The sequence below is a fragment of the Physcomitrium patens genome, chromosome 4 (genome assembly GCF_059467195.1).
Source record: "Physcomitrium patens ecotype Gransden chromosome 4, ASM5946719v1, whole genome shotgun sequence".
Classification (NCBI taxonomy): domain Eukaryota; kingdom Viridiplantae; phylum Streptophyta; class Bryopsida; order Funariales; family Funariaceae; genus Physcomitrium; species Physcomitrium patens.
In genome coordinates, this window is record NC_143413.1 from 15,149,476 (window position 1) to 15,221,564 (window position 72,089).

The window sequence follows — 72,089 nt, forward strand, 5'->3', positions numbered from 1 at the left end:
CTAGTTGTACTAGAGATGTGCTTATTGACACAATGTCAAACATACACACTGCAGAAGTTGGGTTTTGGATTTGAAACATCATGAATTATGCGTGAGGTTGCTGCCTTGTGAGCCCTTGATGTTAATGTCGTAGTCATCCTCCAAGACCTTGTTAAAATTTCATACGGCCAGAATATACCATCCATTATGAATTGCTTTTAATTAGAGTGTCTTGGATTCCTTTAGATGAATGCCTCGGATTAGTAAAATTAGATGGTACCCTTAAGCAAGTGCCCTATGATGGTTGCTCTTGACAAGCTTAGATCCGACAATCAAATCGAAGTCAGAATGAATTTTTAAAAACTGACTCATGCAACGAGTGACCCACGGCCTGGCCATTAGAGTCACGTAACTTTAGAAGGGAAGTCCTCAAAGCTAAACTAGGGAATTTTTGTGAAGTTTTTATTTTGTTGGAAAGACAGTGCAACCTTCAATTTCAACAAGTCAAGCGTACTCGCCTTCTACGTTGATCCATTGTAGTCGAGATTGTGAACAAAGGAAAACCTGTGATTCCTCTTGACAATGGAATCAAGCAGCTTTGCGGATTAAGAGCTGGTGCACATGGCTGCCGACAACAACCCCTCCAGGTTAGTGAGGTTCTCAGTCGGATAATTCATTCTAGGTGATTTAGGTTAGACTCAAATAAAGTTAGGTTAGGTTTAGGTCAAATCACTTGGATGAAAATTTGAACCTTGGATGAAGTATTTAAATGAATTTCTATACTTGAAATGAAAAAATTATACTTTGATGAATAATTATTTGATGATAAAATTTTATCAATGGATGAATATTAATTAAATAGAATTTATATATATATATATATATATATATATATAAGAAATTTTATTACATGGAGTTGTCAAGTGACTTATTAATTGTAAAGGTGAGTTGGCAATAGAGTTTGACTTCATTTCTTAAATTATTTAAAAGTAATAAAGAATGATTTGATTAAGATTTAATTAATAGTAATAACTATTAAAATTTATAAAGTTAATTCACTTATTGTGAACTACAATAAACTTCTAACTAGTTCACATTTTGGTGTATTTGCCAAGAGGAAGAACTTATAAGTCTTAAAATTATTTGGAAGGCAATTATTTATTTTTTGTATGCTTCTAAATTGTTTTATCTTATGCCAATATAGTCTTTTGGTATTGTTGTGGATAGTTGTTGTGTAGGAATTCAAATTGGAGAGGGAGCTTGAAGAATTTTAGAGTGAAGTAGAAAAAAGTCTAGTTAAGTATTAGAATTAGATTAGAATTAGACAAGGATCTTCATCAAAGGTAGAGCTTGTCTTCAAAGTTGGTCATTATTTTCCTTCATTAAATCCTTGTTGAAGATGCATTTCTAGTGCTTGAAGGGATATAATTACTCTCTCTACCTCTCTTATCCTTTCTTTTTATTTAACTATAAATTCCTTCTTAGTAACAATTTTATAACAATAGAAGGATTTATTCACCTTCTCCTCCTACTATACTCTTCATATTCAAGAGTATAGTATAGAAAGATTTCTTCAACAACATTTCAAAAAACAATTCATCAACAATTCAAGAAAATAATATTTAAAAGTAGAAAGTAAGACAAAGAAGAAATAGAGATGAAAGAAAGAAAAAAAAAAAAAAAAAAAAAAAAAAAAATCAAGTTCAAAGGCTACTTTCTAAGATAAGTTCTCTTGTAACAATCAATTGAGTTTTTAAATTCTTATTAAACTAATATAGGTTGAGGGTTGAAAAATAAGGAGCTACTAGAAGATACTTGGCACTTGAAGAGCATAAAATCAAGTGAGTCTCTAATTTTTGAATTATTTAAATTATTTAAAATTTTAGTATATATAGAAGAACTAAGGAGCAAAAAGTTGAAGGGTAGAACCTAAGAGGAAGAATCAAAAGAGATACTTATCTATTCTCTCTTTTAGAACTTGAAAGTTTTGAAGTAGATTAAAATCTATACTTATGAACTTATCTTTTAAATTTAGTCTATAATCAATTAGAAGAATCGATTAGAATTTTTCTATATGATTTATTAAGAAGTGACATGGTAGCTAGCAATGTAGCTAAGTGAATTCTCCTTCAAATCGGATTGATGCATGCAAAGAATCTTTTTTTATCTAATATTTTTTTATTAACCAAATAATAAATAATTTTCTAACTGCATTGGTATAAAGGATAAATGAAAAAAGAGAATTTGGGCTCCTTGCCAACAATGAAATGCCTTTGCATTGAATATTGCATAAAATCATCCAAAAAAAGATCATTCCATATAATAATCTAAAAAAAGAAAAACCTTATTTGGAGTGATACTCAGATAAATATTCCTCTTTTAGGTCATTTATGTTGTATTGTCTTTTTTTATTGGAAGGGTTGTTTAAGTGACATGCAAGTTGATGAATACAAGATGATAAAAATTTAAATTTCACAACTTACTTATTTAGCTTGTTTAATTATTTTAGCTTTTATTTTTGAAAGATGACATCATGATTGTTGTAATTTAATGCACCGCTCCACTAGGTCCTATAAGCCCATATTAGTACAACCTTTAAAAAATCTAGAGTACTTAAAAACTATCAAATCTCCTTTGTCAAATATTAGGACTTTGACTCTTGGACTTGATTAGATATGCCTAAAAAACTCTTTGAAGAGTTTAAAGAAATTTCTTTAGAAGACCTTAAACAAAATTCACAAAACTTAGTTTCAAAACCTTTAATAGATAATATAAGTAATTTGAATCAAAACAATGCTCATTCTCTTCAACCACTAGAGGCAATAGATATGAATATAACAGAATTAAAAGAACCACTATTCATACCAATAAATTCCTTGGTTCAACCAAAGGGTTTACCTATTTAAGTTTCAAAGGAACTTAATATTGTACCTATGTCCCTTGACCTTCTTATTTTAAAGGTATAAGGGATGAAAATCCTTTGGCCTATATAGAGCATTTTATAGAGATACTCATTGCATATTTGATAACAAATAGCCATAATTATTTAGTATGGTTTTCAACCATATTAAAAGAAAGAGCATACAAGTGATATTGCAACTACTTTCCTAACGTCTTCTTAAGTTGGGATATGATCCAACTTTCCTTTCTAAAATAATTCTATCTTGAAGTATCACAAAGCATAGTCCTAACTACTTTATCTTCCGTTAAATAAGAAAAGAATGAAGACATTATGTTATACATTCAATGTTTTGAATTAGTAGTGATAAGGTTTGTAGGAACCTTGTTCACTAATAATACCTTGAAGCATTTCTTCATTAAAGGATTTGCTAAAGAAGAAATCATTAAAGAAATCTTTCATGCACACCCTTTCAACTTTATAACAACCAAACATGTAGCAAAAAGAGTATAACAAGTAAACAAGGAGTATGAAAGGCTATGGTGTAAAAAAGACCATAATATCCATAACTTAATATCCATATATGCTAAAAATCCGTATGCATTAAGCTTTCAAATGCATGAACAATTGCCATTAATTCGTATAATCCTAGGAACTTGTCTAATATCTTTAAATATTAGATCTCCACTTCTTTCATTGGCTTTGACTTATCCTATTGAAGATAATAGATAAAAAAAAAGATATATGAAAAGAGATGAGGGCATCTCAACTAAAATTCTAAATCCAAATCTTTCATCAAATGAAATTAATGACAAAATAATTAATTGAATTGGCTAGAAATTCCAACCTCAATTCTCTTTCGACTCCCATTGAGTCAAGAAGACATACAATAAGATTATGGTATACTCAATATAGACAATCAGGGTATTTTGCTCAATTTTTTAATTTCACTCTTCTATAAAACCATCATTTTCAACATATGCCTTTCAATATAAAAATCAGATTTTTTAAGGGTATAATTTAGAGCAACAAGGGATTAATACTAGGAACCAAGATCCTATAAATCACAGAAGATATTAGGTAGAATTTTACATATTTTATAGAAAAAGACACCTATCTGATTAATGCTAGATTGAAAACCAAGTGGAGTGCAAAAATTGTGATAGTAACCGTTCTACGGAATTTTGTAGAAAACTAAATAGAATGGTTTTCTTACAACCACTACTTAGTAATTATCCTCAATAGTCATTTGACAATCATAAGAAAGTAAGACAGCCTCTATTACATAACAACTTCAGGCCCTTAAACTTATATTATAACTATGAAAAAAATAGACAAAATTAGAATGCACCTAATGGACTTTAAATCAATTTTTGATATATTCTACTAAATCCTACTCAAGGTAAAAATCCTTCTAACCAACCAAAATATGGTCAAGGATCTTAGGATGAAAGATTTATATGTCACTCTATAGAGAAGTTGGAATCTATTCAAAATTCTATCCAATCTAATGTCAATCAATCATTTTTTTCTTAAATTAAATTTAATAACCTTTAAAAAAAATTAATCAAAGAAAAAGAATTTATTTAAGGTACCAACCTTAGTAGTAATGACTAGATCTAAAGCTACATCTTTACTTGTCCATGAAAAAGAGGAGAATAGAGTCTCATAGAATCTACCTTGCTTCTTGGATTTGGAACAAGTCACAAAGGACACAATTAAGGCAACTCAAAACAACATGGCTAAATTTGTGAGATTTCATCTTTTAGTAGAAGAATTATGTTTTTAAAATCTTAGGATTAAAGACAAGTTAAATGTTAATTTCAAAAATTATAGTTGAGATGGTTCCAAAATTCCAATGTTTGAAGTTCTTTAACAATATAAGAATGTGAAAGAATCCAATACATAAGAATATAATTTATGAAATGATCTTAGCAAGTTGAATACTAATATCACCTTTGCTCAACTATTGGAAATTTCTCCAACAGTTAGGAAGATATTAAAAAACTGTCTTTCTACAAGAAATCAAAGAAGGCCTAAGATTAGAATAGTAAAAAAAATAGATACTTATACTAAATAAAATAAAGTGAATGCAATAAAATTTGAGTTTTTTATTTTGGATAAAATAATATCCTATATTATTGTAGATGGTGGTAATGGTTTGAAAATCATGCCCTTTCAAACTATAGAGAAATTAAAATTGAACATCACTAGTCCATTTCTCTTTGTTATTAAGATGACAAATCAAAGTCCATCTATTCTAATAGGCCAAATTAAAAATTATAAAACTTAAATTGGGAAAAAAATATACTTTAACATATCATATCATTTGGATGCATACGTTAAAGGATTCCTTTTATCTATTTCTTGGTCGGCCATAGTTGAGGGATTCAAAAGCTGTAGTCAATTTGGAAAGAGATAAGTCTCATATTATCTTTGATCCATAGAAAAATAGAACCAAAATATCCATACGACCTATCTTTGATCATGAAAAAATTAATTCATTGATTTATTAGAAGATAACTAACAATATAAAATACAAGTCTAATTAATAAAGGTAGTTAATTCAATTGAATAGGATTTAAAGAAAAACAAATGTGTAGGTTCCAACTTATATCATTAAAAGAATGATAGAGAATTTAAACAATGGCTAATCAATCATCCAAATTCCAATTTAGATTTTTATGAATTAATTAATTTTTAAGAAAGTATATTAGAAATTACAAAATTCAAGGAAATCCATGCACTTAGTATTAATGTAGATAGAACATTAGAAGAAGAAATTGAGGTTGTTAAAAGAGATGACAATTTTTTTCCATCTCTTAGATTTCAAAACACTTCATTGAAAATTTTGATTAATAATGGAGTTATCAATTACCTCCTTATACCTAGTAATTGGTATAAAAATTCTTCAAAATAATCCCAAGTGCCAAAATCTAAATAGAAACTCATAGATGTTTGTCATGAAGAAGAAGAGCCCAAAAATATTAAAATTAGAGCTCATTTAAATCAAGAGGAGACATTCAGATATTGTGATTTGATCATGAAATACTGAGTTTTTTTAGCATAATCCTACAAGGATTTGAAGGATATACCACCTGGAGTAGCTCAACTCCATATTCTCCTTATTCCTTATACCAAGGTAATTAGAAAATATATATATATATATATATATATATGAACCTTCAATTCCAATTGATTTTAAGGGAGAGTTGGAAAAATTGTTACAAGCTGATTTTATCAAATCAATGGAAATAACACATTAGATCTTTCTTATGGTTCTTGTAAAGAAGTATAATGGTAAATTTATAGTGTGTATAAATTATAGAAAACTCAAGCACACCTAGAAAAACCATTTCTACCTTCTTTTCATTAATAGTATTTTAGATGAAGTGGTAGGTTACAAAACCTATATATTTGTATATGGATATTTGGATTATGATTAAATTACCATAGCCCTAGAAGATTGCCATAAAATGGCTTTTATTACTCCATGGAGTACATTCATTTTTTTAGTCATGCCTTTTGGACTTTGTAATGCTCCTTCTATCTTTCAACAAGCAATGACCTTTGTTTTTTTGGATTTGCTACACAAATCTATGACAATATTTAAAGCTGATTTTAGCACTCAATCCAATGTCAAGAACCATCTAGAACATGTAGAAGAAATCTTAGAAAGGTATAGAAAAAATAAAAATTACTTTAAATCTCGACAAAATATACTTGGTAGTAAAAAGAAGAGTCTTGTTAAGTTATGTGGCTTCTCAAGAGAGAAGAAAATCCAATCTAGAAAAAATACAGGTCATAATTAAAATTCAATCTCTTAAAAATATTTAAAAAATAGAAAGAATTTTAAGACATTTTGGATGGTATCTAGAATTAATTCCTGATTATGCGACAAAAACTTCACCCATTACCAAACTTAAAAGGAAGTTGGTTAAGTTTGAGTAGATAAAAGAATGTCAATAAGCCTTTGATTGGATAAATGCAATATTAAGCTTCTATCCCATTTTAAAATTACCTAATTGTGATCTATCCTTCTATATCTATTATAATGCTTCATCTATAGTAGTAGGTAGTATACTATGTCAATCAACAAAAGATAGATATAAAAATTATCCTATTGTATTTACTAGAAAATAATTAAATATAGTAGAATAAAATTACAGTACCATAGAAAGAGAATGCTTAGCCATAGTCTTATCTATGAAGAAATTTCGATTCTAATTTTTATTAAATTTGGTGGTACTTTTTGTTAATCATATGGACATCAAATACCTAAACAACAAGATAGATTTGAATGGTCATGTAGCGAGATGGGTAGTATTACTTGAATAATTTGACTATAAGATGGAATATAAATCTTAGAAATTACATAATCAAGCCGATTATATTATAAGTTTAAAAGAAAAATTAAGTCCTATTCTTATTGATGACATCTTAATAGATGAATTTTTTTTATCATTTCCATCTATCCTACTCGATACAACATATGAATCATCAAATTGACTCATTAGTTGTTTTGGCATAAAAAAATGAATTTAAAATGCTTAAAACCACAATATATAGTGAATAGTATAGAAATCTTTAGACAAATAAAAAAATTAGAATGTTAGTTATTGAAATGGAGTCTTAATAAGTCTTAGAGGCAATTATCTGAGTTGGTTTAGTATTTTTTATTTATTATTGAATATTAAGGATTATTTATTAAGGGTTATATTTATATTTTCCTTCTATCTATATGTATTATTTATAAAAAAAAACTATAAATATTAGTTAGTAGCTAAAAGAAGCATGAAAAAGAACCTCTTATCATTTTAGTTATTTATATAGAAATTAGGATTTATAGTAGATTTAAATTAATTTTATTACTATAAAAAAACTATTAATGGATAAAAAACTACTACTTAAATTAAACTACATATATCCGATAAGATTTGGCATCCAATGTTATATCACATGACAACTATTGTGTAAACAAAGATCATTACATACAACACATCAAGTGCCACTAACTAATCATGAAGTATATAATTTGAAATAAAATAAAAATGCACATCCAATATACTTTCAAGTGCATCTCCTAGTTGATTAGGAACTCCTCCATTCAACTAGGACTACTAACATATATCATTGAAGATGAATGCTACAATGATATGAATGTCGAACTATATGCTTTCAAATTCAATATTGTAACAAATAGATCACCAAAGTGTGTGACACATACAATATAAGAAATCTTCAATTTTTATCAAGAGATGAGGCATGGCTAAAAAACTTCTTACAATAAGAATAAATCTAATCTTTTGATGAAAGAGTCAAAAGAAGTAGTATCAAACATGCCATTTGCTACCTATATTAGCATTGATCACATAAAACTATAGTAGCAACCCATTTCTTTTCACCACATATAAAATAAAAAAGACTAATTGACACAACTATTAATTTAAGATATATAGAGTTATTAATAGAAAAATAACAAGAAAAATAATTCTTTGAATGCTCTTGATACTCTTATCCATCTCTGTCTTTTAAAAATAAAATACTACTAGGCAATACATTCTTTACTTGTAGAATTGTATACCATATCTTAATATTAAATATTGTTGGCACCTCACATTGTAAATATATATAATCTCCTTTACAGAATCTTTGCAATTGAGGTCAATAAGTTCTACTATGAATGTGAACATATTGCAAAATGCTACGATGTTGAGCAATAGATAAGTTTTCCATAGCAATAGGCATGGCCTATTTAAAGAACTTTATCTATTTATGTAGACATTGAGCCCAAATATCTTGATTATTTAGGTCTATAATTAGAATTAGCTTCTCAGGTACTGAGCTAAGTAGAATTGGCTCTTGTCTTTACAAAAATTGATAAAGACTATAAGATGGCAAAGATGCTTATTTAGTGAATCAATAATCCATTTTAATCGATGGTAATATCAAGTCTCAATCACAATAGTTGCTATGAAATAATCCATATTTTTTATATCCATGTTAAATAGTTTTAACAATCTATTCAGTTGAGCCATCTACATTAAGATGATTTCTAGACATAGTATGATGATCTATCAAAGCTTTAGTACATAAAGCTTCAAAATTTTCAAGAAACTTTCTTCTTTGATTTATTAAGACTTTAGCATGTGTTCCAAAAGATACCAATATTCTATCAAAAAAAAAGTCATAATTACAAATTTTGAAGAATTTTGTGATAAAGCCACAAATTCAATCAACTTACTAAAATGCTCTACCATCACCAATATATATTAAATTCTACATGAAGTAACAACAAATAGTCCAACAAAGTCCAAAGACCAACAATAATCCAAGTCATTAATAAGTAATAGCTTCAATGGAGGTGATAAAGTGTTAAAGCTTGATCTAACTTGATCACATACTTCACAATAAAAAAACATATGTAGCCACTTGTTGATAAATATTATTCTATTAATATTAATTATGTAAAATAGAATGAGTTATATGTACTCTGAAATGTCAAAGTTATTTATGTATTTGGCATATTAAAGAAGCTTTTTGATCTCACCTTGGAACTATGCACCTAGTTCCATCAAGCCACATACAAAATAACAAATTGTTCTCTTAAGAAAATCTTATTATTCTGTAGCTAATCCTATCTCTTTCCACATTAGAAATAACTGAAGGAAATGTTCTCTGTTGAAGCTTGTGCAAGTCTACTAAATCTTCTCATACATTGTTAATTACTTGATTCTTGTCTAATTTTCCATCTGAATTGAAATCAAGAACCATGGTTGTAGAACTTGACATTAAAATCAACTATGTAGCTATATGCCATCTAAGAATTGCTTTTCAATCACAATTTCTAAACCATTGAGCTCCGATTAAGTCTTTTTTTGAAGGAAATTGATTATAAGATAGTCCATCAGCATCCAAATTTGTAATACATGCCTAATGCACAACCTCAAAGTCGTATTCTTAAAGCAACAAAGTCCAACTTGAAAGCTTGCTAGTAAGCTTGTTTGATTCCATAAGCCACCTCAAAGGTTAACGGTTAGTTTCCAATATGAAACATTGACCATACAAATAAGGTTGAAGTGAGTAATGGCCCAAACTACTACCAAAGATTTTCCTTTATAAGATGAGTAATTTGACTCTGCATTGCTATCACTTTTAGAAGAAAATGCAATAACATATTTTCATCCTATATCATCTTTTTATATCAAGACTGCTTCTAATTCTACTGTACTTTAATATATATATATATATATATATATATATAGAAAGGTCTATTGGCATCCAGATATTGAAGCATTGGAGTTGAATCCAACTTTTATTTCAATATATTGAATGCATGTTGTTGCTCATGATTTCAAGTCCATGGTTGATTTATACCCATAAAAATAATTAAAAGCTTGGCAATAATACTAAAAAATTTAACAAATCTTTGGTAGTAGTTTGTCAATCCTAAGAAAGTCCAAAGTTGTGAAACATTACTTGGTGTCGGGATTTTTTGCAAAGCATCTATCTTTGCTTGTTGTATATCAAGATCTCCTAAGATAATTATGTGTCTCAAGTATGGTAATTATTTATAGAAGAATTTATACTTTGCATGATGCAAGCATAATTTTCATTGCCATAATTGCTCAAACATTGCTTATAAATGCCTCGCATGATCTTGTGGAGTGCTACTAAAAATGATAACATTATCAATGTAGCATCTAATAAATGACAAGCCAGATAAAACTTGGTCCATCACATGTTGAAACTCAACCAATGCATTCTTAAGACCAAATGGAAAGAACTTTTGGTAATAGAGTTGATCTTTGTCATCTTCATTAATTTTTTAAAATACTATCTTCATCCAATTATAGATATTAATAGTAATTGGTGATAAACAGATCTTAAATCCAAAGTGATGAATACTCAAAAGAATCCTACTACATCAAATAATTCTTCTAGCATTGGTATTAGATATTGATTAGACTTAGTCTTATAATTAATTAGATAATAGTCTCTACATATTTTTTTCTCTATTTAATTATTAAAAATATCTTTTTTAAAGGCATGGCTATAGCACAAGCATACTCATCATTAGAAACCTCAATCAAGCGTGCAACCAATAACTTTTGGTAATATATTTGGATACCAATTTTCTCTAAGGCACTAAGCATATAAGATCATAGGAAGATTGGATAATCATCTTCTAATTGAATGTGAATAGGTTTGCCTTTATAGCCTTTAAGATCTTTAAAACTAAAGGCAAAATAATTGTGATACAAACCAATAAAAGCTTCTATGCTACATGCTTTAGCATCAGTAAGATGTGGCTTTAACTTCAATAGCCAATCATCAAATTTTGTAATCTTTTTTTTTTACCAATGGATCCCTACCACATATAGGCTTAGCCTTTAATTACTAAGTTGTTGAAGAAACAACTCTTATGCTTCCAACATCTTTATTTCTAACTAATTGAAGGACTTCATCACTACAATATTTGTATGAAAAAGAAATATTGGTAGAACATGGAGTATCTTCCAAAAACAAATCCTTTAATAGAGTCTCTTAAATATTTGCTTTCACCAAGTCTTTAGCTAAAATTATAAAGACATCTTTAGCTTGTAGCTCATCTATTGCATGCATCTATAAGCAAAGAAATAACTTGGATTTATCAACCTTAGTAAGTTGAAGATCCATTGCTCCTTCACAATGGTTCTTTGACCTCAAAGTATTAATATGATCATAAAAATGCTTTTGAACAGTAAGGCATATGCCAAAAATCCATATCAAAGCATTGAAGTTTATAGCCTTGCCTAGGAAAAAATGACATTGTCCTTCAATAAGGTCATAAGCAATTGTGGTGCCAATTAAAAAACCTATGGCACAATGCAAGAGTACAAGTGTGAAAATAAGAGAAACCCTAAAGCTTTACTAAATGGCTAAAACACCATAGCCAAGCAAATCCTTACAACAAGTTCTTTTACTCTCAAAATTACTCACAAGACTTGATTTTACAAGAAAGTCAAGTCAAGCATTTTTCTCCACTAATTGACATGAATAAGTCAACTAATGGAAAAACTACCAATGGATGAAAAACCACTAACTAAACTAAACTACATACATCCAATAGGATTTGGCACCGGATGCCATATCACGTGACAGCACACAGGATCTCTCACATTTAAAAGAGTAAGCCGACTATGGTTGCTACTTTGTAGAGTGGTCACAAGGACCTTATGGATAGAGAGAAATGACACCATGTTCAAAGGCATTCACTGGGCAGAAAAAAAAGTTATATCAAATGATTTGGTTACATCTTGTCAACAATGGTAGAAACGCCAGGTTTAAAGCACAGAAACAAATGCAAAAAATACCTTTCCAAGCTGGAGCGTGGGCACAAAAATTCCGCCAACTGTGGTATGAAAACAATATCATGGCCTCATGGCAGCAAAGCAAGCCCGAGTGGCAGCGAATAGGTCTCTACAGTGATAATAATAAATTACTGTAGAGACTTACTCGCCTGGCTGGACCTGGATGGGGCAGTGTGACTTATTACAATAAAGAAAATCTTTCTTCGCGTCAAAAAATAATAATCATCATCATCAGCTGGTTACCTTTTCCTTATTTTGGAAACAATTTATTTGAGTTTGAAAAATGACCACAATCATGATGTTAGTTCAACTTCTTTGTAATTTTTAAAGAGAAAGTAAAGTAGTCAACATGCAATTGTCCAATAAAAGACGTTTTGAATTTTAGAGCTATTTTAATTTAATGCACCATTAAACTCCCTCCATATTTAGCCTGTGCAGTAATCAGGACACTTCCCTGCAAGAGTTTCGAACTTTCTGGAAACCCCTGAAACCCTAACTTGTACTCTCACATTGTACCTTGACCTAGTACTTTCAATCTTCACAAGGAACTCCGTTTCATGTTTTTAATGTAGAATCCCAATATCATTACTGGTGGATCAGAATCTTTGGTCATTTAAACCTGATTTTGTCAATTGCTCATTTCGAATATTCTGGGACCCACAATTGGGCGTGAATATCAAGGTGCAAAACAAATCATAGTATCAAACATGATGAAAAAGCTTCCTATTATTGTTGTGAGTTGAGCGCTTTGTTCGTCAGATAAAAAGTTGCAAGTGGGAAGAAATTGGCAGCTGTACGTTTCTTCAAACTGGTACACAACAATAAAAAACATGTGTTGGTTGTATTGTATGGGACATTAATTTTTGGACATAATTTTATTTGTAAAATATATTTACAATGTGTGTTAAAAATAAGTTTGTGACTTTAAAAGAATGATGTCATTGTAATTATAGAAGAATGATTTATAGTTATCTAATCTTTCATACCAGAGTTTTTATATTTTGTACACATGCAAGTGAAATATCTTTCCTTTAATAAAATAACCATCTATAACTGCTATGCAATAAAAATGATAATAAAAATAATATTTTAATTTTATATTAGTTTAAAAAACCAATTATACTCAAAACGAATTTTTTAATAAGTATATATGAATTTCTATAATAAAATTAACTATGTATATTTAACACATTCATATTCTCCACAAAATGGCATGACATCTGAACTAAAAAATACAATATTTGTCACAAATATACAACATGATAAAAGTAGTCACAAATAATTTAATTCATTTTAAAATAGAAAAATTTCAAAATAGCTATAAAAGAATATATATATATATATAATGCCACACTTAAAATAAGATTTATCTTTGTTAATTTATAGTTTTTCAATCTTTATAAAAATAAAATATGTTTACACCAATTCAAAGTGAATGATATCAACGAAGAAAATTCCAAATTCATCGTCCAATTGATGTTTCATCCAAAATTCAAATGCCGTCGTCAGGAGGCACGAGAATAGGCGACGACGATGGGAGAATGGCCCACTTGAACCCCTCACCGCGGCATCTAATGGAATCCGACTCGGATAAGTGATCCCCCCTCCCTCCCGCGATTCACCCCCCCTCGAGAATCTCGCCTCCTTTCATGGATCCTTTCGCTCGGAGCGCCACTGCCAAAACCGCTTTCTTGCCCTCCGGTAATGCAGTTGCATGCCAGACTTCACCGTTACAAATATAGAGGCTGCAGACGAAGAAAGTCGTGACCTCGCTCTGAGAGACCCTACGATCTAGACTTAGAGTAACCATCAGATGGAACGCCGGAGCTCACGATTATAGTTCTCCGCATTCAGACAGTGGATTGCGATCTGATATATGGTAAGATTTGTAACAGGAATTGGATTTTTGAACTGGGGACGGTAATTGACTTTTTATCATTGCGGCGGGAATCCTCCGTTGGTGTAACAAAAGAAACGAGAGTCGCAGTGATTATCCAAACTAGGCATCAACGGCGTGACTGAGCAGAGCTGGAAACCCTTCGATGGCGATCGCGCGGCCCCACATCCCGATTGATGATCCACGCTCAGTCACGTCAACTCGGGCATGTGTAGGAACAATGGTCCCCTGCTGCAGCGCAAGTGGCGGCCCATCGTTACCGTGCTAGGGTCCAGGATGTCCTAGTGGCGCATGCCAGACTGGGTGGAAAATCAGAAAACGGAACAAAGTCAAGGCAAAGGTGGACAGGGAAACGTGTGATGATGCCGAGCTCCTTCTGCCGACGCGAGAACCGTAATGCCTCCCGTGGTGTATTTTTCTCAGGGACAGTTTCTGCCCACACTCAGGCCCATATTCCAAACTCAGGCCCACTTGCGTGGTATTCGCCTTTTGACAGGATATGACTGGGTCGTATGTAGGTGAGCTTTCAGTGGTGGCTCAGCCTTGTCTCTATCGACGCTCTGGGTTCAGAAGTTCTTATTTGCTCTTTTTCTTACAGATTACAACTTCGGTGGCCTGCAGATTCGTAGTGTGCTTATCGTAAGCATCAGTCATTTCTACGTCGCTTATAGTCCTGCACTTGTCATCTCCGTTGTTGACCAGGGTTTTGGGCTTTCTATCTCTCGTGTGTTGCTGTCTGCCCTCTCGTGTCAGAGCTTCTTCCAGACGGATTTTTAGAATTTCGGTTTGTTCCGAGTTTCAGTTGCTTTTGTGCTCACTGAGTTGACAGGGTTTTGTGGTGTGCTATCGTCGACGTTACAGGGTCAAACTACGCTGTGGGAGGTGGTTTGAGAGGGAGATCGTGTTGTATCAGGAGGGTAGCATCTTAGCTGGTTGAAGAGGTTGGGGGGTCTTGATTGGGTAGATAGGAGCAGGACGATTCGTCGACCATGACGACCAAATTTATGAGCAACATGTCGAGGACATTCTCGAACAGTGGGTTCTCTAGGACTTACTCCAGTGCACCGAAGCCGTTCCACTTCACGAAGCTTCATCAGGCCAACATGAGCCCCTTGCCCCCGCCGGCAACTCAAAAACCTAAAAAGGATAATAGCACCTGCTGGGCTATCTTTTGTTGTTGCTTCACTGGATGTATCTCGATGCTTATCACGGCCGCGATCGTCTTGGGAATTACGGCACTGATTATCTGGCTAGTGCTGCGGCCCGTCCACATGCCGCGGTACAATATTCAGGACGTTAACGTCGTCAGATTCGCTTACAATTCTGTTCCGCGCACCCTTGATTCCGAAGTCAGGTACGTAGTTAATGCCAACAACCCGAATGGCAAGATCGGTATCAGATATGAGACTATTACCATCGATACCGTTTATATGACCCAGAATTTGAATCAGCATTCCATTCCCGGGTTCTACCATGGTCACCGTAACGTCACGTTGAAGCCGGCTAGTTTCTCCACAACTGGATTGCCCTTGGATCCTGGAACAGGTGCCATCCTTGAAGGGCATATTGCTACAGGGGACGTTCCATTGGTCATGCGCGTCCGTGTTAAATTCAACCTCAAGATAGGTGCGATCACGACTCCAACCTTTACCGTGAAGGTCAACTGCAATGTGCACATCAAGCCGCCAATCGGAACTACTCCCGCTTCGGTGCTTGGTTCCCCGACCTGCAAGAGGGTTTGAACAAGATGTTGGCTTTAACTGATCTCCATAGATTGCCTTTTTCTCTAGCTGCTTACTTCTCGAGCCCTAACTTCACATCTCAGCAAGCTCCTGTTGTAGCACAAATGGACCTTTCTGTGAATCGCAACCATCAGGATATTCAGCAGTACCTACCAGAGCAGCAAGTTGTTTTAGAACCAAGGGAGGGGGTGGGAGATTTACAGAGCTTGTCCCTCATTCTCTCACGGTGGGCTTTAAGGTTAGGCACTTTGAAGAGTCTAGAATGTGGCCACTCTTTGTATACTAGTATGATGTACATTCCGCATCTTCGCTCATGCAGAGGCAACAGCTGCACGAGTTATTGGATTCTACTTTGGTACTAGGTTCTGAAAGGCAATTGTTTTAGTGTTGGAAGCCATGACATCGTGTGTATGAGTGCTTCAGTTTTTCATGATCTTGTCATTGTGGAACGGTGGCTAAACCAAGCAATTGTGAATACCTTGCACTCCAGGCCCCTTTAGATGACTTCACACAAGAGTTGCATTAGGTATTCTTTTTCAGCAAAATCTTATCTTTTCATTCTACCGTAATATTTGTGCCAATTTGGTGACAGTTCATGTGAGACAATTAGTGTTTAATGCTGCGGTCTACATCTGGTATCGTATGAGAATCCCTCTTGTTGTGGGTACTTATCGTCCGCCTGCGGAGTGTAACGCAACATGCGTCCTGGACACATTGTTAGCATGAGAGGGGTTGGTAGCGTGCTCGTCACTCGTGCTATTAGATTTAGCAGTGAGAATTCTGAGAAAACTACGAAATGGTAGGGTTGTGTGCTCTTCTCTGAATTATTCAATTTGACGTCGTAGATTATTACTCATGATAATGAAAAAGTAGTGAGATTTTCTATTAATGCCACGCGTTTTCAGTCCCGAGGGTGGAAGTTGAACAGAATGAAGTGATCTGCCGGTCCTGACGATAGCCACATTTGTTAAGACTATTCTGGCAGGTCGCCAAAATCATGCCACACTTGAGAGGATAAGCGACTGAAAAGAAGTTTGTCAGTGGGCTACAAGATTTCTGCATTGTTTTTATGTGTAAATATTAATTATCCTTTGTTGTTAAGAGAGCAAACTGATGGTCGATCTGGATTTGAAGGAAGTGCCGATACTTGGGAGTTGGATTAATGTATCATAACATGTTATCAGTGTCTGTAGGAAAGCATTATTACATACCAGTGCTGACAAAGAAGGTGAAACTGTGTACCTAAGATATTGGAGATGATATGGCTGTAATATAGAAGAGGGAACAGTTACCACACCAATTCACCCAACTTGGCTGATTTTAGAATGGGAAGCGAATTGCCTGCGTGTCCAGGTAGAATCAGGGTGGAGGTGCGTCTTGCCCCAGCGATTCACGAAGAATAATTATTTTCTAAAGGACCGAGGCTGACGACCACTAAACGTTGTCGCTGCAACTAGCCAATTGTAGACTGCAGTTGTCCAGTCGGTAACGGAATGGATCCTTGACTTCGACGACCATAGCAACCCTGTCACGACTACAATGTAGCTGATTCTGTCTGAATCTCCCCCAATTCCCTGAACGAGGCACCAAGCAACGGCACACCTTGAATCCCAAGAAAGATAAAAAGTTGTGAGAACTGTGAGCTTCCAGTCACCTTCTACGGTTGGTTGTCATGGTCTTTCGCACTGATTCTCTTGCCCGCTCGGCGGTGCTCCCCATGTCTGATTCATGTGGGCTCCGCTTTCACATGTCGCTCATCCTTGCTCCTGCAGCAGAGCTTCCTTTGAGCTTGACAAGCACTTGCTGCACCATGATCCTTCTTCATTAGCTCTGTGACTCTCTGTACACTCTAAACTAATGTAGAGATTTGTAGGGACCATTCACAAATTAAAGTTCTTATCAGACAAAGCACTGAATGATGAACATGGCCACCAAAACCATTTTAGAAAATGCTGCGGTTAGTAGGAGATGTGTGTGTGAATTTTTACTTAGTGTAACATTTAATTGTTAAATAGGGTTAGAAATGTCATAATATGAGTGTTTTTTTTTTTAGTAAATAATTTCATTGTTTGATGTCAAGGATATTTGTTATCTTATTATTACAACCACTAGTTGCAATAATGGAGAGTGTTGACAGGATAGGAATAATCTACCTTTGTGTTAGGTACCCTAAATTTTCAAAAACAATTCCTAATACGATTGTTTGGTGCCTTCGGTATATTCACATTCATTGTTAATTATGGATGGAACGAAAATGCTTACATCTAGTTTAATAAAATTCTTAAGTGTTACTTATCATTGAATTTTATATTGTTGAATGTTAACTTTGAAAAACATAGTAATCTTCCTTTTGCAATTATGTGTATATGTATCGAAATACAAGGTGATTAAGTAGTTAAAACTGAATGAATTCGAAACTACATGTCAAATGTATAAAATGTAATCCAATCCATCTTATTGATTATAGTTGTATGCATCTAATTATTGTTATGTTTTGATAGAGTGCATATGGTTGATAACGTGTAAAAATTGCAACATAAGTTCTTTCACTAAATCTGTCCAGGATACAGCACGTAACAGTTAGCCAAATTCAAAGGCACAAATAGGATGAAACATGAGCCAGTAGAATATTCGTTCAGAAAATACTTTGAATGGAAAAGATTTGCATCTTGATGCAGCAGTACGACATATAGTTGAGGTAATTCCAAAGGATGTGAAACGTATGATAATATAAGAGTTACTATGTTTAACCGGATGAACAGTTACCAGTAATGGCTTTGTTCTTATCACTATCTAGTATCATCAGTGCATGCGGCATACATCCGGAGGTTTGCCTGCAAGGTTTCAGTAGCACTAACAGAGTGCTACACGCGTAGTGCTCCAAGTGGGAGCGCCAGACACCGTTATAGCAATTTCGGGAAAGCCTGGGACCACGAGGAAGTGGCAACCATCGGAAACCTGGTAGGATCGAGCTGGATATAAACCATTCCTCCATCATGCTCGTTCCAAACCGATTTGAGTGTTCTCATAAGGACTCCCTCGCAGCAAAAGATCTCAATACCAGACAAGCCAAGAGTCTGGAACCGCTTCAACTGAAAAGTGTAGACTCAAGGATTACACGGTTAGCTCTACGGGAAACAGTGCAACACTAACAAGGTTGAGCAGACAATCGACGGAGTTCGACAAAAAGTTCCGCACGGGAGGTGGTGTTCAGTAACACCATAAACATTGACCAAGACACGTCGCAGCATTCATCTCAGCCTCCAAAACCGTAAAGAGTACGGCCCTGGCGCTTCAGAGCGTACACTACATCCATGGCCGTAACGGTCTTCCGCCTGGCGTGCTCGGTGTAAGTAACAGCGTCCCTAATGACATTCTCCAGAAAGATCTTAAGCACACCGCGAGTTTCTTCATATATGAGCCCACTGATGCGCTTCACGCCACCTCTCCTCGCCAATCGCCTGATGGCAGGCTTGGTGATGCCCTGGATGTTGTCGCGCAACACCTTTCTATGGCGCTTGGCGCCACCCTTACCAAGCCCCTTGCCTCCCTTACCTCGTCCAGACATGGCTACTAAATGCAAGAGCAAAATAGCGGCAGCAACAAATTCACGCGGAACAAACAACAAGAGGAACAGAATCTGAACGTGAAGACTTGATCTGTATCAGCTTGAAATATAGTCTTTGAAATGGAGGGGGATTTCAAAATGCGAGGGAGACAGGGCGCTGGCGGGAAATCCGAAATTTGAAATTCCCGCCAAACACCTCACAGTGTCCACCCGTCGTGCCCCACTGAATGGACGCGCTACAACGGCACAACAGCACAAGACTGAGACGCCCACAACGGCACCCAATTTAATCCCCACCAGTTCACACGGTACAAGGGTCCAGACGTTTGGATGCCGGCCATTTGCGGGGTTCAGTCCACCAGCCCATCTTCACAACGTTTAGTAACAATGAGACAGGGGGAGGCTGAAATTTGGCGTGGCTCTCTCCCACCATGTCGTGCCCGGTGTGCCCCGCCCTGCATCTGGCGAGCCCTGTGCTCATTATTATCGAGTGAGCGGGCAGAATTCTCTTACAAAATTGTTGTTCTCATGATTTATTATTTATAATTTTTATTCATTGTTTTCTTGTTTTTTTAAGTCTTTTATTAGTAATGCAATGTGATTTGTTGCACCGCATGTATAATGTCGTGATTGTAATGAATTGTGTTCTTTAAAGAAGGTGCAATGTTTTCTTGGGTGTTAAGATATTTAAGGAATTCAGTCCCATTGAAACATATAGATGAATTAATTAATAATGAATTTGGTTAGTAACTCGTTCATGATCACATTTTCTAACGTCGTGTTCATGATCACTTAAAATTATAAATAATATTATTAAATTTGTCCATATTAAGATCTTATGTATAATTAAATAAAATAAAGTCTCTTGAATGCCACACACATATGATATATATATATATATATATATATACACATGTTTAAATTTTGGAAAGATGATAATTACTTGGTAATTATTCTGTATATCAAGTATAATTTGCTAGAATCATTAACGTTGAAAAGTTTTTGAATGGAAAAAAATAGAAGCCTACAGCATGTTCATAAAAAGAAGAAAAGAGAAAGAGAGCAAAAAACAAGTATTGAATAACTGAACAAAACAAAACAAAGAAGAAAAATTATGTGTGTATGTTGAATTGCAATACCTAAATTGAATTCACCAAACGTTTAATTATTTTTGTTACTCTGCTACATGTTTACTGAGATTATTATGGTTTCTATTAATATTGAAAACACTGAATAGTATAATTTAGCATTCTCTTGTGCTTATAAAGTAATTGCAAAAATCAAAAAGGTAAATGAACAAAGGTTCCAAGTATCCAACTGTGGTTCAAACTAAGATATCAGCAATTATTAATTGATCTTTGCAGATTTAAAAAAAATATAGAAAAATTTATCACATCAACATTGAAAAAGTCTTACAATAACAATGAAAAAGTCTTACAATAAAATTTTAACTTTTTCTCATTAACTTTTATATCTTTGAAAAAATAAACATGATACATAGATTAAAGGTTTTTCATATTAAAATTATATAGTAAAATTATTACAAATCACAAGGAAAGCTTCATTGTACCTGTTGTCTATCTATCTATCTATATATATATATATATATATGTATCTTTGTGATTTGTTTTTGTAGATATAAGAAGGTTAAATTGATAAACAGATTGTAAATTTTATGCATATGCATAAATAAATATGTATACCAACAATAGTACATATACAATATCCAAATAACTTAAGTGTGTAAAGAAAGCACACAACTAAAAAATCCTAACATTATGTCATTTTGTATATTCATATTATCTTACTCATAGAATAAATGATTATTTTTGAAATAGTTTTTAAAAAAGTATACTAGTTTGATTTGATAATAGTTGAATGTAATTTTATTCTCACTTATCACTTTAATAAATTTGTATTGGAAACAACCAGACTTTCTTAAAATTTTGGAGAAGGTAATAACAAAGCAAAGATTTTAGAATTTGTTTTATGTAGACAATAGAACTAACCACACTTCTTCCAAGCTAATCTTGCACAAGTAGTTGAATCAAATTATAATCAATATATCAGGAATAGAACCAAAACCCAAATTAGTTGACAACAAGTACAATTGAGTGAAGAATATACAATGATTAAGATTAGTTGCAATAACCCATGAATAAAATTATTGAATATTTTTTTATGAAATTCATCAAAGATCAATACGGTGAAGTAAATCAATTAGAGACAAAAAAATAAATCTTATGTATTTTAATAATTATTATTTTTATTTATATTTGATTAGATAAGATGTTTTTTAACTGAATTTATTCAAATTTCACTATCCCATGCATATTTAAGTGCTTCTTGCTAGTACTTTGTAATAATTTGTATATATATATTCGAGATTTTTTGTATATTATAAAGTAATATTGTTGGTTGTTAAATTATTTTTCCATTAATGATATATATACAAAACGGGCATAATCTTTGGAATTTGATAACTTTGAAATAAGGAATAGTTATAAATTTTTATGTTAATTAGAAAGGCATGTGGTTTAAATCAAGAGGATAAATAGAAATACTGCTTATATATGTGACATTGTAGAGTTGATGATAAAGTATAGAAGCCACATGCAAACAATAAAACATAAACATCATGAAAATTTGGTATACCAAATAAACTTTAATAGTGTACAAATTATGAAATAATTTTAAATATACAAAATTTGGAATTGGACCATTTTAATCATATGTAGATTGAAAAACTTATTTGAAAAGAGAGACTATAAGTAACATTATCTTTAAAACAAATGAGATTTGCAAATCTTTCAAACTAACTTTTAAACATTGGATAAATAGACAGAATATTATGCCTCAAAAAGCCCTATCAAAGCCTACTTCGTTGAGGGGTGCTAGGATTGTAATAAAATTCGTTCCCAATACATCCCATTTATGTCCAAAAAAAATAAAAATAAAAATAAAAATAACGAAAAACGAAAAAGAACACAACTTCAGTACATTGAATTGCAGAGACCCGGAAAAGGTCCACAACGACATTAGTATTCGCGACGAAGAAGAAATTTGCGGAAGTGCAAATTTGCTCGACGCCGACACTCGGGGGCTCGCTCGCTGGCTCGCTGGACGACGCTGCGCCATGAATTGCAGCGCAAATCTCGTATCTTGCGTTTAAGGCCAACTGTGTGGTGGCAGTCCCATCCCCGCTACCGACCACATCTCCTTTGCCTCGATCCCCTGGACTTGATTGAAGCCTCATACATGCGCTTTACAATACCAGCTCCACGATTGCGAAAACCTCGCTCCTTCGTTGAAGTGGGGGAGGGTTGTTGTTGTTAGTTGATGTTGTTGTTGTTGAGTAGCTTGCTGGTAGGGTTGAGCTGAATGCAAGTTCTTCGTCGTACCTGGGATTGAAGTTGGGGTTGTGAGGTGACAGTGTTGGCTGACAGGTGGGTTTCCATGTCGTTGCCTTGTGTTCGTTTAGCTTTGTAGCTGGAGAGTCTGGAGGTGTCACATGTGTTGAGAGTTGCACACATGGGTGATCGTGTAGTTGAGTGTCCATCGAGGAACGTGCCGAGCGCATCGCTTCTTTATGTTTGGTTGCGTTGTACAAGAATATAGCGTCATACCAAGACATTCATTTACGTGAAGGTTTTCAATCTGGTGGCAACACTATTGACCAACCAATGCTATTTGCACCTGTCTTTCATGCATCCCAAAGTAGTGACGAGTCGTAGCTACAATGTTTAAAGCACCCACAGTAGCCTCGGTCCCGGAGCCTGCTGTCTTAATTCCCCTGACGAAAAATGCTCACCCAGCTGAGCAATTTCGGAGTTTGAATTGTGTCGGAACGCGAAGAGGAGGAGCTAGATTCGGAATTGGAATAGGCACCAGGAGGTGGACAAGATTGGTGGTTCCGCGAGCTTCCTCAATGGCAGCAATTGCACCATCACCCAAGACCACGGAGGATTGCACGTAAGCATGCTTATGCTCTCTCAGTAATTTGGAAATGTCTCCACGACGCATGTCAACGACTATCAAGCGATTGCAGATTTTGCTCATGGGTTCTTATCTTAGTAATGGATTTTTTCTTTCACACTTATTTATATCTGTCTCCTTCAAGGAATTGGATCGTTCTGCTTCGTGATGTCCAGATGTGGATTGTCCAGAGAATGTGCTGTGGTATTACGAACAACGAAAGGATGCGGACTGGGTATATCCGTGTATCCAGATTTTGTGTACAATGCTGAGGGAGGTGGTGGAAGTGGAAAGGCTGTGAAATTGTCGGATGGTTGCTGGCGTGTGCAGTTCGATGCAACGGAAATCAATATTCCAGACGTTAGCTTCCGCACAACGAAACTATTGAGCGTTCCGATTCCTCCACCCATTAGGATCAAAATCGTTCCAGATACTTTAGAAGGCACCGTGGATCTTGAAACTGGCAAGGTGAGCTTCTGCCCGCGTCGAGGTCTCTTTATTGAAATTCTTCTTTGACCTCAATGAGAAGGATCGCCATTTTTGCATAACAAGGGAGGGGTCAGTCAAGTCTTCAAATTGTGGCAGTTGGAGGAACTGTTTTCCTGCTCTGTTATTCTTGCTCGGCTTTATGGTTTAGTTGGAAGCTCAAGGTACAAATGAAACCGGTCGAATTAGCACGCTCAATAAGTTTCTGACCTCACACAAAAAACATGAATGTTGTCCTCCATGTCTCTCGATTTGATAAACATGAATGTGATAAGATTTACATGACTACCCCTAAAAGCACATTTATCCTTGGCATCCTAGTCTCCTGCGCTACAAAAGTTTGAACTAGAAACCAACAATGAGTATATGTATGAGCAGATAGTTTTAAGATTCCAATCAAAGTTCTACTTCTCAGCTACGGACCTCTATCGGCCGCCACCATTAGTTGTGGACACAGTTTTAACAACAGAGGACACACACGGTGAACAAAGAGGAGGGACTGGAAGCCGGCTGGATGCTCACGGCAACTGTCGCCTAGTTGGGGTTGCTCGTCTGGTACCCATAGGCGACCTCTTCATGGACAAGTTCCTGATGCTGCCAGCAGATTGCTATGCCAGCATGAACGCCAACTTCACCTTCAACATCGCCTCATAGCACGGTACATCCTGACGTGAGCTGTTGAATTCAACCGCGCTGGCCTGACCCAACTGCTTAAGTTAAGCGATATCCAGGTCCAACTGACGTTACAATTTTGTCCATCAATACATGTGAGTGAACAAGTGCACGATGGACTCTCTCAAGCCTTGGCAAAAAGGTGTTAGAGCCAGCCTGATATGTCTGTGTATATTGCTTTTCCACATGTGAAGGCTTTTTCCAGTCGAAGTTACGAACAGAATTGATATAAGAAGCCCACCTTGCTTGTGCAAGCTGCTTATTTTATTTTTTACTTTTTATTTTTGTTTCAAATTTAATTTACTTACATGCTCCAACAAATTCTAATAATGTCTTTTTACTATTTCTTTAGTTACAAAGCTAAACGAACACAATGCAACGACATGGAAACCCACCTGTCAAATTCAAATTTAATTTAATTGAATTTACATACATTCTTCAATAAAGTCTAATAATTTACATGCATTTTCCAATAAAGTCTAATAATGTATTTTTACTATTGCCAAGTAATAAAGCTCTAGACTTCAATTCAATTTTCATTTCCACTTTTATACTCATGATAATATTGGCCATTTAAGAATCATCCATCTCTAAATAAACAATGCTTTTATCATTAAGCTTTTTCCATTTTATCACAAATATACTTCTATAGGAAATTTTATATTCTCTTGTGTCATATGTCAATCTAGTTTACAAGTGTTTGAATCTTTTTCATAATCACTTTTTAAAATAAAAAACCATTAATTAATTTCAAGTCATTTCTAGATAGATTCTTCCAAGAAGTGATAAAATTAGCTTGAAGAAATAAAATCTCAACAGAAATTTGCAAGCAAAAATTCTTCATTTCTATGAAAAAGTTCTTAAAGGTCTATGCTATTAAAGATGTGAGTTGATGAAGATATATATATATATATATATATATCTATTAAGTAAATAGCCATTTCTAATGGTCCTATGCTTAGAAATACTTCCAAAATCTCTAAACATATTTTTTAATAATCTCGTTTTTCAAATTGAATGATAAATAAAAATTAGGATTGATTTAGTCTTCTATGGAATAGTTACAACATGAACCACATTAATATTGCTTATTTTTATATTCTAGGTTTAATTCATATGCACCTTGGATTAAAAAAAAAAAAAAAAAAAACCAAAACCAAAAAAACCAAAAAAAATGTACACTTAAATGTTAGTATTTGCTACAATTCCAAGCCTTATATATGAAGCTTATAATTTTTTATACTCATTTACTTGCAAATATTATCAAATCTAATCCTAAGTTCTAATAATATATTAGAATAAATTAATAAATTTTCTAATATTCCATAAATTGACTTTATTACTTCTTTTGTATTGTACAATCTTATCATTAAATATGAATCTATCTATCTTTACAAATCCTTTTACTATATTATAACTTTTTATGTTATTCTTAATTGAGCTAGTTTTTAAGACCTAACATCAAGTTGCAATAGAGAATCTATTATATACCAATTCTATATATCTTAATTTTGGTAGGTTCAAGCGAGGAAAACCATTGTTTTTTTCTTAAAGTCCTATTTGTTGATTATCCACTTGAAAAAAAACCAATGAACATAATGTCTTTAACTAATTTGTAGAGTCCTATATAATATTTAGCCTTAAATAAACAAAAAAACATTCTTTTAACTTAATTTTCTGATTTTCCACATATAAAGACAAAATATATTTACAGAAATTTATCTTTAGATGTAGACTTGGATCCTTTAATTATTACATTTCCCAAATTAAATCAATTTTCAAATCTCTCAAAAATATTATTGGTTTGGTGTAGTCCATTTCTATGCAGTTTTGCAGTTTTGCAGTTTTGCTTTTGCTTTTGCTTTTGCTTTTTTTGCTTTTTTTGCTTTTTTTTTTTTTTTTTTTTTTAAATTAATGTGTATGTTGATAAATAAGATATTATGATTCTACCTCAAGAATAAATTTAATTTAATAAAAAATTGAAGTGCAGAAAATCTACCATCTTAGCCAAAGATATAGTACAAATTTTAATTTTTCTTTAGAAAATTAAGTTGAAGAAAAATATGGAACAAAAATTGCAACAAGGTGACAGTGTAGTTGGTTTGGGATTATATTTCTCTGTAAGAAGAAAAGTATAATTTTTTAAAATGCATAAATATTTTTTTATGGTAATATTATAAAATATCATTCATTATATTTTTATATTTAATTTTTTAATTTTATATAATTGCTAATATACTAATTTTTTACGATTATAAGTATCAATAGAAAACCTGCTGCTTAATCATATTTATGTAAAAATAATACTATGCTAAAGAAAAAAAAAATCAATTTATTAAAATAAATTTATATTATCCTTCTTGTATTTATTTATTTATTTTTATTTTGTTTTTTTAACAAAGAAGATGCACTATTACTATTCTACCAGTAGACTTGTTGATAATTTTAATTCTAGTATACGCTTTGTAATACATATGAAAAAGTAAAGAAAACAGAAGTCTTTAAATCATTTTTTTGATATGTAAATTAAATTAAAAATTTAATTGATCCTATTTGTAATTATTATTTTTTTATTTCTTTTAGCAATAAAGTTATATTTCTTATATATTTGATTATTTATTTATAACTTTCATGTAAACAGAAGTCATAATATGTTTATTAATCTATTATTAGAATAAATAATATTTACATATTTACATATTAAGTGAATGTGAAAATATATAAATATAAATATAAATATATAATACATTGATATTATCTAAAAAATAGTGTTTTTAGTTACAAAATCTTATAATAATTGTAATGTTGTAATAGAAAAACAATAAAGGTTCTTACATTTGGTAAACCAAAAACAAAAGAGAGAATATTCTATTTTTTTATTAATCATATCTTTTTATATGCACAATATATAAAAATATACCTCAAACAAAAACTATAAAATCCATGTAGGTACATTTTATGTTTATCTTTTGTGCTATTTTTTAAAATTATACTTATTACCATTACCTTTAAAAAATAAAGATAAGAAATAAAATTTATCGTCTATACATGGTTCTTATTTCTTTTTATCATTTTTGTTTATTTTTTATGTGACATTGTTAAAATATGTTTTTGTGATTCTTGTTCATATAGTTTGCATTGTGGTTCATTATTCTATTATACATCATCACACATCAATAACTTGCTTTCCCATATTCCTCTTGCATCAAAGCATGTGCACCCAACTCTAGTTATTCTTCTGCTTCTTCTTCTTCTTCTTCTTATTAATTTCATCCATTCTAATCATTCCTGCACAAATTGTCCATCCTCAACCAAGTTCACACCCCTAAACTCCATTCATTCACACACACACACATATGCACACAAATCCATACAAACATACATGATTCAAATAAATTGAACATGAAGATAGTCCCATATCATCAACCCATTGTAGCAACAAAGCATGCAGTTGTGGCAACCCTGAAAAACATGAAAAACAGGCTTTGGTGGGGGGGGGGGGCATCAGAGAAAGCAAAGGGGGGCCACCCAAACCAAGCCAGTTGAAAGGGGAGTGAAAGAAGCACAAAAAAAAATTAATGAAAAAAATAACAAAATAAAAAAATATCTAGCAGGTCCTTTACAGCCACGCTTGCTTGGCTTTTTAAGATGGGAGAATGTGAGAGATCTCACAGGGCTCGTGAATCTGGAGCATCCACATCACCTCCCTCCGCCTTCCTTTTTCATGCCTACCTGATATGCTTCCGGATGCTGCTCGCTGGCGTTCGGAGCTTCAGAATCCCGTTCTAGATTTGTGGGTCTTGGTACTGATGTGCTCATTCGCTTCAATTTCAACTGGTTTTTGGTCTGTGGTAATTGTTTGTGTCCAGTTTTGTTGCAAGTTTTGAGTTGGAGTTTGTGCGTGGGAACTGACCAACAGACACTCAGCACCCGAGACTTGGCCCCCGCCAGTAAATTCCCCGGAGGAGAGTTCGCCTCCACGAGCTTTAGGGTCGTAATTGCTATCGAATTCCAGCGTGTAACTGTTCGGCTCTTTTTATTATTATTATTATTATTATTTTCGAGTATCCTCGGCATCCTCGGTTTTGATACCGAGGGGCTGCTTCGGAGTGTCTGTGGCAAGGCCTGTTGTCGAGGTTGCCGGTCGTCATGGCGGCAGCTCTAGTGAAGCAGCCTCATGCGTGGTGTCTATCTGCCCGGCCGGAACTCCCCGTCAGCTTCCGCCCTAAACCCTTGCAAAATGGCTCCCAGAAGAGAGTTCCATCGTCACCTGTGTGCATATCAGAGGATTTCGATTTCAGAGCCGGACCTCTGGAGGACATCAAGCCCAAGTTCATCCGGTCGGGGTATCCTAGTCTCCTGGAAACAGTGCAGACGGAAGCCTCACCCGAAACTGGGAAGCGTAGAGGACGTCGGCGATTTCGAAAAGCCAAGCCAGTGCAGGTCTGGTGATGCTACCCTTTTCATACGAAGATAACTTCATGATCATGTGGACACTTTGTTTTATAAATTCCCTGGAACATATCATGACAACCTGCTCAGATACGTGAGGCATTTAGGCCATTTCAGGGGCGCTGATCGGAGGAGGGTGCACGCTGCTGGCTTTCAAGTTCGCGCGACAAGCGTATGAGCATCTGGAATCCCATCCTCCTGCTCACGACCTGCCTTTACACTTGGACAGCGAAGTCAACCAGCTTATGCTCACCATGGTCAGTGATTCAATTGCCATTCAATCTTCTTCGATTCTGTAGTGTAACATGGTGTCCGATTCTGCATAATCTAGCTCTATTTCTCGCTAGGTTTTGTGACCGCCCCTTCAGCGTTGGCTATGTTCAGGTGGCGGGGTTTGGTGGATTGGTTGTGTGCATGTTCGGCGTGAGCTGTGTGGGCTTGGGGCTGCTCTCTGTGAAGCTGCTGAAAGCTCCCAAAACACCCCCGAATGCACCATAAGGTAGCTGTAATATCCAATTATCTATCTAATTATCAGAATCATTCTTGCAGTTTCAGGTTGGGTTGCAGCTTAGCCTGCGCAGAAAAAACAGAAAACTAAAAAAACTAGCACCTACATTGCGAGATTATAGCAATTCATGTACAGCCCACTTGCGAACTTTCTCTCTATCGATTGGCAATCTGCATAAACTTTTAAGCTGATATAACCGCAAGATCTGTGTACATGTACTGATTGTCGCTCACAGAGGGTTCTCATACCTTGCAATGGTCTCTATATAACCGATCAACTGCATCATGCGAAATCCTCGTGATAAGCTGGGGAAATATGTTATGACGCGGGCATTGAAATCTATCATCTAGTTCATTATCAGCGGCAACAACTAACATATTCCTCTCATGGAACACTTTCCAGGAATGTAATCACACTAATGAACTTGGGGGCTAAAAATCTGAACCAGATTGTTTGATTGAAAGGTTTGCTGGATGCTGAGACCGCCGTCTCAAAATCACTGTGTGTGAAGTTCACAGTTGCCATTTATGAGGAAAATGTCAACCTGGTCACATACAACTGTGTCTCAACTTATTAACTGCTTCTGATTGTTATCTCAACATTGATCGAGAAAAAGTTCTCGACATACTGAAATGCTCTGATTAAATCTGAAGCTTGTGTCCACAAAGCAAACTGTTTTGAAACAATTTTCAAACATAATGATTTAATAGGATGACACTGCAAAGATATTAGAAAGCATGCCAACTTCAAAATTAACAATACATGCAAGAAATTGACAAAATGTAGACTGATTTTAAAATTGATACTACTCAAATTTGTACATTCTGAAATTTGTCTTATCACTTGCTACGTAAGTCATTCAATACAGCTTCTCTTCAAGGCTTGCCCCTCAAGCTATTTAGAGTATCTTTCAAGAAAAAGTTTCAACTAAAATATGTTATTAAAGCTTCTAGCAAGTGCCTGAAATATCTCAAAAGGTTCAGAATTGTTTTTTTATAAAGTTTAAAAGATTTTATGAAGAATTAAAAGTTTCTATTTACATTGTAAGGTATTTTTCATATCTTATATACTTTGATGAGGTCCAAAGTTGTGTATCAATTTCTAAAACCAAGGAGTTAATAGCATTAAGATTAAGTGACCATGTAGAGTATAGTGTATAGTAAGACCTCTATAAGTAATTTATAAAAAATTAAATTTCTAAAAAACATGATATTTGAAACTGGCTTGTAAAAAATTTAAATCCACAATTATCTTTTAAAGCCCGTGACAATCCAAAATTTGATCGTACAATCATTTGACATGCAAATTATTAGATAAAACATTTCAAGAAAATTAATAAACTAAAAATTGTAGTAGTCTTAATCAATTACTTTGCTTCAATAAATATTTTTAATGAATCTTTTATATTTAGTGTAAAATATTGGCTAAAATCTTGTGTTTTATTTTTTTCATCTATTAAGACATTTAGTTTATTTTAAAATTAGTATATTAAAATAATATAATCTTAGTAAGTAATTTCAAATCTTTACCTAGATTATGCAAATTGTTTTTGTATCCATGCTATTAGAAGCAATTGTTATAAGTACCAATTCATAATTCTTCTTTATTTTTTTGTAAAATGTTAATAAATTTCAATGCTTGAAAATTTCAGAATATATTACAGCACTAATTGAAAAAAATTACAAGCTATCATGTCATATTGCATTCTAAATCATATGAGTGATTTTAAAGATAATACTAACAAAGATGAAAATGTTTTTAAATATAAATAAGAAAAAAGATATGTTGATATAAAAGAACAAAAAAATTATCACGAATTTGACTAAAGAGATATTAATAAAATAAAATAAAATAAAATCTTATAGAAAATACTTGAGTTTTAAAAAACAGACATCTATTCTTATTGCTAAACTTTACAACATTTTTAAAAAGAGCAAGTTGTGACACAAATTACATAGTAGAATATTGTAGAATATTGGTTAAAATTTGAACTTCTATTCATCCAATATAAAATATTAGTTAAGAACTAGTTTGGCTGAATCCTACTATAACATATTTTGTTAGAAAAAGTACCTAGTTGATATATGTTACTAAGTAAATATTAAACCATTATTAGTTGTCTTTTATTAGATTTTTTTTCCAAAACGTCTTCTTCAATAACTCGATTTTTTGACTTGATTTATTTTTTAGAGGCTAAAGCAATATGTTAGGTAGAGTTCCAATATAGGTGGGATATATCCAATCTAAGCCTAGTTTTCTCTATATTGGAGTAGTCATTGTTTTTCCATCTCATTGCCTCTATACCTTCTTTTAGTAGGGAAATGACCAAAACTTTAATTTTGGATTAAAAACTCTTTAAATATAAATATTTTACAGCTCTTAAAAATATATAAAAAATTTAAAATTTAAAATTTGTGTATATAAATTCACAAGTATATATATATATATATATATATATTTAAAAATAATAGTAAAAGATCTATTTTTTAAATATTTTGTCATCTTTTATATTTATTTATATATATATATATATATATATATTTATTAACACAAATTGGCCAAAATATTTAAAACCACTAAAATTTAAACAATTTAAACAAAATTTAGAAGTGTCAAAGCAATAACAATCTCATTGTGAAAAACTGAGAATCACAAACTACCATACTTATATAATCCCATGTCTTTTGAAGCAATAATTTTAAGCAATGAAGACTAAGATATGTATAAAAAAGAAGAAATAAATGAATATATAATAACCAATGATTAATGTCAAGAAACAAGAAGGCCTAAAAGGCGACAAGAAGAACTAATTTAAGAATTGAGTTGGCAAAGCTAAAGAGGTCATAAGTCTTTTTTACTTACACTACTTATAGAGCCAAAGTCTTGGAGTCCAAACCTCTTGTGTCTTGCCAAGCAAGCTAGTAAATGACTTGTGTACCAAGTCTCAAGAAGCTTCCCAAAAAGACTTGCAATGGCATCTGTTGTAAGTGGCTTGATTTCTATGCTATTCTAGAGGCTTCCCAAAACCACCTAACATAGCTTAGCTTTTAAGCTACCTACTGTATACTCCTACCAAGTTCTTAGAATAATTTAGAATCTACCATGTTGTAGAAGATTCTTAAAAGATTTCAGAATCTTATTTGTATGTCCATAATAAGACGCTACACTTAAAAAAGTTAATTTACAATTTAATAAGTGTTTTTTAAGTATTTTAAATTTTAAATTTCAGTTTCTTTTATTATGTGCATTAATTAATTTTTATAAATTATAAAAATATTAATGAAATCAATAAATAATATAGCGGTTTTTTTATAATTTTTTTTTGTAAAGAACACTTACCACAATTATTTTTATAGATAATATAAAATGTTGTTTGATACAAGAAAAAAAAAAAAAAACAAATAAAAAACAAAACAAAACAAAAAAAACAAAAAAAAAACAAAAACAAAAAACAAAAAAACAAAATAAAAACAAAAACCATATTGATTGAAGCATATTATAAAACATATTAATAAATAAGGGTATAGACTAAAAGTGGTGAGGCTACAACTTGCACAGAAAGATCCAACAACAAAATCACATTAAGCATCTTGTTATGTAGCTTGATGCTTAAAATTTTTTGTATTAAACCTCAACCTTTTGGTAATAATCTTTATATATATATATATATATATATATATACATATATATAATATAAGTTCTAAGTTAATAATCTATTGTATTTCATAAATGTTATTGAGTTATCCCATCACAAGCTTGTTGAGATTACAAAGAGAGTGTTAATATTGCAAAGACACAATATGTTTTTTGATTACATACATCATTGCAAAAAATCTTCTAGTTAAGAGGAAATAATTTTTAAAGTGTATATTTTAATAACTCTCTTTGAGACTACTAAATTGAGTTGCAATTCCACAAAATTTATAACATAGTGAATGAATAAGAAAACAAATTTATGTTATGAATTAAATGAGTATTGGGATTTAACATGACAAGTCTACAAACTTTGACTAACAAAAAACATGAACTTGTCACCTCTATTTATAAAAAAAACGTGTGTCAAAAAAACCCATGATCTGGAAAAGAAAAATCTTTGTAAGAATTAATTAGTGATTTTTTTTTTTCTTTTAATTGTTTTTTTCAACAAGAGTAAAAAAGTTGGTTTTCACACACAAGGACTCACTTCAATAATACTTGTTGTAGACGAAAATCAACTTGATATTATAAAAAGAGTTGTCATATTCTTCCACAAAGAACTTCAAAGTTGTCGTAGAAGAATATGATTTCAAGGTTTGTGAAAATAATTGTATTATTTCTTCAAAGCAAGCTGAGAGCTTATTTCGAAGGGATAGGGCTTTTAGATTTTTGACAAAAAAAACATCCCATTTTTCAACAACAAGCTCTAAATTCATTGCAATGGAATAAGAATTTTTGGACTGCCCGTTCTTGTCGGTGGAGGCTGTAGGGTGCCCGAGTTCGGTTGCTGCCCGTCCGTCGTCGAAGCTCAGCGAGCGGAGTGGATGGAGTAAAAATCTACTGGTACCCAATTGGGTACTTACTTTTCCTGTCAAAACGATCATAATTAACGCTAATCATGTTCATACTCATGTTCATAATCATCGAATTTGTACCACACTTTCGGGTGAACGCCGCCCAACTGCGTAAACCTCAAATCAAAATCTAATCAGGGTAGTCTGCTTGCCCCAAAACACAAGCAGTTCATTGTAAAGGATTCAATGGAGACTTGTGATGTGTTTTGGGGCAAGCAGACTACCCTGATTAGATTTTGATTTGAGGTTTACGCAGTTGGGCGGCGTTCACCCGAAAGTGTGGTACAATTCGATGATTATGAACATGAGTATGAACATGATTAGCGTTAATTATGATCGTTTTGACAGGAAAAGTAAGTACCCAATTGGATAACAAAATCTGTATCTTAATCTGCCAATTTTTCTACTCGACCTCCACTGCAACGTTTCAAACCTGCACAAGATTGCACAAGATAACAACACAAAGGTTTAATCAGTGCCACACGTTGATGAGGGGCGGTGCCATTTCGTATTTGCGGAAACCCACAGCGCCATTCGAATTACAGGAGTCGTCGAATTAGCACCTAACTAAGTGGGATCAGAACCCACTTAGTGGATAACTAAAATTAAAAATCCGAGCCTGTCGCGCACCCTCTCGCTGGCAAGTAAGTGTCGAATGCGTGAGCTGGTTCCGTCTTAACTACCTAGCTTATCCAATCCGAACACCTTCCATTTGCGTTCCGCAAGCCGCACGGAGAATTTCCTGTGTTTGCTTAGTTGCATCGCTGCATCGTTACAGTAGAGTGACAAGGTATGACTAACTTGCACCAGATGCGCAAGTCGTGTCTCTTCTCGTTCTATTCTTCCTCTGAATTTCGACACATGGATAAGTTGCGGGGTCCATTTTCATTTGGTTTTGACCGGTCACTGTATTTTGCCAATGCTTGGGATGCTTGATTGATTGAGATATGTTGCAAGGCATGTCTTCGTCACACCCTTTATGAGATTGTTCGGAGATTATTTTGTAGCTATCAGCTGTGTAATTGTGTGAGCCGTTGGCTTAGTTCATAAGATGGACTTGGTGGGATTTTTCGCAGATGTGGAATTTGTGGGACGTCGGCTCCCTGGTCATCGCCGTGGGCTTACCTGTGGGGGTTGGGTTTGCCGGCACTGCCTTTGGCGGGGGCGGAGACAGTGGTGCGTTTTACTTTAACTGTTCTTTACGTATTGTGGGATGCCTTTATGCAATAGTCTCTGGTATGTGGGATTTTTATGCCTTTCTTGACGCGCACCTAAACCTTAAAAAAACAGAGCCGATTGATGTGATGCTCTTGTTTCTTCCCCTTGTTACAACTTATCTCTCGGTTTTATTCTCTATACTTTGACTTATCGCGTGCTAAAGTTTCAAAATGTAGCCTCTTAAATCCGAAAGGATTTGTGATGCATGAAAACTATGAGCATTAAAGAACAATTCTGATTGATGGTCACATCTTCCCTGTGTAGAGTGGTACAAGGAGTTGAACAAGCCCCCATGGACTCCTCCGGTACGAAGCCTGAGTTCTCATTTACTTCTGTTCCAAGTTTATGTTCTGTTGCAAGTTTTCTATAGACTATCTTATTGGAATGGATCGAAACATGTTCAAAGGATTCTCTTTCACTATGCTGTTGTTTTTGTCGACTCTCTTTAGTTGCGTATGGTTGCTACACGCTGCAGTTCTCGTTAAGTTACAATTGTTGGTGACATACAGGGTTGGGTTTTCCCTATAATGTGGACAACTCTCTACATCTTGATGGGAGTTTCGTCCTGGCTTGTTTATAAGGAAGGAGGTTAGTAGATTACCTTCTCTTGGTTTAATTTCTTTCACTTGGACTTCAACTTGAAGATTAACTGAGTAGAAAGTATACAAGAACAGATTACTCCGTGTTGTTTTCAATGTCTTTTCACTTTTATTTAACCTTCGCTGTAGCCCTGTGGCTACAAGTATCTCAGATGGAATAACGATATTTACATGCTTGCAGGTTTTTCTGCTCAAGGCTACCCTCTCGGTGCATATATTTTCCAGGTACGCTTTCCTTTCTGATGGTTTACAAAAGAACATGAGACTTGAGCTGGAGCAGTTCACAGTTTAGATTGCTGATTAAAGGTATGATTATGAAGAATTTCTCCCATATGTAGACTTAGTCCCATCAATGGACTTACACGTTGTGAACAACTGGATCATGCAGCTAGCTCTCAACTTTTTGTGGACCCCGATATTCTTTGGCATGCATTTCGTTGTAAGTCTTTTGAGCTTGACTGAAAGAGAATCCTTGAAACTTTATAATGTTCTGTATTGTCGTTTCAAACTGCTCTCTATTCGTGTGATGTAGTGTTCACATGTAATGTGTGCGAGAAGGCGTGCCTGAATATGCAGTCTTCTCTGAAATCACCAGAATTACCAACGGATGTCGATGGCATATGCTCAGCACTTACCTTTTTTTTGTTCAGGGTTACGGACTCATAGAGATAATAATACTCTGGTTCGCTATCGCTCTGACAATATATCTCTTCCTTCCTGTTAATCCCATCGCTGCCTACCTTCTCATTCCTTACATTGGTTGGTACGTCTTCTGACACTACAACTTGGTAGTATTTTATACTATTCCCTCTGTTTGAGACATAGTCTGTTCCAAGAAGATTGGTGGGTAAATTGCTGAGTAATCTGCATTGGTAATAGTGCTGTGGATACTGGAAACTTGAAGACTAACTTTCCATTTATGTGTGATGCTGAACAGGGTAACCATTGCGACGTCTCTCAACTGGTATATCTGGATGTATAATGGCAGTTCAGAAGTTACCCAGCCGTTGCAGTCCGGCTCTAGTGCATACAATTAAGGCTCACCCTGGTTTGATAGATTCCTAACACCCGAGAAGGTGTCCTTGTCACTAGACATTCTATAACTCTTCTGATCTACCATATTGTCAGCATAAGCTACATAATTGATTAACCAGTGTCTCCTCTTGTTCGTTGTAATGTGGCATGACTAAAACAAAGTAAAATGACATGGGTTTTCCAATACCATGGTGGTGGTCCTTCATTTTGAGTTTTTGCATTATCTTTTACAAAGCAGAACAGAGAAAGCACTTATTTTCAACAAAATTCAATCAGTGTGGCATTTCCAAGAATCAAGATTTCTTCAAATAGAAGTCAAATAAAATCTCATGAAACTGGTTATAGACCTGTTTGTCATTGTTATTTTGTGTATAGACTTAATGTTTGTAAAATTTTAAAGGAGAATTTTTCCTCTCTAATTTTTTTACATAAGAAATCTTCTTCAGGACATTGTTCAAATAACTGTAGGCATTGGTCATACCTATGTTACAAATTAAATGAAAAAAATTAGAAATGACATGTTCTTAGTACAGGATGCATATGGCATATAATTACACATTTACTTGAATTCCTAAACTGAGATATTTACATATTATGAATGTTAAACTTTCAATTTTTTTTATACATGAATATAAATGTATATTTTATGGCTTTAAAATAAAATAAAATTGAGAGAATATTAAATCGGCCTAGGTAAAATTTTCATCCACCCACCTTTGTTCTTACTATTTTGTACCATGTCTTAACCATCTCGCCCATTCACTCTATTCCAACATTCTACTCTTCTTAATGAATTGGGCCACAAAAAAATAAAAAAATAAATCACAATTAATCCAGCTATTCACTAGGTACACATTAGAATCACATAATATAACTGTAAATTATGAATGAAGAAAATGACTCCAAAGATGTAGAATTGAGGGATAGGTGAGGGAGGATTATCTTCTTTGGGTTGGTCAGACATACATGGCTTAGTACACAATGGTAAGAGCCAAGGTGAGTTATTCTAAGTTTTATTTATGTTGGTTTAATATTTTCTAAAAATAATATTTCTATATAAAATATAAATTTTAAAAGATCATTTAAATAAAAAAAAATTATGTGTAACTTGAAATATCAATATTGAATGATAGAATCTTTAAATTTTTGTATAATTTCTAATGCATATCCACCTTATATATTAAAGACAATGGTATCTATTTATATGAATCCATCTAAAGTATCATCGATCTCTTTGTGCATCTATTCATTTATAAGTTTATCCAAAAACAAATTATCAAAATTTTTATTGAATTTGTGCTTTAATGAAGAATCTCAATAAAGAAATAAAAATAAAAAGAGACTTAATATTTCAAAATATCTATTTTTATATAAAATTTTAAAATTCATCATTACTACTCCAAAAAACGACTTTTGAAGAAAAGAAATAATAATAGAAGTATACAAAATTGAGCAATTTACTAAAGATGATTGTTAAGTTGATTTGCAAGCAATTTGATATTGCATAAGCGACTTATAGTCAAGAAGTGTGCGAAGGTTGGTTTTGGATAGAATAGTGTATTTTTTTTTTTTTTTTTTTTTTTTTTTTTTTTTTAATATCAAAAGACTTTACATCAACAATAAGTACAAAAGCCTACAAAGACATATAAAGTATTTTAAATGTAAGTTGTTAGTTTTGATTTTTCTAATGTTTTACAATAATACTACAAGATATCTATAGATTTTTTTATTTTTTATATTCATTTAAAAAAAATACTATAATAGTACTCTTTAGATAAAATTGGAATGCCAACCCCAAGCACATTTAAAAGTATTGTCTAAATTGTTGAATTCATATCTTCTAGAAGTGTAGCTACATCATTAGAAAGTAATAGTATAAAACTCACTTGAGATTTGGTAACATATTAGATTCTATCATCTTCTTTGCATGTTTTAAATACTCTTATATTAACATTAGATTATAAAATGAAAGATACACCATAAGATATATTAATAAAGAAAAAAAAACTATCATAACATTCAAAGTTGTCATTTATATGATAAATAACAAGAATTAAGCTTTGTTAATAATAATAATAATAAGAAGAATGAAGCTTGATCTATAATTGTAAAATATATATACTTCTTAAATTGTGTATACGGGTTACGAAAATAAAAAATGATTTCAAAGAGTGATCTAGATTATTTAGAATAAAATGGAGAGCTTCAAAGACTTCTACAATATATGGTTATAAATTTATGTAATCAACTCTTTGATTGAATATTAGATTAGACAAAAGCTTATAAAGCAATATTATCAAGAAAAAGTTACAAAAAAGGCATGATACAACTTCTACATCTAAAGCCAATGTCAAATTCTAGTTAAAAAAATAAATGCTATGTATATTTGATTCTAAGAAACCAATAGACATAAATTAGTAAATTCATCCTTTAAGTCCCTCAAACATTACAAATGTTTCTTTTCATTGCCAAAGGTGGTGTTTTAAAAAATCCATTGTGATCATTTTTTTAATAGTTAAATATAGATAACTAAAAAACCATAGTGGTTGTTCAAAGAAATATATTTGATAGTAAAGAAAAATTTATGAAAGTGTAATAATTAATATTATTTCTTTATTGAAACAAAAAACCTATGTTTCATAATGGATCTATCAATTATCTTAAATTCTAATGTAAAGAAGATATTTGAATCTAATGTTCCAAAAAAAACCTTTTATACCAATATATTTGGACATTCTTAAAACAACCAAATGTAAATCCTTGTATTAAAAGCAAACATTAATAGGATTAAAGCTATTGAAGTTTTCAAGCTTTGCAAATCTTGACTTCTAATCTATATAAAAAAATGTGACTTAATGCAATACTTAAAGCACAAATCTTTATTAAAGATCTTTGTTTCAACACACTTTTGTTGTAATCTTATTATTCCTTCAATTGGTTGGTAATAACAATGTAGTTGATTTAAGCTTCATTTTTTACCTTGTTCATATCTTCATCTTTTGGTTGTTTATTAGATCTTGAATCTCCTTAAATAATAATATTATAATTTTTGGTCCTCAAATAATTATGTAACTTTTGTCATTGCTTAGAAGTTAAATAGTCATTCTTCATGACTACAAAAATAATTGTTTTTACTTGTCATTTGGAGAGGTCATTTATTAAATTTAGTAATTCATTTAATTATAATCCCAAATCCTATGTGATAGGTCTTAAATCCTCAACTGTCTTTTAAAATAGAATAAAAAACAAGTGGAACCAACTCACCAATAACAACCATTTGACCATTGGCTCTCTAACATTAAAGAATTAAAAAATAGAAACTATCTCTTCAAGAGCTCTAATCTCAATCCCACTTGAGAGAGTAATTTGATTTAGGTTCATAGACTACAATAAAATAAAGCATGTTGGAAAAAGACAACAGAGCTGTTTCAAAACAGACCTCAAAATGCACTGAAACTCTAAGAAAAAATAAGTTTGAAAAACTACGGAGAGTTAAATTCTCCAATAAACCCCAGCAGATAGCTCGTCTCTCCTCTACAGCTGTCCAACTGCACGTCAGTCAGGACCGTGAAAAATGTAGTGGAAACATGTACAATAAACTTCTAGTGATGGCTGATATAATCTAGAAGATAACATGGATGTGACTATCATAATTGTCCTAGGTAAGTGTTTTGATGGGCTCTCTGTCAGCCCCGCTTCCGATCCTCTCCGCACCATTCGAATACCCCGCTTGCAAACTTTGTATGTTCTTGCTAGATCGGCCATTCCCAGCAAAACAAACAGAAAGAGGAGCAGCTGAATTGGGCACCCTCCTCCACGAAAGAAATCCCAACCTTTGCACTTCCACCAAAAGCTTACACAAAAAGCTCATGGCAGGAGTGACCGAATTGTAGCCGAAATGACTCACTATCATCTGAACCATCTCTAGAAACAACGAACCCATTCCCGGAGCCTAAAAAAGGTAAGTCTTCACTTAGACCCACCAACGGTGTATGACACCACACATTATATGAGAAAACTGTCTCTCGCTTCAGCACAATCTAATGCTCTTCACAACAACTTTAAGCTAGAGTATTCAACTTGCTTTCACCGCCCAAAACCTCAATGCCCTCAACCCGAAAGTGGAACCCAACATTGCCAATGACGAAGAGTTGTGATTTTCAGATTCTTCTGCGTTGGAATCCAGGACATATACTCGAACTTGGTGCACGTGAGCTCACTGCAAGAATCCCCAATCACTCCACGAACAGAACCAGCGCCGTGAATATGCAACATACAATCCTCCTCATCTACCCATGGAATTGATGTCCCATTTCCCAACCCTGCATCCCACTTTTTGGAATGGTTGCTCAATCATGTGAAGAAAGTTTAGTAATTAGTCACGGACAAGTGTGTGAATTGCTTGGATTTAACGTTATGATTTTGTTTTCTACCAAACTGTTTGGTCTACATGTGTCGTAAACTAATATGGCTTATGTGGAATGGAATCAAAAGTAAAGGAAGGATACTTATGATGATTTGTGAAGCTCTTTGAAAAAACTATAAAAGGAACATCTTTGTATCAAATATCTTTGTATCATATACATGTATTTTATTTCTTGCTCAATCTATCTATCTATCTTTTTTATTTTTTTATTTTTTTATTTTTATTTTTTGAGTTTTTCTAATAATGATTTGTTGTTTTTAAGGTGTGATATGTAATTAAAAAAATTAGAGCTAGTAAATACTATGTATATAAATATAGTATATGCAATAAAATACTTGCATTACAAAATATATTGTAATAAAATATATTTTAAAATAAAACATCTATGTATTTTTAAGAATGTTTTTAAAGCTTCTGTTGTGAAACTATGTTACTCCATATAGTAATTTCCAGCAAAATTCAATCAATATTCTTTTGTAAGACTTCCCAGGATATACTACAAATTTTTACACCATAAAAATTACCAATCTAGCTGAATAAACCCAATTTCTAATGGTGTTAGTTAACATAGACAATTGAGCCGTATGCAAGTTTATCATTTTATTTTATTATAATTTTAAAAAAGTACAAGGCTTCCAAAAACATATTATAAAAAAAATTTGATGTTACAATTTCTTAAAATATATTTTAGTTTTAAAATAGAAAGAAAGTAAATATTTATAAATATATAAAATTATTTTATAATATTCAATGAGTTTTTTTTTCAATATATTAAGATTATAATACATCAGTAAATAAAAAAAATTATAAAATCAGTTTTATGTACAAATATAATAAAATTGATTGTTAACACTACATCCTTAATTGAAATTGCTATAATTGATATGATCTATATATAATTTAAATTAAATAAAAAGTATGCTTCTATACTTAGGCATACTTGGTAGCTCAATATTTAATCCTAATATTGATTCAAAAATAGAATAAATAAAAATATATGTTTTTTTTGTGTTATTGATAGTCAAAAGAAAATAATAAAAGAACAAAATTTTGAATTAAACAATTTTTGAGGGGAATTTTTTTTTTTGAAAGAAAAAATCTTGCAACATGTTTTTTCATTAGATATTATCTTCTTGACAAATAATGCTCTTTTTTAAAAGCAAAGAAAGGAAAAAATGCACAAAAAAGAGATATATTATTAGCTAGTTATCTACAAGGAGGTTATGTAGGATGTAGCAATATTAATTGGAGATGTAGCATTAACAATTTTCTTTGTAAATATGTGTATTTTTTTATATAATCTATTTTTAAAATTACATAAGAATTATATATTTTTTAAATATTTTGAACTTCTATAGCTTTAGTTTTTATTTTACAATATGTCTTGGTAAATTTGTTTTATTTTTTTATTATTAAAATATAAAGAAAATTTTTGAAGTATTAATTTTAAGATTTTTAAAAATTATTAGTCTAATATATTTTTTTAAAAAAAATTGCCAAATAGATTTCTTTTAAAATAAATTTTTTTATGATAATTTTTTAATTTAAAATTTAATTAGTTATCTACTAATGCTTGATTTTTATATGCACAAGCATATGAATAAAATATTTTTTTATAAAATAATTTAAAAATAATTATATTTTATGTATATATGTATATATATTATATAATTTAAAATATAAAATCATCATTCTAAAAAAATGAAAAGATAAATGTTATATAAACAATAAAAATTTCTTCTAAAGCTTATTAACATTCTAATTTAAAAAATTCTTATCCTATATAATTCTTTTTACTTAATTTTTTTTAAAATTTAATCAATGACCAATAAATTAAATAAAACTAATAAATAAGCATGCTTTTTTGTTAAAAAATACTAAAATACTATATTGATTAAATACAAAAATAAGATATATAAGTAAAATTTATACTTACATATGAAGATTATTGTGATCTACATTGAGATCCAAATATTACAAAAATAATAAATAATAGAAAAATATAATTTTGATTTTTAAATAAATATATATATAGCACATCAAAATTTTTACTACAACATATGTTAAAAAACTAAATTTATATTTGATAATAAATTTAACCATTTTTTATATTGATATTAAATTTCAAATTATCAAGATTAATTTTGATGCAAAGATTATATTGAGTTTATTCCAAAATTCAAAAAATGAAAAAAAAACATAAAAAATACTAGTTTACATTATCAAAGTATTCTATAAGCATTTCACCAATCTTTGCTTTGTTTAAGCTATATAATATCATGATCTTTTATTGAAATAAAAAATTTAATTTCTGTAATTTTTATTTTTTTAATATTTTAGAAAATTTATGAAATATTGAGTATTAGTAAAGAAAATTTCTTTTATGCACAATAGAATCTAAAACATTTAAATTAAGAAAAGTAACTTTTACAAAATCGTTCTATCTTATAGCACAAAATTATTGTTATTGTTATTGTTATTTTATTTTTAATTTTATTTTTCTTTCTTTCATTCTTCTAAATAACTTTGTAAAGTATTCTTTCTTATAATTTTTTTATTTCTAATATTTTTTTATAGTTAAAGCTACAAAAATAATAATTTTATTTAGAGCTAAGAGTTTATTTTATGAAGAATTTTATATTAATTTTAACATTTATTTTTCATAAATTTAAAAATCAAATCTATAGTTGTAATATAGATCGTTAAGAAATAAAAATAAATAAAATCAAATAAATTTTAATTTTTTTTATAAAAAATTAAATTATTTTTATACTTCAAAATTACTAATAAATTTAGATGAAGCTTTTAGATATTAACACCACATGAGTAATTTAGTTTAAACTTTAAAAATTTCATAAATTAAATTTTTGATACATGTAAAATTATTTATTTAAAGAAATAATAAACAAAATTTTATAACTAATTTTAAACTCATTCAAATGTAAAATTTCATTGCTTGATTCTTTTATTATTAAGTATCTTATTTTTCTAAATTATTAATTTTCTATTAATATAATATATATAATTATTAATTTTATTAATTTTTTCTTTTATTATTACACAAACAAAATAAGAAAGATTAATTGGCACAACTGCTAATTCAAGATGTATAAAGTCATTAATAGGAAGATAACAAGGAGCACAATTTTTTGAATACTCTCAACACTCTTGTCCATCCTTACCTTCTAACAATAAAATACCATTGAATAGTACATTCTTTATATGTAGAATTACACACTTGGCATCAACATCAAGTATTGTTGGCACCTCACGTTGCAAATGTACATAATATTTTTTATAGAATCTTTGCAATTGGGATCAATAAGCTCTACTATGGATGCAAGCATATCATAAAATATCATGATATTGAAGAATAGATAAGTTCTCTATAGCCATAGGCATAGCTTGTTTAAAGAACTTTGCTTAGTCATATAGATATTGAGCCCAAGCATTAAGATCATCTAATTCTATAACTAGAGTTAGCTTTTTATATACTGAATTGAGTAGAATTCGCTTTCATTTATACAACTAAGAAAGGCTATAAGATACCAAAGATGCTTATCTATTTAAGCAATAATCCTTTGCAATCTATAAAAATATCAAATTTCAATCACAATAATTACCATGAAATAATCTATATTTTTATAATCTACGTTTGACAGTTTAAACAACCTATTTAGATAGGCCATCTAGCTTAGGATGATTTATAGATATAGTACAATGCTCTATGAAAGCTTTATTATATAAAGTTTCAAATTTTTTTAGAAACTCGCTTCTTTGATCTATTAAGACTTCAGTAGGTGCTTCAAAATATGCCAATATTTGATCAAAAAAAGCTATAGCTGCCAATTTTAAAGAGTTTTGTGGTAAAGCCATAAATTCAATTTATTTGCTGAAATGCTCTACCATCACCAATATGTATTTAGCTCTATGTAAAATAATGATAAGTGGTCCAACAAAGTCCAAAGACCAACAATAATCCAAATCCATAATAGGTAAAGGCTTCAATTGAGGTAATAAAGTATTAAAGCTTAATCTAATTTGATTACACATTTTATGCTTAAACATATATGTGGCTCCTTATTGATGTATACCACTCTACCAATATTCATTATGCAACATAGAATGTGTCTTATATACCTCAAAATATCCAAGTTCTTTACATACTTGGTATATTAAGGAGTCTCTTTGATCTAGTTTTAAAACTATGTATCTAGTTCTACCAAGCTACACACAAAATAATAAATTATTTTTCTAATAAAATCTTATTATTTGGTGATTAATCCTATTTCTTTCCATATTAGAAATAGCAAAAAGAAATGTTCTTTGTTGAATCTTATACAAGATTTTAAGATCTTTTTATACATCACTAATTACTTCATTCTTATCTAATTCTTCATCTCAATTTTGATTAAGAACCATGGTTGCAGAACCTAATATTAAAATCAAGTATGTAGTTGCATGCTATATAAGAATTGCCTCACAATCACAATTAGTGTGCCATTAAGCTCTAATTAAGGTATTTTTTTTGAAAGAGATAGATTATGAAAAAATCCATTAGCATCCAAATTAGTAATGCCTAGGCAATGCACAACCTCAAAGTCATATTCTTGAAGCAATTAAGTCCATCGTGCAAGCTTATTAATAAGCTTGTCTAATTTCACATGCCTCTTTAAAGATTGATGGTCAGTTACCAATATAAAACATTGACCATACAAATAAAATCAAAAGTGAACAATGGCCCAATGTCACGGATACAAAATACAGACAAGAAAACTAGACAAGAAGTTCAAGAAGAACTGGATTAATCAGATGAGTACAAGAACAACACCAGAAAGGTGAGCTAGAACTCCAAGAGATGTGTTGTCGAGACTGAAGAACCCTTCAGCCTCGACTCCTATATATACTACTGAATAGGAAGCTTCTCGAGCTACTTCCACTAACTAGGACACTTCTCCAACAACTTCTACTAATTAGGAAACTTCTCGAGCAACTTCTTAGAATCTATCAGAATATTCTAGAACCTTCTAAGAGAATCTTTAGGGAATATTCTAAGAATCTTCTAGAACCTTCTAAAGGAATCTTTAGAGAATCTTTAGAGAATATCCTAGAAGAATATTCGAAGAATCTTCCAATGTATGTCCATGACATCACCTCCTCTTCTAGCTTCGAGGTCTCCGAGAAGCAATGTTGTTATCAGTCAATACCAACGCAAGAAAATGAAAATCTGTCGCATCACATCCACTATGAATTCCAATTGTTGTTCGCGAGGCAAATGATTCATCGGCCCTTGGAGCCAACGGTAGTGACCAACACCTTCAACCTCTGACCAAGCGTGGACTTCTGTGTCTTCATTGTGGAACTGTCCTCCAAACACACCTTCTGGCTGACCATCGTAGGCAGGCTCGACCTCAAATACAATTACTAGCGATCTGTTGCTCGGTATCCTCCGACGTCGTCGTGGTGCAGGCAGTTCTTCATCTCGCGGTCGTCTTCGTGAGCTAGTCGCTTGAGATGACATAACAAGTGTAGTATCTTGACTATCCATGTCTAAAGGCTAAAATGATGAGAGCAAACTATAGTTGCTAACAAAGTTCTACACTATCGAACTATGGGTTTTGGAGGTGCCCTCCTCCCTTTTTATGCTACTTGATGAGCAAGCTTCAGCAAAAAGCTATCGTTGAATCGGCTTAGGTTTATGAGGATATCGTTGATGAAATTCTTGTACCTTTTTTGGCGCATTGGCAAGATTTTTGACACGCTCCCACGTTCGTTCATTGATGTCGTATCCACTCCAATGCACTAAATACTCCAATTTTCTTCTATTACGCCGTGAATCTAGTACCTTTTCCACCTCGTATTCCTCATGGTTTTCAATTTCGATACTTGGTGGCGGACTTTGTACTCTTTGGGGAAAAGCTGACTCTCGATAAGGTTCCAACAAAGACACGTGAAAGACTGGATGTACCTTCATAGTAGCTGGTAACTCCAGACGATATGCCACCGGATTGATCTGCTTCCCGATAACAAATGGCCCTAATCTCCGATAGTCCAATTTGTCACATGGCCGCTTGGTCTTGATATTCCGTCGAAGAAGCCATACTTTACTTCCAACTTTAAAAGTAGGCGCCTCATTTCGATATTTATCTGCAGATGCCTTGTAACTCTCTTGGGCAGATTGCAATTGAAGCTTCAACGTCGCTTGAAGCTCCGATAGTTGCTTCACAAATCCTTCAGCTGCTAGGTTGTTATTTGCTGAAGAACTCAATAAATCGAGCTTGGGGTGGTATCCGTAGTTGGAGAAGAATGGTGTTTGTTGAGTTGACGCATGAAGAGTGTTGTTGTATGCGAACTCAGCAAGCGGTAGATATGCAGTCCAATCATCTTGTTGATAGTTGATGGTGCATCGTAAATATTGCTCCAAAACTTGATTCACCCGCTCCGTTTGACCGTCAATTTGAGGATGAAAAGCCGAAGAGAGCTTAATATCCACCTTCAATATCTCAAAGAGGGACCTCCAAAACTTGGATACAAACTGAGTACCTCGATCCGACACGATATCATCTGGTAGGCCATGATAACGATATATGTTATCAAGAAAGAGTCTTGCGGTGTCTTCACTTGACGATGTTTTCTTGCAAGGCACGAAATGCGCCATCTTTGTAAATCGATCCACCACAACAAAGATGCTGTCAAATGAATTGGATGGCGGTAGGTCCGTAATGAAGTCCATAGAAACTGAAGACCATGGTCAGTGCGGAATAGGCAATGGCTGGAGAAGTCCATATGGACGATGTCGAGGGATCTTGGATCTTGAACAAACATCACAAGAAAGGACAAATTCCTTCACATCCTTCCACATTTGGGGCCACCAAAAATCTCGTGAAATGAGCTCCAAAGTCTTGTTGAATCCAAAATGTCCCGCAGCTGGAAAGTCGTGGCGAGATTGAAGTACTCGGAGTCGAGTTGGTCCTTTTGGGATATACAACCGCTCCTCAAAATACAGAAGATCTCCCTCCACCTTAAACTTGTCATTATCGACACGTTGTTTGATGTCAAGAGCTATAGAATCCTTAATGGTCGCAGTACATACCTCGTTGAGGAAGCCGTCATCGATAGTTGCAACAGTAGCAAAAATCCTGAATTTTTCTGGTTTCAACAATGTTGTACATTGTTGATCAAACGCTGCTTCTCCAGCCTTTGGCGCAAGATACGATCTCCTCGATAATGCGTCAAATAATCCTTGCTGTTTTCCAGGGCGGTAGGTGATTATAAAGTCAAATCGTGATAGAGACATATTCCATCGAGCTTGACGACGATTCAAAATTCGAGCTGTCATGAAGTACTCCAAATTCTTGTGGTCTGTATAAACAGTCACTGGATGTGCAGCTCCTTCGAGGAAGTGACGCCACTCTTGGAAGGCATCCACTATAGCAAGCAACTCTTTGTCGTGGATCTCGTAGTTGATCTCAGCAGCAGAGAACTTTCGTGAATAGAACGCAACTGGGTGAAGCTTCTTGTCTATGCCCATCTGTGAAAGCACAGCTCCCAAAGCAAAATCTGAAGCATCGGTCTCTAAATAGAAAGCCTTTGCAAAGTCAGGGTGTACCAAGATTGGAGCCGTAGTGAATGCTGTCTTGAGATCTTGAAATGCTTTTGCTGCTTGTGATCCTCATTCGAGCTTATCTTTGCTTGTTAGACGCGTGAGTGGTGCAGCAACTTGAGAATAATTCTTGATGAAGATCCGATAGAAGTTAGCAAATCCAAGAAAACACTGAACATCTCTAACCGTCTTCGGAACTTCCCAAGATATAATTGCTTCTACCTTTTTTGGATCCATCTTCAAGCCCTCTGTAGTCGCAATGAAACCCAAAAATTCCATCTCATTCTGGTGAAATTGACACTTCTCCAACTTGGCGTAGAGTCCTCGTTCGCGTAGTTTTTCAAGAACCAAACAAACGTGCTTCTCATGTTCTTCTTCATTCTTGGAAAATATCAAAATATCATCCAGATAGATGACAACAAAGTCATCGAGGTACTCCCGAAAGATGTCGTTCATCATATGCTGAAAGATCGCTGGAGCATTGGTAAGACCAAAAGGCATGACATTGTACTCAAAATGGCCATACCTTGTACGAAAGGCTGTCTTCCATTCATCTCCTTCTTTGATTCGCACAAGGTTGTAGGCTCCTCTTAAATCAATCTTTGTAAAAATTCTTGCACGTCCAAGTTGATCTAAGAGGCCGGAGATCAAAGGTAAGGGATAGCGATTTTTCTTGGTCACCTTGTTGAGTCCTTGGTAGTCTACGCACATCCGCAGTGAGCCATCCTTTTTCTTCACGAATAGGATTGGTGCTCCAGCTGGCGACTTTGAATGTCGAATAAAATTCTTGACTAGATTCTCATCGATGTACTTTCGCAATTCTGCCAACTCCGTTTGCGATAGGTTGTATATTGGACCAAAAGGTGGTTGCGCTCCTTCCTCTAAGTCTATGGCGCAATCATATGGTCGATGTTCCGGCAGTATATCGGCGTTCTTCTTCTGAAACACGTCTTCAAAATCCCTATATTGCTCTGGTATATTCGATGTTGAGATATTCTCGCCGCTAGTTGGAGCTGCATAAATGACAAATGGTGCGCCTTCCTTGGACGATCTTAGGAACGCTCTCGCTCCAATAAACATGGATTTCTTCATGTAGGTTCTACCAACAGGTTTATTATTATTTTTTTCAGGAAATGTTATCCTTCGTAGCCTCCAATCAATGGACGGATTATGATCTTCTAACCAAGAAAGACCAAGGATAATAGGGCTTGATGGGGTTCTAATAATATTAAAAATAACGTGACTACTATGGTCCTTAAACACCACTTCTATAGGTTCTGATTCGTGGGTAACGTTGCCTGACAATAAGGGTCGTCCATCTATCACCTCTACGTGAACAGGTTTGGACTTCTGTACTAAACGGATCTTGTGGCGTTTAGCAAACTCTTCATCTAAAAAACAAGTAGATGCCCCCGAATCCAATAAAGCTAAAGTTTTTTGTTTTTGAGGGCCTAAAAACAAAGAAATTATAAAACAACGGGCAGGTTGGACAGAGAAGGAGGAACCTGATTGTTGTCGTGATATTAGATTGTCCAGCCGCACGGTTCCTACTGTGGCTGGGCGTCGTCGTTTTTCAGAATCAACGCACTTCTAGTCTTGACAGGGTGCCAATTTTGCTTCTTTGGGCAATTTCCAACCTTGTGACCTTCTTCTCCACAGTACAAACATAACCCTTCCTCCATACGCCATTTCTTCTCTGTTGGAGTAAGAGATCGGATACGCGCCGTGTCGATTTGCATGTCTGTTGCCTCCGAATGTGAGTTTAAGCTATTTGTAGACATAGTCACGTCGTAACGAGTCATTTGGTGTCTTGGACGTTGGTCTTGGCGACGCTGGAATAGGCGGTTGTCACACTTTATAGCTTGGCTAATAGCTTCGTTGAGCATTTGAGGATCAGGAAGAGATAACAGCAAGTCCTTCACATCATCCTTCAAGCCCCAATAAAACTGACTCACCAACGCCTCTTCACCCCAATTAATGTCACTTGCCAATTGTCTGAAATCCGAGGCATAGACTGATGCAGAGCATGTTCCTTGTCGTAGCGATCGGATCTTTGTTGTAGCCCATCGAACTTTATCATGCTCGCCAAATGCTTCTGCAAACGCCTCCAAGAACGTTTCAAAGTTGCTCAGGATTGGCGATCGCTTCTCAAACAAGGGAGTAAACCAAGTCAGAGCTTGTGCTGTAAGCAAGGTTCCAACAAGCCCAACACGCGCTTCCTCCGTCGGATAACGTTCGGGCTGTAAAATTGTTATCAACCTGATTTGGTTGACAAAACCTCGAAACTTGGAACGAGTTCCATCAAACTTATCCGGAAGACTAACTCGAGGCTCCTTTCGTTGTAGGACTACTCGATCTTATTGAAATGGAGGTAGAACTGCTTCTTCTGGCGCAGAAGTTTGAGGCTGATATGCTTTAGATGGCGCTATCCCAGATGCTCCATTGTTATGGAGTCCTACCATGACTCCTTCGATCTCTGTTGTCCTATGTGACAACGAGGCAAGAGCATTTATGATGGCGTCTAGTTTGGATTCCAAACTTTCAGCCATTTTAACGTCTTAACCTTCGGCTAACCTTCAGAAAGAAGAAAAAAGAGTTTTGACAAGAGGACAATATTGGTTCAGAGGAGAGTACTCCGCAACCTCTAAAACGCCTTAAGACTCCAAGATGAGGGGTAATCCACTCTCTCCAAGAAGAATAAGGCTCCAATATTGAGAAAGAAGAGATATCAGTTTAGAGGAGGGTAATCCGCAACCTCTAAAACACTAGCACACCTTCAAGAAGAGGGGTAATCCACTCTCTAACAAGAAGGAACTAGCTCTGATACCAGTGAAAATGTAGTCTCGACAAACTGTCACGGATACAAAATACAGACAAGAAAACTAGACAAGAAGTTCAAGAAGAACTGGATTAATCAGATGAGTACAAGAACAACACCAGAAAGGTGAGCTAGAACTCCAAGAGATGTGTTGTCGAGACTGAAGAACCCTTCAGCCTCGACTCCTATATATACTACTGAATAGGAAGCTTCTCGAGCTACTTCCACTAACTAGGACACTTCTCCAACAACTTCTACTAATTAGGAAACTTCTCGAGCAACTTCCTAGAATCTATCAGAATATTCTAGAACCTTCTAAGAATATTCTAGAACCTTCTCAGAGAATCTTTAGAGAATATTCTAAGAATCTTCTAGAACCTTCTAAAGGAATCTTTAGAGAATCTTTAGAGAATATCCTAGAAGAATATTCGAAGAATCTTCTAATGTATGTCCATGACACCCAAACTACTACCAAAGCTTCTCCTTCATAAGAAGAGTAATTTGACTTTGTATTGTTATTATTTCTAGAAGCAAATGCAATAACATATTCTTGCCTTATATCATCTTTTTGTATCAAGATTGCTTTCAATCCTATTGCATTTTAATTTGTATATAGTTGAAAAGGTCTATTAGCATCTAGATACTGAAGCACTAGAGTTGAATCCAACTTTTGCTTCAATGTATTGAATGTATGTTGTTGCTCACAATTTCAAGTATATGGTTGATCTTTACCTATGAAAATAGTTAAAGGCTTGGCAATGACACTAAATTTTTTAGCAAATCTTTTGTAGTAATTTGCCAATCTTAAGAAAGCTCAAAGTCTTGAAACATCACTTGGTATTGGGAGTTTTTGCAAAGTATCTACCTTTAATTATTCTATGCTAAGAATTCCTAGGATAACCATATGATCAAAGTATGGTAATCTTTGATAGAAGAATTTATACTTTCTATAATATAAGTATAATATTTATTATTATAATTGTTGAAATATTGCTTATAAATGCTTCACATGAACTTGTGGGATGCTACTAAAAATGATAACATCATCAATGTAATATTTGATAAATAAGAAGCTAGATAAAACTTCATCCATCATGCCTTGAAACTCAATTGGTGCATTCTTAAGACCAAATAGAAAGAACATTTAGTAATAGAGTTGATCTTTGTCATCTTGATCAACTCTCCAAAATGCCATCTTTACCCAATTTTCAACAAGTAATGGTAATTGGTGATAACCAAATCTTAAATCCAAAACACTCAATACTTAGAAGAATCCTATTATATCAAATAATTCTTTTAGCATTGATATTGGATATTTATCAGGCTTAATCTTATGATTAATTGGATGATATTCTCTATACATCTACTTTTCTATCTAATTACCGAAAACATCTTTTTTCAAAGGCATGATTGTAGTATAAACATATTCACCATTGAAAAGTTTAATCAAGCTTGTAGCCAAAAATTCTTTATAACAAGTATGGACATCAACTTTCTTTCAAGTGATAAGCCTATAAAGTCATTAAAAGATTGGATAATCATCTTTCAATTGGATGTGAATAGATTTGTCTTTATAACCTTCAAGATCTTCAAGATTAAAGGTAAAATAATTGCAATATAAGCAAGTAAAAGCTTGTACTTTTCATGCTTTGGCATCAATAAGATGTGGCCCTAATTCCAATGGCCAATCATCAAAATTTGTGGTTTCTTTTTTCAGCAATGGAGCACCACTACATGTTAATATGACCTTTAACTACTAAACTTTTGAAAGAACAACTCCTATGCCTCCAACATCTTCACTTCTAGCAAAATGAAGAGCTTCATCACTACAATGTTTATAAGAATTAAAAATGTTGGTAGAACATAGAGTGTCTTCTATATAAAAATTATAAGAGAGAGTCTCTTAAGCATTTTTTTTTTCTAAATCTATAGTTAAAACTACAAAGACACCTTAAGCTTATATTTTATCGATTATATATCTCTATAAGTAAAGACGTTGTCGTGATGTAATATGACTATATAATAAAATTATAATTAAAATTAAATTTCTAATTAATATCTAATCATCTTAGTTCAATTATAATTTGAGGTATCTAAACATGACTTTTATAAAAGCCTCTTAGGTTATTTTCTTATCTTAATAGTTAGTAGGTTGAAGGTTAGTTAGTAATTTTACCTTCTAGGTTATAGAGATTCTTCTAATACCTTAGAAAGACCATAAACTGATAAAATCAGGATAAAAGAGGTAAATGGTTGATATGGTTGATACTAGGATCAAGTTAAGGGTAGAATTGGGCTAAAAAATCCTTAGGATAAGTTAGATTAATATCCGGGGATCGACCATTTGTGAGACAGGGTCAAAATCAGACCTTTGGTGACTAAAACAATAGTCGAGGGCAAGTTAGGGAGTCATTTGAAGATTTGAGGTTAAGGTTTGAGAGCTAGCTTGAAGTTCTTTTCAGAGACATAATAATTAATTTGAGAGGATTTTGGAGAACTTAGCAATTGTTGTTCAAAGTTAGGATTTATATCAGTGATTTGGATTTTATATAATATAATTAAGGCTAGCAATTTTGGCTTGTTTGTACAATTGGTGTGACATTTGTGATTAAAAATTTGATACTATTTGGATTATTGGGTGTGCTAAGTGTATACAAATTTTTTTGATGAACTAACAATGTGGTTTAGAGATATCTAGTTTTTAGCATAAGAGGATTTCACAAGGTGGCAGTTTGAGATTGGGTAGGATTTCTATGATATTTGAAGATCTATCAGTTGGATTAAGATGAAAATTGGCATGGTACTAAAGGACTTGAAGATCAAGCTACACACAAATTTTAAGCCAAAGTTAATAGTTGGAATAGGAGAAATCACTGCTTGAATTTTTGCTTCACTTTTCAAGTTAGCGGCCAAGTGACATTAGTGCAATTTTTGGAGGTTTTTTCACAATCTGTAAGTTGGATTGGGCTAAAAATTCTTAAGCATATAGAAGACTTATACTGACAATTACATGCAAAATTCTACATCAAGTGGATGGTCGGATTGGATATTACAGCTTATTAAAGCTCACTCATTAGGATTTGGGCTTACAAGAAAAATCTAAATTGCATAAATATGAAAGTAACAAGATAATTGGGATTTATGTATGATTAAGACTATTAAGAAGAGTATTTTAAGCACTTTTGAATTGAAATTCAGATTATATTCTTCTTGTATGGACAAAATCTATTAGGATTTCTTGACTACTTGTGATACATAATCTCACCTTCCACAACTAAGTGCCCGGTGCATTCCTGAGCAAAACAACACATAATATAACAACGTGACTTGGATTCTTCAATCTGAGTAAGTTTAGGATCTAATGCCTCTTAACCATTGTTCTTTGACCTTAGTGTACTAATATGGTCATAAAAATTCTTTTGAATAGTAAGGCATATGCCAAAAATCCATATCAAAGTATTAAAAATTATAGTCTTATTAAAGAAAAAAAGATGTTGTTCAATAAGATCATAAGCAATTGTGTTATAAATTAAAAAGTCCATAGCATATTCTTTTTCATTGATATTAAGTTCTTCATAGATTTATGAATTGCCATCCCAAATCATATTAGGTCCATGTACTCAAAATACAAAGGATGCTAGAAATGTCACAAATATAAGAAATGCACCATGAAGTGCTTCCATCTTATTAATCAAGGCAAGAAGAGATTCATCAATCTTAGTCACAACCAAAGAAATTTGGTTATCTTCCAAGATATCATTAATATGGAATCTAAAAGGTTATTTAATTTTAGAAAATAATTTTGTAAGAACATAAGATAATATGGAGTTGATTCAAATCAAACGAATTTGATGGACATAGGAATTCAAAGCTGCAACATCTACAAAGATTGGAAGAACAAGGAATTAATTAATATATTGATAATTTTCTAAGATTTGGATTTGAATATTACCTAATGGTAGTACATTTTTATAAATATACTCAAGTAGTATTGTTTGATGCCTAAACCACCACTAAATAAGCCACAACAAATTTATAAATAAATTGGTTTAAGGATCATTTAATCTTTGACTTATTCCAACATGTGAATGACCTTGACAAAGGTATCTACCAATGAATAAGTCTATATGGCCTGTGAGGCCAAATTTCACTACTTGATGAAACCTATACCACACAACAAGTCCAAGAGGTGGAATTGGAGAGCTCTAAATTGTGTAATTGTTAGATTAATTTAAATCTTTATATTAAAAATTTAATTAGTTTTAGGCCTTCTAAGAAATGGTTACCAACATTAAATTAACATGTTAAATAAAATTTACTATGCAAATATAGTAAAAATAATTAACTAAGTTATTGCTATTAATTGATCATAAGAATAAAAATTTAAGTTTGAATTAAAAGCTAAGTTAAAAGTTAAGTTAAAAAAAATTAAATTTAAAAATTAAGATTAAAAGGTTGAATTAAAAGCTAAAATTAAAAGATTAAGTAAAAAAAAGTTAAGTTAAAAGTTAAGATTAAAGGTTAAGTAAAAAGTTAAAATTAAAAATTCAATTAAAAGTTAAAAGTTAAAGTGAGAATATTAAAGGTTAAAAGTTAAACTTAAAATTTATTAACCAAAAGTGAAATGTGGAGCTTGCAAGTTACTAAGAAGATGATAGTAAAAATAAAGTGAGAGAGGTGAAAGCAAAGGTACCTTGACAACACTTAAGGATTGAAGGTAGCCATCTCCTTCTATTCCAAAATTTGCCAAAATTTATAATTGAATTCAATTTAAATGATTCTTAGCTTGTTGCAAGGCTGACTTGAAGGAGATTTTGATTCAATAATCTTCGTTTCAATCTAATAATCCAATCGTGAAAATTCCTCCTTTGAAGTTGAGTGATCCAAACTATCATGGTGTCATGGACATATATTGGAAGATTCTTCGAATATTCTTCTAGAATATTCTCTAAAGATTCTCTAAAGATTCCTTTAGAAGGTTCTAGAAGATTCTTAGAATATTCCCTAAAGATTCTCTTAAAAGGTTCTAGAATATTCTGATAGATTCTAGGAAGTTGCTCGAGAAGTTTCCTAATTAGTAGAAGTTGTTGGAGAAGTATCCTAGTTAGTGGAAGTAGCTCGAGAAGCTTCCTATTCAGTAGTATATATAGGAGTCGAGGCTGAAGGGTTCTTCAGTCTCGACAACACATCTCTTGGAGTTCTAGCTCACCTTTCTGGTGTTGTTCTTGTACTCATCTGATTAATCCAGTTCTTCTTGAACTTCTTGTCTAGTTTTCTTGTCTGTATTTTGTATCCGTGACAGTTTGTCGAGACTACATTTTCACTGGTATCAGAGCTAGTTCCTTCTTGTTAGAGAGTGGATTACCCCTCTTCTTGAAGGTGTGCTAGTGTTTTAGAGGTTGCGGATTACCCTCCTCTAAACTGATATCTCTTCTTTCTCAATATTGGAGCCTTATTCTTCTTGGAGAGAGTGGATTACCCCTCATCTTGGAGTCTTAAGGCGTTTTAGAGGTTGCGGAGTACTCTCCTCTGAACCAATATTGTCCTCTTGTCAAAACTCTTTTTTCTTCTTTCTGAAGGTTAGCCGAAGGTTAAGACGTTAAAATGGCTGAAAGTTTGGAATCCAAACTAGACGCCATCATAAATGCTCTTGCCTCGTTGTCACATAGGACAACAGAGATCGAAGGAGTCATGGTAGGACTCCATAACAATGGAGCATCTGGGATAGCGCCATCTAAAGCATATCAGCCTCAAACTTCTGCGCCAGAAGAAGCAGTTCTACCTCCATTTCAATAAGATCGAGTAGTCCTACAACGAAAGGAGCCTCGAGTTAGTCTTCCGGATAAGTTTGATGGAACTCGTTCCAAGTTTCGAGGTTTTGTCAACCAAATCAGGTTGATAACAATTTTACAGCCCGAACGTTATCCGACGGAGGAAGCGCGTGTTGGGCTTGTTGGAACCTTGCTTACAGCACAAGCTCTGACTTGGTTTACTCCCTTGTTTGAGAAGCGATCGCCAATCCTGAGCAACTTTGAAACGTTCTTGGAGGCGTTTGCAGAAGCATTTGGCGAGCATGATAAAGTTCGATGGGCTACAACAAAGATCCGATCGCTACGACAAGGAATACGCTCTGCATCAGTCTATGCCTCGAATTTCAGACAATTGGCAAGTGACATTAATTGGGGTGAAGAGACATTGGTGAGTCAGTTTTATTGGGGCTTGAAGGATGATGTGAAGGACTTGCTGTTATCTCTTCCTGATCCTCAAATGCTCAACGAAGCTATTAGCCAAGCTGTAAAGTGTGACAACCGCCTATTCCAGCGTCGCCAAGACCAACGTCCAAGACACCAAATGACTCGTTACGACGTGACTATGTCTGCAAATAGCTTAAACTCACATTCGGAGGCAACAGACATGCAAATCGACACGACGTGTGTCCGATCTCTTACTCCAACAGAGAAGAAACGGCATATGGAGGAAGGGTTATGTTTGTACTGTGGAGAAGAAGGTCACAAGGTTGGAAATTGCCCAAAGAAGCAAAATTGGCACCCTGTCAAGACTAGAAGTGCGATGATTCCGGAAAACGACGAGGCCCAGCCACAGTAGGAACCGTGCGGCTGGACAATCTAATATCACGACAACAATCAGGTTCCTCCTTCTCTGTCCAACCTGCCCGTTGTTTTACAATTCCTTTGTTTTTAGGCCCTCAAAAACAAAAAACTTTAGCTTTATTGGATTCGGGGGCATCTACTTGTTTTTTAGATGAAGAGTTTGCTAAACGCAACAAGATCTGTTTAGTACAGAAGTCCAAACCTGTTCACGTAGAGGTGATAGATGGACGACCCTTATTGTCAGGCAGCGTTATCCACGAATCAGAACCTATAGAAGTGGTATTTAAGGACCATAGTAGTCACGTTATTTTTAATATTATTAGAACCCCATCAAGCCCTGTTATCCTTGGTCTTTCTTGGTTAGAAGATCATAATCCGTCCATTGATTGGAGGCTACGAAGGATAACATTTCCTGAAAAAAATAATAATAAACCTGTTGGTAGAACCTACATGAAGAAATCCATGTTTATTGGAGTGAGAGCGTTCTTAAGATCGTCCAAGGAAGGCGCACCATTTGTCATTTATGCAGCTCCAACTAGCGGCGAGAATATCTCAACATCGAATATACCAGAGCAATATAGGGATTTTGAAGACGTGTTTCAGAAGAAGAACGCCGATATACTGCCGGAACATCGACCATATGATTGCGCCATAGACTTAGAGGAAGGAGCGCAACCACCTTTTGGTCCAATATACAACCTATCGCAGACGGAGTTGGCAGAATTGCGGAAGTACATCGATGAGAATCTAGTCAAGAATTTTATTCGACATTCAAAGTCGCCAGCTGGAGCACCAATCCTATTCGTGAAGATAAAAGATGGTTCACTGCGGATGTGCGTGGACTACTGAGAACTCAACAAGGTGACCAAGAAAAATCGCTATCCCTTACCTTTGATCTCCGGCCTCTTAGATCAACTTGGACGTGCAAGGATTTTTACAAAGATTGATTTAAGAAGAGCCTACAACCTTGCGCGAATCAAAGAAGGAGATGAATGGAAGACAGCCTTTTGTACAAGGTATGGCCATTTTGAGTACAATGTCATGCCTTTTGGTCTTAACAATGCTCCAGCGGTCTTTCAGCATATGATGAACGACATCTTTCGGGAGTACCTCGATGACTTTGTTGTCATCTATCTGGATGATATTTTGATATTTTCCAAGAATGAAGAAGAACATGAGAAGCACGTTTGTTTGGTTCTTGAAAAACTACGCGAACGAGGACTCTACGCCAAGTTGGAGAAGTGTCAATTTCACCAGAATGAGATGGAATTTTTGGGTTTCATTGCGACTATAGAGGGCTTGAAGATGGATCCAAAAAAAGTAGAAGCAATTATATCTAGGGAAGTTCCGAAGACGGTTAGAGATGTTCAGTGTTTTCTTGGATTTACTAACTTCTATCGGATCTTCATCAAGAATTATTCTCAAGTTGCTGCACCACTCACGCGTCTAACAAGCAAAGACAAGCTCGAATGAGGATCACAAGCAGCAAAAGCATTTCAAGATCTCAAGACAGCATTCACTACGGCTCCAATCTTGGTACACCCTGACTTTGCAAAGGCTTTCTATTTAGAGACCGATGCTTCAGATTTTGCTTTGGGAGCTGTGCTTTCACAGATGGGCATAGACAAGAAGCTTCACCCAGTTGCGTTCTATTCACGGAAGTTCTCTGCTGCTGAGATCAACTACGAGATCCACGACAAAAAGCTGCTTGCTATAGTGGATGCCTTCCAAGAGTGGCGTCACTTCCTCGAAGGAGCTGCACATCCAGTGACTGTTTATACGGACCACAAGAATTTGGAGTACTTCATGACAGCTCGAATTTTGAATCGTCGTCAAGCTCGATGGAATATGTCTCTATCACGATTTGACTTTATTATCACCTATCGCCCTGGAAAACAGCAAGGATTATCTGACGCATTATCGAGGAGATCGTATCTTGCGCCAAAGGCTGGAGAAGCAGCGTTTGATCAACAATGTACAACATTGTTGAAACCAGAAAAATTCAAGATTTTTGCTACTGTTGCAACTATCGATGACGGCTTCCTCAGTGAGGTACGTACTGCGACCATTGAGGATTCTATAGCTCGTGACATCAAACAACGTGTCGATAATGACAAGTTTAAGGTGGAGGGAGATCTTCTGTATTTTGAGGAGCGGTTGTATATCTCGAAAGGACCAACTCGACTCCGAGTACTTCAATCTCGCCACGACTTTCCAGCTGCGGGACATTTTGGATTCAACAAGACTTTGGAGCTCATTTCACGAGATTTTTGGTGGCCCCAAATGTGGAAGGATGTGAAGGAATTTGTCCTTTCTTGTGATGTTTGTTCAAGATCCAAGATCCCTCGACATCGTCCATATGGACTTCTCCAGCCATTGCCTATTCCGCACTGACCATGGTCTTCAGTTTCTATGGACTTCATTACGGACCTACCGCCATCCAATTCATTTGACAGCATCTTTGTTGTGGTGGATCGATTTACAAAGATGGCGCATTTCGTGCCTTGCAAGAAAACATCGTCAAGTGAAGACACCGCAAGACTCTTTCTTGATAACATATATCGTTATCATGGCCTACCAGATGATATCGTGTCGGATCGAGGTACTCAGTTTGTATCCAAGTTTTGGAGGTCCCTCTTTGAGATATTGAAGGTGGATATTAAGCTCTCTTCGGCTTTTCATCCTCAAATTGACGGTCAAACGGAGCGGGTGAATCAAGTTTTGGAGCAATATTTACGATGCAGCATCAACTATCAACAAGATGATTGGACTGCATATCTACCGCTTGCTGAGTTCGCATACAACAACACTCTTCATGCGTCAACTCAACAAACACCATTCTTCTCCAACTACGGATACCACCCCAAGCTCAATTTATTGAGTTCTTTAGCAAATAACAACCCAGCAGCTGAAGGATTTATGAAGCAACTATCGGAGCTTCAAGCGACGTTGAAGCTTCAATTGCAATCTGCCCAAGAGAGTTACAAGGCATCTGCAGATAAATATCGAAATGAGGCGCCTACTTTTAAAGTTGGAAGTAAAGTATGGCTTCTTCGACGGAATATTAAGACCAAGCGGCCATGTGACAAATTGGACTATCGGAGATTAGGGCCATTTGTTATCGAGAAGCAGATCAATCCGGTGGCATATCGTCTGGAGTTACCAGCTACTATGAAGGTACATCCAGTCTTTCACGTGTCTTTGTTGGAACCTTATCGAGAGTCAGCTTTTCCCCAAAGAGTACAAAGTCCGCCACCAAGTATCGAAATTAAAAACCATGAAGAATACGAGGTGGAAAAGGTACTAGATTCACGGCGTAATAGGAGAAAATTGGAGTATTTAGTGCATTGGAGTGGATACGACATCAATGAACGAACGTGGGAGCGTGCCGAAAATCTTGCCAATGCGCCAAAAAAGGTACAAGAATTTCATCAACGATATCCTCATAAACCTAAGCCGATTCAACGATAGCTTCTTGCTGAAGCTTGCTCATCAAGTAGCATAAAAAGGGAGGAGGGCACCTCCAAAACCCATAGTTCGATAGTGTAGAACTTTGTTAGCAACTATAGTTTGCTCTCATCATTTTAGCCTTTGGACATGGATAGTCAAGATACTACACTTGTTATGTCATCTCAAGCGACTAGCTCACGAAGACGACCGCGAGATGAAGAACCGCCTGCACCACGACGACGTCGGAGGATACCGAGCAACAGATCGCTAGTAATTGTATTTGAGGTCGAGCCTGCCTACGACGGTCAGCCAGAAGGTGTGTTTGGAGGACAGTTTCACAATGAAGACACAGAAGTCCACGCTTGGTCAGAGGTTGAAGGTGTTGGTCACTACTGTTGGCTCCAAGGGCCGATGAATCATTTGCCTCGCGAACAACAATTGGAATTCATAGCGGATGTGATGCGACAGATTTTCATTTTCTTGCGTTGGTATTGACTGATAACAACATTGCTTCTCGGAGACCTCGAAGTTAGAAGAGGAGGTGATGTCATGGACATACATTGGAAGATTCTTCAAATATTCTTTTAGAATATTCTCTAAAGATTCTATAAAGATTCCTTTAGAAGGTTCTAGAAGATTCTTAGAATATTCTCTAAAGATTCTCTTAAAAGGTTCTAGAATATTCTGATAGATTCTAGGAAGTTGCTCGAGAAGTTTCCTAATTAGTAGAAGTTGTTGGAGAAGCGTCCTAGTTAGCGGAAGTAGCTCGAGAAGTTTCCTAATTAGTAGAAGTTGTTGGAGAAGCGTCCTAGTTAGCGGAAGTAGCTCGAGAAGCTTCCTATTCAGTAGTATATATAGGAGTCGAGGCTGAAGGGTTCTTCAGTCTCGACAACACATCTCTTGAGTTCTAGCTCACCTTTCTGGTGTTGTTCTTGTACTCATCTGTTTAATCTAGTTCTGCCACTTCTTCTTGAACTTCTTGTTAGTTTTTAAGTCTGTATTTTGTGTCCGTGACACATGGTGACCATCCTTCTTCACTTAGAAATTCACTAAAAATTCAGATTGTCTTCAAATTCATCAAAATTTGTGCCTTTCAGAGCTTAGCTTATAAAGCTTGATGCTCCCAAAATTTCAAATAAAGCCAATTATCAGGCTTTGAGAAATGCCTTTCCAAACTCGATTATTTCAAACTGCAAAGGCAGTCGACTCCCTCAAACTCAAAAATTCACCAAAAATTCCTTCTTACTCCAAATCAAGCGAGTCTTATCTTATCAAAAAACCAACAACAAAAGATAAAACTACAAAGAATAGCACATTGAAAAAAAAGAAACTAAGTAACTGATTGAAGAAAATCCAAGGCCCTTGAAACCCTTGGGGTATTTGAAGGCCGAGGAGATATCTACCTCAATGAAACATATTTTAACACTTAATAACCATCCTTCACAGTGAAAAATCTATACATACACAATCAAAAGGTTCAAAATGAGAATTAAAATTTAAATAAAATTAAGATTAGGATTTCGGCCAAATTTTGGCATGGCTCTACCCTTCATCCAAAAGAAGAGAAAGAGAGGGCTTGGAAAACCAAGCCTCTCTTATACAATTGAGTGGAGGCTCATAGAAGGGTGGCTACATCTCCACCCTTGATTTTTAAGATCCCTAATCTAGATCTACGGTCTTCATTCATCCAAGAGCCAATCTCGTTACCAAGGCTGATGGCTCTTATAAGTGGTCAAGAAAGTATTTTTTTGTAAATCTAAATTCACTATTGTGTTCAAAAAAACCTTTTTAAGCTAAGATCGACTACTCACATGCCTCAATCCATGCTCAATTATAATTTTCATGAAATTTTTTACTTAAAAGGATCTTGGCAATTTTCGTGAAATTCTTCAAAATGAGAATTTCATTGCTTTTCTTGTATTTTGAAGGAGAGGTTGCTGATCTTGTTTTCTTCACTCCACGAAGTAAATCTGATGCCACCATTGCATTAAAAAGACTCCCATTAAGTAGAAGAACCACCATGCCGCTTAAATTTTTTGAATTTGGAGGAAAATCCAAAATTATCATTGCTAACTTCTCTAAATCCTTTAGAGAATTATAATTCCAACTCCTAAATCATGTGAATGATTATAGATGCACTCATAGGCTTTTAGTCAATCCTTATAGTAATGACTAACAACCTCTAAATTATTAAACTAACTAAGTTACTATTCTAATTTTCTAAATCTTATCACTTTAGTCCTAATTAACCTAATTCAAGGAATTAGGCTATAATTTATATCATCAAGGATTGTAATCCTAAAAATTCTATAAAACTAAATTCCACTTATGTAAATCCTAATCTAACATGTTTAATTATCATAAAATAGAAAAATAACAAAAATTTAAATTTTAGAATATAATTGAGAGCTCACATGGCCTAATCTTCTTAAATCCTTATCACTAATAAAGGTGATATTATAAGAGATTTAGCTAAAAAAAACAAGAATGGCAAGAAGTTATAGTTATTTGAGATATATAACCAATAATCTTTGGAGATGATATTAGGTTGCTTGATTAGGTACAATTCTAATATCTATGTAAATTTATCATCAAACAATAAGCTTAGCATCTAATACTACTCCCAAATCTATATTAATACTTACAAAAAGCTTCATAAGGATAATATTCTCATTTGGTGGATGCCAATGAATATGTTGGACAAAGATAGGTAAGAAAGATGATTTTGATATCTTTAATATATCTAATGAAGATACAATTTCTTTATATTGGTAAAAAAGTTTTGCACGTATTTTCTATAGAAGAGATAGATTCTTTTTGTACTTTATATGAATTTCTAAAGATAGTAGATTAATTATTCCTATATAATAGAATATAAATACTAATATTTCTTTTAATAAAACTACTCCATAAGGTAAATCAGATGCCAATGTATTACAATTAAATAACGTTTTTTTGGACATAATCATAACAATGGTTGCAAATATGATTGGAATGAATTCTTTTCTTCCATTACCAGTAGACCATTTTAGTTGAATCCATGCTTCTTCAATCCAATCTTTTAGGCCAAAATCAAATGCATAAAGGGCCTATTGACCTATTAAAATATCATAGTTAGTGGCATTAGTCATTGCACACTTTAAAAATAAGTATGAATAAAATGGAACAGATGCACTACAAAATATTAATTACAAAGATTTCTTAGTGTAACTAGTAGCTTGCTCCGTACCTCCTTCTAGAATAAAAATGGTAAATAAATAAGGTTTTAGATCTGTAGAAGTGAGACCTAATTCTTGAGCAACTTACTTATCAATTATAACTGGATGAACTCTAAAATCTAGCATAACATGCAAAGATGTAATATAAGTAGTATTGCTATTAGTATGGCTAACAGTTATCTTGTTATTATTGTTAACTAACTGTACAACTCTTGGGCAAAAATTTTCATGTTTTTAAATTAGTCTAGCTAGAATACCAAATAAAAATGCTATCTCTGTAGCTAATAGTACTTTACTTGAAGGATTTAAGTTTAAGGCCTTTAGGTGACCTTTATCAAATGTGGCAATAGCTTTGGTTGTAAATTTTGCTTATAACTTAGCTAAATCTTTTTATATAGAAGTCTTTTTTATGACTTGAATTCTTTCTAATAATGGTATAAGTACTTTATCTTTGATTATTTTATCATCCAAATAAAAGATCTTTGGTGCTTTAAATTTTGAAGTTAAGAAATCAATACTAAAAAATATAAGCATATTCAGTATTTTATAAGCCAAAATATATATTATATTTTTAATATTAATATCTTTATTTTATATTGAAGTCGAAATAAGAGGCTTTATTACAAAATTAATATCTGCAAGGCCAAATAATAAAGATAATTGTACATGAATATTAGGATCTCCACAATTGCTTGGATAGCTAGAGAGAGGCTCTAGTATCTTACTTGTTATAGATGCCATATTTTTAGCTATTATTTGGGTACATATAGTAGCTTTAACAATTATTTGACTTGATACTCCAAACATATAATTTTCTAAAAAAAAAGAAGTTCCTCCACTTCTAGAAGCTACATGAAATTTAATGACTGAGTTTAATGAAGCCACACCATCAAATACCTTCTCTAAATTAATAATTTAAGCTTTTTATGTCTTTTTTTATATTTAAAATAGGCTATTTATGTACATATAATATGAAGCAATTACCTTCATTGTGATTAAGCTTACTACAATGAATACACTTGGATTGCTTCTTTTTAGATTTATCTCCTACTTTAGCCATCTCAATTGTGGATTAAGACTTCTCTATAAATAAGTTTTTTTTTTTCTTAAGACAATTGGAATTATTTGTGATGTAAATAGATTCACCACACTCCTTACAATACATAGTTTTTTCAAGTTGAGTTCTTACAAAGCTAATTGTAGCAGTTGACATCTTCTTAGGCTTAGATACATTCATCATCCAAACTACTATGTCAATAGTATTATGTTGACAAAGAGCCTTATCACATTTCTCAACTTTAGCAAATGCTTGTGCCAATGTGTCCTTGCCATCATAGTTGAATATAATTCTTGGTATGGCTAAATTCAAAAATCTCTTTTCAATTTTAAACAAGAAAATTTTAATAAGTTGATTCTCAGCAAATATATCTTTTAACTCTATTGCAAACTAAGCCAAATGAGCATACATGGTGCATGGAATATCTTCTTTTTTATAGTGGAAGTTTTGAATGCATTGCATTTGATCACACCTAAAATCTCCATATTCATACTCTAAGTTCTTAAAAACATTTGAAGTAGTTCAAATATTGGTAGCTCTTCCATTACAAATAAAGTTGCCTTCAATGCTTGAGCCATGCAAGACAAAGTAGTTAGAATACTGATTAAAGAAGGAGTTATTTTTTTTTCTTTTGATATCTTTCAAAGATGTACCAACTTCTCCTTGGATTAGATCTTCTTCTTTCAACATAGGCATAAAGCTTGAAATAGCATCCTCTTTAAGAGCTAAAATAAATTCTATATGTACCTTTTAATAATATTTTATTTTATGCATCTCAAATGAATATTTTTCTTTTTATTTTTTTATAGGTTTCGAGCACCTTGTGCTCTATGTGTTGTGGTAAGAGCTCAAAGATATACTACTCATTGATAGTAGAAGATCTTTGATGTTTTTTTTTCATCCATATTTGAAAGCTGAGTTTTCAATCTAGCAAAGAAATGCCCTCATCTCTTCTAGAAAATCTATCCATTACTATGTTGCAAGAATCAACTTCAAGCTTATAAAATATGTCCATCTCTAAGATTCAAAGCTTCTAAGTTATATCTAACATTAAAAAAGACTAAAAAGCCTTATTAATATCCACCATTGGCTAAAAGTCCTTGATATAGTCACTATCAAAGTATTCTAATGATGGAGATGAATAATATTGATTCTTAGTATGCACCATAAAAGAAACAACTTAAGTACCTATAACTATTTAAAAGCTAAAGGAACAACTTGTGCTTGCAAAACTACCAAGTTTTGTAGTTCTCTAGTAATTACCTCTAGATTACTATACATCCAACATATCTACAATTAGGAGGAACTTGCCAACCATCAATTTGACTTCATTCCTACAATATTCCTATCAATACAAACTAATACAACTATAAAATGGGATAATCATAAAAAACCTTCAGAAATAATATCTACAATTAGGAAAAGATATCAAAAATAAAATCCAAAAATCTATACTAGATCTTCATCTTCAACAACACATAAGAAAAAATCAAAAGTGAGCCAAAGCAACTAGTATTTCTTAGCAATTTATGGTCACAAATCATAGATCCTATGACAATAAAAGACAATTGTAATAAAATAAAATGTAAAAAAGTGAAAAAAAATCCAATACTCACTTGGAAAGCAATCGGTATTTAGTAATGTTACTTCAATACTCCAAATGACCCCCACTCTAAAAATTAAGTATGCCAATGAGTGTTTTGGACCTCTTCCACATAAAATTGATTAAAAAATAATCAAATTTGGACTCCATATGCATATGGAAGGTACTTCCAAACTTGACACTTGAAAGTTTTGGATAATTTTTATTTATTTATTTATTTATTATATTTATTTATAACTTATACCAATCCTTACGTTGCATCATTTTATACAAAATGTATCATTGAACAATTCTAAGGTCACTTTTTAATGCCAAAAACCACCAATGTAGTGCCTTATTGTAATCAAAGCAAGTCTAGCAACAAGCTCCGTAAAATAAAAATAAAAAAGAAAATAAAATAAAATAAAATTATATCTTCATAGCTTTGCCTTGCAGTATTGTTGCCTTGCAACTTCAATGCCACCTTACACAACATAGGAATTTCAAGCCACTTAGTAATCTTAGACTACAACACCTCACTCTGTATTTCTCCAACGCCACACATGTACTTATCACATTGTGCTTTGATTCGGTGCACAACACTCTACTCCAGTATTGTGATTCTTTTGTGTAGCACTATGATCTATCTCAATACACTCTATTCAATCCAACTCCATCATAATAACCACTTATTGTTGCACTCTCATAGCTCTTGTATTGCAACTATATTGTATATTACATAGGATCCTTGATAACCAATATGACTATATATAATCTAACTAGATTTTAATATCTAACAAGCTACTTTAGGATTATGACTATATTCCATTTGGATTCTAACATGAAGCAAAACAATGTCCAAAATTCAATAGAAAATACAAACCAAAAATTGGATTTTTTTTTAAAAAATCTATCTTATTTTAATTTACTATAAGACAAATTGATGAAAAAGAGATTTTTTTTAAGTGAAAGATTAGAAATCTATACCAAACTAAGTTAAGTTATCTTTCAAATTACAAAAGAAGTATTAAAGAATGCAAATATGAAAATAAAAAAAATCCTAAAGCTTTTTTAAAATGGCTAAAATACCATAGCCAAGAAAATTCTAACAATAATTTCTCTCACTCTCAATATCACTCACAAGACTTGACTTGACAAGAATGTCAAATCAAGGTTTTTTTTTCTACCTAACTATTAAAATTCTAATTCATATAAATAAGTCAAGTAATGGAAAAACTATCAATGGATAAAAAATCATTAATTAAATTAAATCACATGCATTTGTTAAGTTTTGGCACTTATAAGTCCCACCCATGGATCTTAATTGGTGGATTGGTTAAAAATATTTAATGAATCATTTAATGAGATAAGTACTAAGATTAGAGAGTCTTTTTGTCTATTTACATACTTATTATAATTTAGAAGTATTTATAAGTATAAAAGTCTTATTAAAATAAAAGTTACAAAAATGGAATCTTAGTAAGTCTTGGAGGCAATTATCTTAGTTGGTGTAATATTCTCACTCATTATTGAGTATTAATGATTAATAATCGAGACCAATGTCTATATTGGCCTCATATCTACATGTAATACTTAAAAAAAAATCCTATCAATGATTAGTTAATAGTTAAAAGAAGAATGAAAAAGAACTTTATGTCTTTTAAGTTATATATGTAAAAATAGGATTTTTAGTGGATTTAAATTGATTTTATTACTATAAAAAATTAATAAAATAGAAAAATAAAGCCTTTATAGATATTAGTATTATAGAACTATTATAGTATTTTTTAGAATTTATTTAAAATTTATTTAGAATTTATTTAGAATTTATGTAGAATTTTTTATGAATTTTTAGAGAAAATTTCAAGACCTTGGTAAAATTGAGTTTTACCACTTTGAGAGCCATTATGAAGAAATGAAGTAAGATTTGAAAACTATTCTAGGTTTCTGGGCTAATTGGGTGTTTTGGAACACAATGGTGAAGTCAAAAATGCTAAAAAAGTAGTTTTACTAGTAGAAAATAGAAGGACCAGCAACTATTGTAGTCATTGTAGGAAGAGAGGTGCACAATTTCCATATGGGTTGTAGCACCTTGGGTATTGGTAGGAAGATAAGACTAAGGCCTCAAGGCCTCTTTAGACAACCAATATACACTACTTGTGAGCCTTGGTGAGGCTCGAACTCTTGATTTCTTAAGCAACTTATCTTTGAGGTAAAAATTATTCACTTAACTTTTTTATTATTTATATTCTATCTTTAATCTACCATGAATTATTCATAGTAACTTGAAATTACATGATTTTTATGTCATTGAAAGATAAAAAAATTATCTATCTATTTTTTTTTTTTTTTTTTACTTTTATTTTTCTCTTGGTGAAAATCTAATGAACAGATTGTGACTTAATTTTGGATGTTGTGATTACTTGTTTTCATTTCTTTTACTTGAATTGTGGTTGTTCCTCTTTGGTCTTTTTCCAATTTTTTACTTCACTTCACACCACCAATTACAAAAAACTCTTAATTGAGGCCATCTTGTAATTGGGGTTGAGGAGTGAAATTTATATTCATAGCATTTGATACCATATCACGTCACAATAATTATATAATGTCTAAAATAAATTTTATATATATATATATATATATATATAAAAATAGTGCCATTTAATGATATAGTAGTCCAATTTAATTTAATAATTTTTATTATCTCTTTGAATTTATAATGCTTCTCACAAAGTAGATCTTTGGTCAAAATATATGCAACCATATCTTTAGTCAAGCAAAAAACTAAATTGATCTTACCATTTTTAATCTTCTTATAAACAAAGTGATGTTAAATTTTAACATGCTTAATATAAGCATATAATATTAGATTCTTTGAAAAAAATATTATTTTAATTAATATTGAAAATAGTCATATAATTGTCTTGTAAAAATTAAATATCTTAAAATAACTTATGAAATTAGACTACTTTTTTTGTCACATGAGTAGCTACCATATATTTTATTTTGATAGTAGATAAGGCAATTATTGATTGCTTTTTATTATTTTAACTAATAACACCACCAATGAACAAAAATGCATAGCTAGTAGTAGAATGTTGAGTATCAATGTCTCATATATAATCTTCATTGCAATAACTAACTACTTACAAATTTAAAGAACTTCTACGATATTGTAGCTCTTGATTCAATGTACCTTTTAAATTTCAAAAAACTTGCTTAATAATAATTTACTATTGTAGGCTAAGATTTGTTATGTATTAACTAATAACTTCTATTACATATGTAATATCACCTTAAGTACTTATCATTGCATAGACTAAGCTATCAAGTGTACTTTGATATAGAACATCTTTTATTGCTTCAATTTCTTCATGAGATTGTATATTCATGTTTTTTGATAATTTGTTATTAAAATCTAGAAGTGTACTCAAAGAATTACAATCTACTATGCCAAATCTTTTAAGTATGTTTTTTTAAGTATTTTTATTGGCTAAAATAAATTGTATTATTTCTGATAATTTTCATGCTTAAAATATAATAGATTTCTTCTAAATCCTTCATATTAAATTTTTTACTTACATGGCATTTTTTCTTCAATAGAAGTCCTTTATTATTGCAAACTATAATCAAATCATCTACATATAATGTAATGATAATGAATCTATTAATATTCTTTAGTACATAAAAAATAAGATCTATATGGCTATTTTTCAAACTTTGTAAGTTAAGTATTCATCTATCTTCTTATATTATATCTTTGGAGATTGCTTTATTCTATATAAAATTTTAAAAAGCTTATAAATTAAAGAATCTTTATTATTTAATATGTAATCATTAAGTTGTTCCATATATATCTCTTCTTGAAAATCTCCATTCAAAAATTTCATCTTAACAACTATTTAATGAATCTCTAAATCATCAACTAAAGCAAGTCTAAAAAGTCATTTTTGTAAATATAGCAAAAGTCTTATTAAAATCAATATCTTCTTTTTGTAAATAATCTTTTGTACTAAGTCTTGTCTTGTAGTGCTTCATTGAATCATTTTTATTGTATTTAAATTTGAAAATCGACTTGTATCCAGTAGATTTTCTACCTACTAATAAAGGTATTAAAATCCAAGTCATGTTGTCTATAAGACTTTTATACTCTCAATCTATTACTTCTTTTTACTTCTAAGTATCATTCCTTTTCATAGCTTGAATGATAATAATAAGTTCTTGAATGCTTCTGTGAAAAACATATGCCATATAAGCTAAACATATAAAAGACTTGAAAAGACATTCAAGCCAATATTAATTCATCAATCACTTGTCTTTGTGACAATTCACATACTTGTGAATGAGTTAACATATGTAAAGGTGGAGTTGGAGGTAGGGATGGAGGTAGA

At 33.1% G+C, this 72,089-nt stretch overlaps 5 protein-coding genes across 7 annotated transcripts; 4 read left to right on the forward strand and 1 right to left on the reverse strand.

Annotated features, from left to right (window-relative positions):
* The first annotated feature begins 14,506 nt into the window (after positions 1-14,506).
* LOC112281797 (NDR1/HIN1-like protein 1) lies at positions 14,507-16,270 on the forward strand. Of its 2 annotated transcripts, none has more exons than XM_024518691.2 (2): positions 14,507-14,646; positions 14,990-16,270. In XM_024518691.2, exon 2 carries the CDS (start codon positions 15,118-15,120, stop codon positions 15,868-15,870), a length of 753 nt encoding a protein of 250 aa, XP_024374459.1. In that variant the 5' UTR covers positions 14,507-14,646; positions 14,990-15,117; the 3' UTR covers positions 15,871-16,270. The 2 variants fall into 2 exon arrangements, with proteins under 2 accessions (XP_024374459.1, XP_024374458.1); XM_024518690.3 differs by having other exon boundaries at positions 14,591-14,767.
* A 2,230-nt stretch (positions 16,271-18,500) lies between these two features.
* LOC112281094 (histone H4) lies at positions 18,501-19,542 on the reverse strand. Its single transcript, XM_024517268.3, has one exon. It carries the CDS (start codon positions 19,436-19,438, stop codon positions 19,127-19,129), a length of 312 nt encoding a protein of 103 aa, XP_024373036.1. The 5' UTR covers positions 19,439-19,542; the 3' UTR covers positions 18,501-19,126.
* Positions 19,543-22,612: 3,070 nt separating this feature from the next.
* LOC112280979 (uncharacterized) lies at positions 22,613-24,845 on the forward strand. Of its 2 annotated transcripts, none has more exons than XM_024516994.3 (3): positions 22,613-23,410; positions 23,605-23,881; positions 24,278-24,845. In XM_024516994.3, exons 1-3 carry the CDS (start codon positions 23,178-23,180, stop codon positions 24,551-24,553), a joined length of 786 nt encoding a protein of 261 aa, XP_024372762.1. In that variant the 5' UTR covers positions 22,613-23,177; the 3' UTR covers positions 24,554-24,845. The 2 variants fall into 2 exon arrangements, with proteins under 2 accessions (XP_024372762.1, XP_024372760.1); XM_024516992.3 differs by having other exon boundaries at positions 22,729-23,410; positions 23,590-23,881.
* A 3,505-nt stretch (positions 24,846-28,350) lies between these two features.
* On the forward strand, positions 28,351-29,733 carry LOC112280970 (uncharacterized). The gene is made up of 3 exons (XM_024516970.3): positions 28,351-29,014; positions 29,131-29,280; positions 29,408-29,733. The coding sequence occupies exons 1-3, from the start codon at positions 28,721-28,723 to the stop codon at positions 29,519-29,521; spliced, it is 558 nt and encodes a 185-aa protein (XP_024372738.1). The 5' UTR covers positions 28,351-28,720; the 3' UTR covers positions 29,522-29,733.
* Positions 29,734-34,770: 5,037 nt separating this feature from the next.
* LOC112280957 (uncharacterized) lies at positions 34,771-37,117 on the forward strand. Its single transcript, XM_024516945.3, has 8 exons — positions 34,771-34,871; positions 35,158-35,257; positions 35,564-35,604; positions 35,809-35,887; positions 36,080-36,123; positions 36,287-36,337; positions 36,549-36,661; positions 36,836-37,117. Exons 2-8 carry the CDS (start codon positions 35,158-35,160, stop codon positions 36,933-36,935), a joined length of 528 nt encoding a protein of 175 aa, XP_024372713.1. The 5' UTR covers positions 34,771-34,871; the 3' UTR covers positions 36,936-37,117.
* The last annotated feature ends 34,972 nt before the right edge of the window (positions 37,118-72,089 follow it).

Bases quoted from the DNA above. Each gene is read 5' to 3' on its own strand.
- LOC112281797 (XM_024518691.2), top strand. From the start codon at position 15,118: ATGACGACCAAATTTATGAGCAACATGTCGAGGACATTCTCGAACAGT.
- LOC112281094 (XM_024517268.3), bottom strand. From the start codon at position 19,438: ATGTCTGGACGAGGTAAGGGAGGCAAGGGGCTTGGTAAGGGTGGCGCC.
- LOC112280957 (XM_024516945.3), top strand. From the start codon at position 35,158: ATGTGGAATTTGTGGGACGTCGGCTCCCTGGTCATCGCCGTGGGCTTA. The intron at 36,124-36,286 runs GTACGCTTTCCT...TGGATCATGCAG, and splicing joins TCGGTGCATATATTTTCCAG to CTAGCTCTCAACTTTTTGTG. The intron at 36,338-36,548 runs GTAAGTCTTTTG...TTTTTTGTTCAG, and splicing joins TCTTTGGCATGCATTTCGTT to GGTTACGGACTCATAGAGAT.
- LOC112280970 (XM_024516970.3), top strand. From the start codon at position 28,721: ATGGCGGCAGCTCTAGTGAAGCAGCCTCATGCGTGGTGTCTATCTGCC. The intron at 29,015-29,130 runs GTCTGGTGATGC...TGAGGCATTTAG, and splicing joins GAAAAGCCAAGCCAGTGCAG to GCCATTTCAGGGGCGCTGAT. The intron at 29,281-29,407 runs GTCAGTGATTCA...GGCTATGTTCAG, and splicing joins ACCAGCTTATGCTCACCATG to GTGGCGGGGTTTGGTGGATT.
- LOC112280979 (XM_024516992.3), top strand. From the start codon at position 23,178: ATGTTTAAAGCACCCACAGTAGCCTCGGTCCCGGAGCCTGCTGTCTTA. The intron at 23,411-23,589 runs GTAAGCATGCTT...CGTGATGTCCAG, and splicing joins AAGACCACGGAGGATTGCAC to ATGTGGATTGTCCAGAGAAT. The intron at 23,882-24,277 runs GTGAGCTTCTGC...ATGTATGAGCAG, and splicing joins TGGATCTTGAAACTGGCAAG to ATAGTTTTAAGATTCCAATC.